This window comes from Hibiscus syriacus, unplaced genomic scaffold, assembly GCF_006381635.1.
Source record: "Hibiscus syriacus cultivar Baekdansim isolate YM2019G1 unplaced genomic scaffold, ASM638163v2 tig00111458_pilon, whole genome shotgun sequence".
Lineage (NCBI taxonomy): Eukaryota > Viridiplantae > Streptophyta > Magnoliopsida > Malvales > Malvaceae > Hibiscus > Hibiscus syriacus.
This window is the reverse complement of record NW_024063097.1, coordinates 322,214-394,302: the sequence shown is the minus strand read 5'-3', so window position 1 is coordinate 394,302 and position 72,089 is coordinate 322,214. Positions and strand designations below refer to the sequence as shown.

Genomic DNA, 72,089 nt, shown 5'->3' with positions numbered 1-72,089 from the left:
AATTGATTAAAATCATATATTATATGAGATTTTTGGTCACTAAAATTATTTTCTCTTTTAAAAATTCTCTTCCTAAACATAAATTGATGCATCCATGTCCCCTCACATCAGCTCATCACTGGACTTCAATTCTTTATTATTATTATTATTACTATATAAATCTCTATCCAACATTGCCTACCTTCAACTATTAATTCCTCTTTTTAAACTGCCCAAACCCCCAAAAGTCTTTTCGTCCCATCTCTCTTTCCATTATCTTTGTTTGCACTGCACCACAAAATCTAAAGCAACTACACAAGTTGTTTGGCTCACGAGAAAATATTAAGGACGATGGAAAAAGAAGATGTGGGTTCGAGTTTGAGCTTGAGTTTCCCTCAACCACTCCCCACACCAAGATCTTACTCCTTTACTCCTGTTGTCTGCCAATCCTTGCTCTTTTACTCTTAAAAAACCCTCAAGGAAAGATGTCGTCTCTCCTTCTTCAGGTATATTTTTGCGTGCCAGTTTTCTCAGCTTCACATGGGAATCAAAAAGCCTCTAAATCTTCTACTTCTTATCTGAATAAAAGTATGGCGTCTTTGCATGCAGATCTTAACTCGGGATCTTCTAGTCCGTTTCTTAGAGGGATCGACGTGAACCGGTTGCCTTCAACCTTCGACAGTGAAGAAGAGGCCGGCGTTTCATCTCCGAACAGCACGATATCGAGCGTGAGTGGAAAAAGGAGTGAAAGAGAAGCTCATGGAGGCATCAGCGATTAAGAAGATGGCGACAATTCGAGAAAAAAGCTTCGCCTTTCAAAAGACCAGTCAGCTATTCTCGAAGAAAGCTTTAAAGAACACAGCACTCTTAACTCAGTGAGTTATTTGAATTGAATCGTTGAGTTTGACTCGTTCGGGGGTATGTTAACTTTTTCTTGGTAACCAAACAGAATAGCAGTTACTTTTCCTTTTGCAGAAGCAAAAGCTGGCTTTGGCTAAGCAACTGGGACTGCGACCCCGACAAGTAGAAGTGTGGTTCCAAAACAGAAGGGCAAGGTTAGAGAGATTTTCCGACCAGTTTTTTTATGGCCAGTTCTGTCCTTTTAGTTTTGAAATTAGGATAAATTTACATTTAGTACATTGTTTTAGTATCTAATGATAGTTTTTCTCAAAATCATATCTAACGTTAATACCCACAATTAAAAAATAACATAACTATTAATTAAAAAAATAACATAACTATTGAGATGTCATTTTTTTCTTAATTTTTTCAAGGATAACATGACATTACCTTATTATAATATGTTAATATAACTGCTGAATTTTTAACGATAACATATCAAAATGAAACCTAAACTAAACCTTAGATATATTTAAAAAAAGGTTTAAGGGCTAATCTTGTTCCTTGTAATAGATATAATTTATCATTTTTTACCCTTATGTTTTTCCCCCATCAATTTAGTCATTGTAGTTGTTTATGAGTATTAGTTTAGCCCTCGAAATTTGTTGACTGTTTTGACTAACAGAAATGTAAGTGTTATGCGTATGTGGATTAAAAGATTATGTTAAAGTATTTATTAAACAACACAATTACGAAGAAAATTTCAAAATTCTATTATTTATTTCAATAGATTAAAGTGTTAGGTTAATATTTTGAGATTTTTTTCTAATAGTTGTATTTAATAAATATTTTAAATATTTTATTATTTATTTTTTAATAAATGTCACATCATTATAAGCTTCGTTAGTAATATTGATTGACATGAAAATTGTTGACATCGATAAACGTAGAAGACTAACAATTTTATTAGTCAAAATATAATTTAAGTGATAGGAAGATGGATCTAAACAATTTTGAAGACTAAATTGATGTGAAAAATAATAGGGGTAAAAAAATAAATTAGGTATGTTGTAAGAACAAAAATAGTTAGTATCAAAATAGAATAAAAGGTAATAGTTAGGTGTTAAACATATAATTTACCTTTGAAATATTTACTAAATGTGCGAATGGGGAATTGGTTTGGGAACAGGACTAAACTTAAGCAAACTGAGGTTGACTGTGAGTTCCTGAAGAGGTGTTTTGAGAAATTGACGGAGGAGAACAGGCGGTTGCAAAAAGAAGTGGTGGAGCTGAGAGCACAGAAACGTTCCCCACAATTGTACACGCAAATGACCCCACCAACCACACTCACCATGTGCCCGTCATGCGAGAGGGTGTCTGTCCCACCCCCATCATCGTCCGTCCATCCACGGCGATATCAAGTAGCCCACAGGCCCATCCCAATTAATCGTTTGGCCCATGTACTGTTCTAAGCTCTTCATCTTCGATTGTAATATTGCGGTACACTGAATAAAATAAGAAAATTCTGAACATATATTAATTTAGAATTACTCGAATTATAAAAAACATGTTTTAGATTCCAGTTTCAGTATATTTAAAGATATTTAATTTAAGATATGGTAGTTAGATGGGATTTTTATGGGTCATCATGTTTGTATTAATTGGTCCATTATAACCCTTAGTTTGAGTATTGGTGTTTAATTAGTAGTGCTAATCACGTTTTCTTCCTTGAGTCAGGAAATTCGGGTGTAAAGTGCAATGTGTATTAAATTTGACAAATGCTTTTAAAGACGATTTCGTGTTCCATATTCCAAGGGTTCTCCTTTAACTTAAACGATACAACGTTTTGGGGATTGTGTGGGGGACAATTGCACCTGTTTTGAGCATTGTAAGCACGGTGTCCTAATTATAGGCGTCTTTTGCCAAGCATTTGAAACATAACGTTTCTTTAATGACGTCTAAACCTACTTTTGTCTAATAAAGATGAACCCTAATGCCAAACAATAAAACTTATTTAAATACTACTTACTTTCTTTGGGCATTCAAGGTGTACTAATTATGTTTGGGTTAGTTTATTTGTTTTTTTAAAGCATTCACATTTATTTCGTGTTTGTTTAAATTTTTAATATCGTGTTTATGTTTGTTTATTTATTTTTAAAAGTATTTGTGTTCGTTCGTTTAATGTTCACGAACATATTTATTTAGCGTTCACAAACATGTTCGAGAACCAATACTTTATCCTTTTATTTGCGATCTAAAAGAAAATGGTAAAATTACATTACTAGTCCTTAAAATCCTTAGACTTCACACTTTGAACTATAAAGTTTTTCTTATATTCAATTTAGTCCATATGTTCACCAAAAATGTAAAAAAATGAAAGGAAAAAGAGAATCGAGTAAACGAACTTATAAACGAGTCGAGAAATGAGTATGTTTGTGAGCATAAACGAACCAAACACACATCTGTTTGTGTTCATTTCTTTATTAAATAAAATAAATTTTTTGTTCATACTCATTTATTTAAGTTAATAAACGAATATTATACAAACGGTCTAGGAACAATTCGTTGATGACTTCTCTCATGTACACTCCTACGACCATTTGATAAACATCTCTAATTGACGTAGGGTTTATGATTCTAATGAGAATGTATAATTTAATTCTTGCATTATATAACAAATTCAACTGGCTCTCCACCGTGGAGGAAAATAAAAGGAGAAAGAACACACCCAACATCTTTGGATGTAAGCATCTTGTCAAAAGCAGTAAGGGAATCTTGCAGATAATAAATTGAGAGACCTTTAATGATTTTATGATCAGAACAAGAGACTATTCTGGAAAGATAGACAGATCCTTTCTTGTTTTAAAATGAAGATTTCTAAAATATTTATAAATTATAAAATATTAAAATTTAAAAAAGATTAAAAGGTTAGACATAAATATCATTTTTAGTTAAACATCATAAATTTGATAATTTAAAGAAAAAATTAATTATAATTGAATTCTTGAGATAATAAGAAAATTAGAAGATTTTTTGTTAGATCTTAACATGAAAAAACATTTTTTTTTTCTAAGTTAGCATATTTTTAAAGTGTGAGTCTCCTAAATTTTGAGACATGATAATGTCACTCGCTACCAGTGGCGGATGCACTAAACCCCCATAAGAGTTAAGTGCATCCAATTATTTTGGAAAATGGGTTAAATTTAGTTTAATGTGTTAAGAAAAAATAAAAAAATTAAAATTTTTGTATACCTATTATTTTTTAATTTAAACTCCAATTTTTAATTTATAGATCCGCCACTGTTCGCCAAACTTACCGATCACAACAAAATATGTTAAAAATAACAGCAAATACGGTAAATTATCTTATAATATCTTCGGTGTTTTCACAAACGAGATAGATAGAAATCTCATTGCCGTAAATACAATTCTACTCATCTAAGCTTGCACTCTTTTCTCTTTTTGATAATTCTAATAAGCTTGTAGACACTTGAATTCAAACTTCAAATCTTCTTCATGTCAGATGACTGGATAAATCACCTACTTTTAAACCTTAGGGTTTACATAAGTTGCAAGAAATCTGTGTGCGACCTTAATTGATATTCAAGTTAAACAACTTAGTGTATGAAAACAAATAACAAGAAGGTTTTGACTAGAGACTCTCAACTGTAACATTTAATTGAGAGATGCGTACATTATTAATAGATTAAGAAAATTTTAACAGATATTACCTTGTAATTATTCTATACTTATAAAAAAAACTTTTGATTAGGAATATATCCCAACTTTGCGTTGCAAGTGAAGTTTTCATTTTGAACCCCGAATATCCCACAAGGAGTGGGCTACAGTCCAAAGCTTGAAAGAGAGATTTTAAAAGAATACGTTATCAATAAAAAACAATAAGTTATTGATTCTGGCTCACTTGTAATGCATTCGGGTCAATTGGACCACCTAGAGTTCTCATAAACCTTATCCGTCAATTAGGAACACATCACATACATCGTCAAATATAATTACTTGAATCTATTTTTCCCCATTAAACTTGAATCTAAGTTATTTATAAAGAAAGACATTTTTTTATCATTAAGACACTTAATAATCTTTATAACAGCCCAACTTGAACTCAAAGTAATTCAAATTTATAACAGCCCAACTCCACATGAAATTTAGAATAAATGTTAGAGGTATAACAATCCAAGACAAAAAAAATCAAATATTTTATAGATCCACAATTTGCTTTCATGGTGATTCATACAAGTCGCATCAAACGACATTCAATTCCTCGGCAGGATCTTGTCGTAAAATTCGTGTACATGAATCAAATAAAACAAACACAATTAATATCATGAAAATTATTCCATTAAATAATCTGAATATAAAACCATAAATATATGAATAAAAATAAGCTGAGACATGCAATTATGCAATTTCCTTAAGATATATTTTCGGCCACTCTTTGATGCTTGAGATCTTTGGTTGTTTGTCTCCTAGGATACAATAACGAGATGATCAACATACAATAGCACAACTGCCGAGATCACAAACTATTTCTTATATTCGCCTATCACCCAAAACTAGAGAAAATAATTCATTTGAATTGGTTTTTGAATTGTGGTTAACCTAGCAGGTTAACACGGTATTTATAGAGAATTCACATTGTGAACAATTAAAATATTTTGATCTAATGAAGCATTAATGAGAATCAAATAATTAATCAATTTCCAAAATTACTGTTTTGATTAAAGAAACTTTTTAATATTTATCCTTTCAATTCCAAAACAGATTTTGAAAATATATTCTTTATTTGAGGAAAATATCTCGCATTTGGGTTAAAATATCCGTAAGCCCACAAAGAGCTAGATTGATTCGGACATTCACGTTACTCACATCGTGCACATCTGTATATTTACGAACCAATAATTAATTCTACATTTTCCTCAACAACAATTGAATCAATTTCTCATTCAAAGCTCTAAAATTATCAAATTTTTTCCAACAATAGTATACTCGTATAGGGAGACGGACATGTATCGTTATATAATATTACAAACAAAGTAATACAGAATTAAACACGATTTTAGCTTTGCATTCTTTGCTTCAACTTTAAAAGAATATATGCTTTGCTTAGACTTAAAGACAAGTTGGGAATTACAAAAATGGCTAAGAAAGAACCCAAAAAAAAAGTTGGTATTTAATGCCATTTGACGTATTCTTTTGCTCTATAATGAATTCGCTGCTAGTCATCGGCATATTCCCAAAAGAATTGCTGCAAAATTTCATATGAATGGCAGCTTTGTGGTTAAATGAATTAACCTAACCTTTCTTTTCAAATTCAGCATGTCCATAATTGGATCCAATGCATTGAGAAAAAAAGACTCTTTTTCCTTTTCAATTACGACAAGTCAGAGAAAACAAGCAATTCTCCAATGCAGTCGTTGGTTTATACATAAACAGTAAATATTATCTCTGTACATAACGAGCAGAGAGTAAACATGGAATACAAACTCAAACTCTGTAAGGCTTTAATTGATGTTGTACAAATTCAAACTCTGCAAGGCTTTAACTGATGTTGTCTTCAACTTTACGTCGTAGAGTTTCTCTTGACATGGCCACTTGATCTCTTGATTGAATCAATTCTTTGAAGCCTGATTTGCTCTCTTACTTTGGCAATGAACTCATCTGCCTTCTTATCAACATCAGATCCTCCATCTGCTCCATTGTCTTCCTCGTTGTTTGAATCATCGTCTTCAGCAGTAGTTTCCACCACCATGAATCTCTGCTTTGGTTTCGGCTTAAAGCTGCCATTCAAAGGTGACGGTTTGCTAACCAACGGTGTCGGCGGCGGCGGCGGTGGTGGAGGAGGAGGAGACTTGTAAATGGTCTTTTTTCTCACTAAATCCTCACTAGTTTTTGCTTGTATTTCGGTTAAAGAAGAAGTAGAGGAAGGGGATAATTTCTTCGGTGAAAAAGATGAAGATTTTGAACGTGACAAACGAGTCGTTTGGGGCCTAAACGACTCAGTATCTTCCTTCACTTCCATTCTTCCGGACCTCGACAGCCATGGAATCGGTGAAGGAAGAACAACGTTACTGTCATTCAACTTCTCCGCCAAAGTTTTGCCATTTTCTCTTTTTGAGCTCAAACTGGAATTAGACCTACGTAAAGACCCAGACATTTGTTCACCATTATTCCCCTCCAAAACACGCGATTTCAAGCTCCTAACAGGCAAAAGCAAAGGCTTTTCTTCACCTTGTTTTTTGGCGACCAAAACAGGAGGTTCAATCCTGTAGTATTGGCTGCTCCATGTGTGGACTTTACATTCATCAGACCCAGATATGTTTTCGGCTTCATCATCGAAAACTGCTGAAACCTGGAGGAATCTGGACATCAAAGACTGTAAATTATCCAACTTGCAATTGTTGTTGTTGATGATTTCCTTGTCCGTTTCATCGTTCCGTCGGCTAAAAAGACCGTAAGAGACTGCTATGCCGACAAATAGAAGACGGAGAAGCTCCCAGCTACGGTTAAGCAGTGTTTGGTTGATGAATTCAGGTGCTTGTGAGGGGACAACTGGGATTATGACCAAGAAAACGATGATCACAACAGCTTTTTGGAAAGGAAATTCGTGTAGGACTTACTCGGGTGTGCTGGGTTTTGTTCCTTTATTAGTTGCTGCTCTTTGGTGTGGGAATCTGTATCTGCCATTGAAGAAGGTAGGGAAAACTGAAAATCAGAGGAGAGCTTTGGTTTGATTGTGATTTGTTTAGGGCAAAGGCTATGGAAATGAAAGGAGACTTGGGGGTTAAGGAAAAGTGGAGAATAAGAAGAGAGAGAGAGAGGAGTTTATGGGAGAAAGCATATTTGAAGCGGATCTATTGGGGTTACTTTCTCTTTTTCAAGTTTCTAATGGCTCTGTCTGCAAATGACATGTATAGCCTCGTCATCCCCTTTCTTTAATTTTGGGATAAAATACACAAATGATCCCAGACTAAAAGACGTTGTTTTGTTGATTTTTTATTATTAAAAATTATAAAATAATCCTCGATTATAGAGTACTTCTTCGTTGAATCTTCCGACTATTAAAAGTTATAAAATGATCTTCGACGATTTATATGTTCAAATTCATTTTTTTGTTAAAAAAATTAATAGACATTTGAGTTAGACGTTAACATGCTAATTGAGATATGATAAAATCATATTTTAATGGCGTCTACTAAAATTATCGTTGCTTTCAAGATCTAGATCGATGACATATTGTAAACGGAGAGTCGATCCACAAAATATAACTCAAATAGTTTTGGGATCATATTTTATCTTATCCCAGTCAACATGTTAATGTCCAGCTCAAACACCCATAAATTTTTTAACATAAAAGGACGAGTTTGGAATATATTAATAGTTGAGTGACTATTTTGTTACTTTTAATAATAGCAAGACTCAACAAAGCAACGTCTTATAATAAGAAGAGGATAATAGTTGAAATACAAGAAAGTAATTTCATTGAATTACAAAGAATGATATTACTGATTATATACAACATTCTGCATGCAGTTAGAATAAGCAACAACCCTAACAACCTAACAATATGTGACACGCATCGTTTTCGTGTCAAAATAATTCCTTAATCCCAAAAGAAATGTAAAGAAAATATAGCAAGTGGAAAGTAAGGGTCGATCCCACAGAGACTATGCAGTTTATGATTTAATTATCTTTTTGTTTTTGAACAGTAGAGTTTGGATATGGATGAAATTTAATATTAAAAATAAATAAATAAATAAAAATAAAGGTGAAATAAGAATAAGATAAAATAAGGGGATTTTGAAAGACTATTTGAAAATAAGATAAAGACAAATAATATAAAAAATAATAAATAGAATAAAATAGTAATTTGAGTTTGAAAAGAAGACTTGTTGTGAAAGGTAGCCTCATGCTTTTAGCTTTAACTCAGTTTCCTCGGATCATCGAAATAGATCTTTATTTCAGGATTCATGTCGGTTACTTGTCTACAAGGACAATCCTTGTGACTATGCTTTGTATACCAAATACCCAAGCGCAATCTTAATATCGGTTTGTGAATTGATCTAAGTAACAACAATGTTGTAGATCTAAAAATGTTAAGGCTCGAAAAGCTGCTGACTCGGATTATGTTGTTTTAACAATAACTGATTCCGATATCAGTTTCCCCTTAGCAAACAATTTTGCTAAGTGTGTTCCCAGGAAGTCAAATGTGCTTTAACAAGCCGACCCTTCCTCCCACGTTAACCATAACAACATCCAGACCAACATCGGCATTTGGTTTTGAAAATTGTTTTGATTTGAAAAGAAGCCCAGAAAACAGAGAGAGATATCCGAAGCGATTTAAGTTCCTTACAATTCTCACGTTTGGAATTGAGCCATCGCTTTAGCCTTCGGCTTAAATGAAAATTAGCTAAGCATGAAAAAAGTCATACTTAACATATTTGAAAATAAAACTTAAAATAAAAAAGTAAAAACTTGAAAAGAAAAGAAAAGAAAAGAGAAAACTTTGTAAAACAAGAGAGAAGAAGAAGAGTAAATTATCCGTTGTTTAGAGATATGTTTTTAGGCTTAACCTGAAAGGGTATTTATAGCCTTCAAAATCCTAAAAACAAGGTAAAGATAATTCCTAAAATAAAGAAATAAATCCTAATGAAAATACTTAAAACTATTTAAACTAAAATACCTAAAACAAAGATAAGATAAAATATAATATAATATTTAAAATAATATCCTAAAGCACGAGTTTAATTCAAATTCGAATTGTAGAAACATGCGGCTGATCCATTTGTTCTTCTAGAAGCACTGACTGGATCTTCTAGAGGTACTGACGTCATAGCCACATCAGATGCGTCATGCCCAAACTCATGCCCACTAATCCAACTTTGATTATGAAAATAAAAATTGTAGAATTCAGTCCTTTTAGTGCGATTTTCAGAATCTAGTATCATGCACAGAAAATGAATTAAAACGAACAAATAATCCATAAAAACTAACGATTAAAGAGCAATTTAAAGTCGAAATAACAACCAAATAAAGCACTTATCAAATTCCCCCTCACTTATTCAATCCTTGTCCTTAAGCATTCCATAATTAACACATCAAAATCATAAGTTGCCATCTTCAATCCCATGTTATTCCTCAAACTTCCAATCGAACTAAGTCCATGAAAATTACCGAATCCAATGTAAAATCAAGCTAAGACACAACTAAGAAAATTTAAAGCAAGCAAGATATCCCAATTAATTGCCAACTTCAATGAAACATGACCCAATACCTCACAAAGATTCACACATATCCGCTCAAAGTGTTTGGGGTAAATGAAATCATTCAAACCAAAACTAACCAAAATATTACCATACACTTGAAATCCAATCAAGTTTCCACTACTAAAAGTGAACATAATGCAATAATCAAGGGGTCTTTAATATGGGTTGTAACATGGCTAAAGTATGGGTAGGGAAAAAGGCCGAAAAGAAAGGTTTAAAATGCCAAAACAAGAGATCAAAAAGATCAGGAATAATCCATGAACTAACATGAAGCACAATGAAAAATAAAACAAGGATAATTGAAACGACCGATTTTTCCTTCTTCTTTTTCTTTTCATTCGAACAAAGTGTTTTTTTTTTCTGTTGTTCGAAACATTGAACAGTGTACTTTTTCGAAATTCTTTTTTCATTTTCTTTTTTTTTCATGGGACAAGAATGATACAAGATCTCAAGTCTCGGAAAGGGTGTGAAAAGAGAGGAAAAATAAAAAAGAAAGGGTTCGGGTTTAATTATGAGGTTTAAAACAAAGAAAAGGAAATAGACTCAAATGTGGTTCACTAGTGGATATATAAATTGGTAGGTTTTTTGGGAAAAGTGGGTTTATCCTAGGTGCCCCTATCACATTAAAACATTATGTTCAACATGTAGTCTCAATATGCATTGTGATTAAAAGTTCTAGAATATCATAATTAATCCGACACATTCAAATCAAACAATGAGTAAGAAAGAAAATGTATCCTCGTTTAGGCTCGAATCTTACAAGAAAAGTTTACATGAACTAAGTCAAGTTCATCTTCATCAACAAAATCATGAAATAACTATACTCAACAAAAAAAAAATCACCAGCTATACCAATCACCATCATGCAAATTAAATTCGATCAAAACATGGTCACAACCCAAAAGGAAACAAGAGTATAAAGTGAAGTTCAAGAATAGAAACCAACAATCCCAATACATCAATATCAGAATAACTCAATTTCAAATAATCAAACAAGTCAAGAAAAAAATTTGACATGCTTATCCTTCCCCCTCACTTAATCTATTTTTTCCCAAAATGTATATCAAATTTAAAAATAAAGAGAGAGAAAATGATTACTCCCAATCTAATGGCGATCGAGACCACGACCACGTTGAGATAAGCCTGGACAAAGGTAAGAAAGAACCTCAGCAAGGTTGGCTTCAATAGTGTCAAGGCGACCAGACACGCCTTGCATCTCGACTCACATATCCGATTGGGAGCTGGCTGTTAAAGGTGGTTCAATCTTCCTCATGTAAACGCACCCATTACAAGGTGTAATGGTGCCGGGAGGTATAATGTGAGGGGCAGCGGGAGTGCCTGCGAGAAGTCCCATCAAGTCCAAACACCTAGCATCAAGTGGATCTATAGCAAAAGTATAAGTAAAATTCACACTGTCAAAGTCAATGGAAACAAACGAGATGTTAAATGTGTAATATAAGGTCCAAGGATCAAGGGTAGATTGGTTCATACAACTCGCACGAAGGCTCGAGTGAATCAATATCCTAAATTTACCTTCGTACTGGTTTGCATACACTATAAGAAAAATAATTCAACCTTACTTAAATAAGATATAGCATCATTACGACCAGAATAATTGTGAGAAAGAAACCGCTGTATGTAACAATGAGTGGGGGTCATGAATATGCCACGCCTTTGTAATATGTGCATCAAACTGAACACATGCCAATCCTGTAAGTGCTTCATAAGCCATATCAGTATCGAAGTCCTGTAGAATCTCACATAAAGATGTCAGATAACCATGGTCTGTGACATCAGCCATGAACCCCATAAAAAAGTTAACATCATTTAATGACATCCTAAAGTATTACCATAGCAACCGAAAAGCAATAACATCAGGTGTATTAATAGAAATGACATGACGCTGCAGAAAAATGAAAGTGGTATAGAACTCAAAGACTAACTCGTAGTAAGTATCATATATAATATTTGAATAGAGAGTCCAACCAATTGCATCAAAATAGTGCATCACAACATCTCGTAAATGTAAAGTGTCAAGTGTCTGAGATGGAATATACTTACAAACTTGAAACCTATAGTGAAGAAGGCTATCGAAACTCTTTGGGTGGTACATAATAGGTTCGGCCTCTTCGATTCCTTTCATCGAAAAGATCAAATGTTTTGTCTGGAAACCCTTCAGATTCATCCGAGCATGCGTCAAAGGATGAAGGTTGGGGTTGATCGGGTGAGCGGCGAGATGAGGAAGGGAAGGCTCGTGTTCATGTGAGGATACAAGGATCAGTTGTGGTAGTACACCACCCGGGAAATTGAATCCATTCATAAAATATTTGGAATAGCCAAAAACAGGATGCCACATTAGTAATGGTTCAATATCGAAAGGTTCAAAATTTACCTCGGGTTCTATGTGTTGCAAACGACAGGTAAGAGATATCCGGCATGGAACGAGAAGTGAAACCTGATAACATAGAGTAGAACGTTGGCGGTGGTCGGTGATTATGATTTGGATGGTTGTGTATTACTCGGACCGATAGCATGATGGTGGAAAGAGATGGAACGTTCGACGAACAAAGGAGCGGTGATTGTTTCATATGTGGGCATTGGGATTCTTGGTGGAGAGCCTTGCGGTTGGCGTCCACCCCAATGAAGAGGAGTTAGAGCCGGAAGCGAGTCGGAATCACTTGGAACATCGATGATAGTTGGAGCGACGTGGAGGCGGCGCCCTCCAAGGTTGAGCGGCGGTGGAACCCCCTGTTTTTCTTGGTTGCGTGTTCGCACCATTATTGAAAAAGGAGAGGCAGTGGAGCAACGAGAACCGGTGCTAGGGAGGCAGCGTCTGATGGTGTAGTCGACGACGTGGGCACTTGAGAATAAATCGGTAAACCGATTTTTTTACAAAGTAGAGGGAGATGGAGAATGTGTTGTACGGGTAGGAAAAGAAAGAATGAAGAAGGCAAAAGTTTTGTTTAATAAGGGCTAGGTCACGTGTAAAAATGAAAAGGGAGAGTTTGACATTGAGTTAAACTAAAAAGGTAGAATGGAAACAGATGGATGTGTTAGGATTGATTTAAAATTGTAGAAAAATGTAGATAGCAATAGATAAGGTAGGTCCCACCGAAAATTGAAAAAAATTTAACCCCCCTAAATTGGAAATTTTGGCAGAAGAGGGAATTTTTTTTTGACTAGGGCTATGCTAATATGTGCAATATGGGGTTGGGCTATGCTAACGTGCGTCTATTTTTTTATCTCTAGATGTGAGACACTACTTCTTCATTATATATTCAATCGAAATTCGAATATGTTCAGAGAAAAATAAAATAAAATTAAGCATATGATACAATAAAATAAAATGTAATGAAATAAATTAAAACGAACTGAAGTTTGCTAAAAAAATAAAACGAAATTAAAATGAAAATAATATGAAAAATGAAATGGGTTGCCTCCCATCAAGCACCATTGTTTAATGTCGTTAGCTCGATGACCTTATTTTTTTTTCTTTTCAGACTGCGGGTTCCTCTAAATTGACTTATTTGATCAGATCAACCGGAGCATTTTCATAATACACCTTCAATCTTTGACCATTAACTTTAATCGAACTCCTGAGTTATTTCAACTTCAACAGCACCGTGAGGAAATACTTGAGTCACTGTAAATGGTCCGAGCCATTTTGGTTTGAGTTTTTCTGTAAAAATTTTAAATTTAGAGTTAAATAACATAACCTTTTGACCGACATAAAATGTTTTAAAAGAAATTCAATTATCATGAAATGCTTTTATTTTTCTTTAAATATCCGAACACATTCATAGACATTTTTTTCGGATTTTCTCAAGTTCTTGAATATGTAATTTCCGAGCTTCACCAACCGCATCCATTTCCATGTTACACTATTTAATGACCCAATAAGCATGATGTTCTAACTCAACCGGTAAATGACATGGTTTACCGAAAACAAGCCGGTACAGTGACATCCCAATGGGACCTTTATAAGTGGTTTGATATGCCCAAAGTGCATCAATTAATTTTAAACTCCAATCCTTTCGGTCTGGTATAACAATTTTTTCAAGAATTATTTTAATTTCTCGATTTGATACTTCTGCCTGTCCATTTGTTTGTGTATGGTAGGCTTTGGTAATTCTTTGAGTCAGTCCAAATTTCTTCATCAGTAATTTGATCACTCGGTTTATGAAATGTGTTCCTTTGTCGCTTATTATAGCCAGTGGCATGCCAAACCTGGAAAAATAGATTTTTTCAATAAAATAACTGTAGTTTTAGCATCATTATTTCGAGTGGCCTTAGCTTCCAACCATTTAGAAACATAATCTACAACTAAAATAATATAAGTATTTCCAAATGAAAAAAATAAAAGAACCCATATAATTGATTCCCCAAACATAAAAAATTTCACAAACTTGTACCGGATTTAGTGGCATCTCGTTTCTACGACTTAAATTACCTGTACGTTGACATCTCTCACAAGTTTTACAGAATAAATAAGAATCTCGAAAGATGTGAGGCCAAAAGAAACCACATTCAAGAATTTTATGAGCTGTACGTTTTGGCCCAAAATGACCGCCACAAGAGTAAGAGTGACAAAATTGTAAAATTGAATTTACCTCATTTTCGGTAATACATCACCGAATTACCTGATCCGAGCAGTGCTTCCATAAATAAGGATCGTACCAAATATAATATTGGGATTCTCGTTTAATTCTATTGATTTCAGCCATCGGCATATCTAATGGTAACTTACCTGTAGCCAAATAATTACCATATCCACAAACTATGGAGTTATGCTTTGCACCACCATTAGATTTTCTTTAGGAAATTCTTCTCGAAATGGTGAATCAGTTATGGAAAGGGGAATTCGACTCAAGTGATCCGCTATCAGATTTTTGCATCCCTTTTTTGTCTTTAATTTCCAAGTTAAACTCTTGTAAAAGTAGGATCCATCGGATAAGCCTCGATTTTGCTTTCTTTTTGTTCATCAAATACCTTAAAACTTCATGATAAAAAAACCAGTAATTTTAGTTCCAAGCAAATAAGATCTAAATTTTTCCAAAGAAAAAATTATAGCAAAAGTTCTTTTTCCATAGTTGAATAATTTTTCTGAGCCGAGTCCAAAGTTCAGGATGCATAGGCTATGACATGTGGTTCTTTCCCTATTTTTTGACTGAAAATGACTCCAACGCTAGTATCCGATGCTTCACACATAAGTTCAAAGGGATAATTCCAATCTAGTGGTTGAACAATTGGGGCTGAAATAAGCTTTTCCTTTAATGAATCAAAAGACGACTTGCATTTTGATTCAAAATCAAAGTCTTGATCCTTTTGGAAAAGATTGCATAAAGGTTGTACTATCTTCGAAAAGTCTTTAATAAAGATGCGGTAAAATTCTGCATGACCAAGAAAATAACGAATTTCCCTCACATTTGTGGTGTAAAGAAGTGAGCGTATAATATCTGTTTTAGCTTTATCAACCTCAATCCCTTTTGAGGAAACAATATGACCTAAAATTAACCCTTTATCAACCATAAAATGTCATTTTTCATAGTTTAAAACAAGGTCATATTCTAAGCATCTTTTAAGCACATTAGTTAAATTATCAAGACATTCACTAAAGGAATTACCATAAATCGTGAAATCATCCATAAAGACTTCGATGTCTTTCTCCACATAGTCAAAAAATATACTCAACATGCATCTTTAGAAGGTGGCAGGTGCGTTACAAAGGCCAAAAGGCATTCGTCTATATGTAAAATATTATTTTCTTGATCTTCTGGCGCTACTGAGATTTGGAAAAAACCTGAAAAACCATCAAGGCAACAATAATGAGTTTTCCCAGCTAATCTTTCAATCATTTGGACTATAAAGGGAAGAGAAAAAATGATATTTTCGAGTAAGAGAGTTTAACTTCCTGTAATCAATACAAACTCGCTAGCAATTTTGAACTCTTGTTGGCACTAACTCCCCTTCTTGATTTTCGACCATCGTGACTCCTGTTTTCTTGGAAACCACATGAATCAGACTTACCCAATTACTATATGATAGCGAATATATTACGTTAACATCAAGGAGTTTCTGAATTTTATTCTTTACTACTTCCATCATTGGTGGATTTAATCGGCGTTGTCCTTCTCGTAATGGCTTTGCTCCTGCTTCGATTTTGATCTTGTGCATGAAAGTCGAGGGACTTAATCATTTAATATCGATAATGGTCCAATCCTATGGCTTTTTTGTATGAACGCAACACCGTTACCAAAGCTTCCTTTACTTTTTCGGATAATTTATTTAAGATGATCACTGATAAGGTTTTATTTTCTCCTAAAAATGCATACTTCAAGTGTTCCGAAAACTGCTTTAATTCTACCCCAGGTTCCTGCAAAACAGAAGGTAAAATTTTAGTTTTAGAGGAAGTTAAAAATAAATCAGAATTGATTGAATAAATATTTTCAAACTCCTTTTTTTCCTCTTTTTGGAAAAGTTCAAGATCCTTGGAAAGATTATAAGAAAAATTAGATTCAATATATTCATCAATTAAAGGATTTAAAATATCAACAGAATTAATTCTTTCAATTAGATCCCAGTATTTCATTGCTTTGTAAACATCAAATTCAATGATCTCACAATCGAATTCCATTGTTAGTATACCACTTCTAACATCGATATTTATATGTGCGGTGCTTAGGAAGGGTCCGCCTAAGAGTACTTCGGAATAAGTATCTGACCTATCATGTTCCATGTCAATGACATAGAAATATGCAGGAAAAAATAATACATCGACTTTTACTAAGACATTTTTCATCATTCCCATTGGATAGATCACAGACCGATAACCAACTGTATGGTTACTCCCGTTTCCTTCAAAAGATCATTTGTAATCATTTTATAAATAAAAAATGGCATAACGTTAATTGAATCTCCTAAATCACACATTTCACGTTTAATTTTAAAATTACCTATTTTACAAGGTATGGAGAACATACCTTGATCCTTCATCTTTGGTGGGAGCTTTTGTTGAAAAATTGCAGAAACATGTTCTCCCAAATTTACCTTTTCATGCCCCATTAATTTCCTCTTTGTAGTGCAAAACTCCTTTGAAAATCGAGCATACCTAGGTACTTGTCGAATTACTTCAAGAAAAGGTATGTTAACTTGAACTTTTTGGAACACCTCTAAGATCTCTCTTTCTTCAGCTGCTTTATCACGCTTTAATAATCTTGATGGGAAGGGTGGTGCAATTTCATGAGAAGTAGAAGGAGGATGTGCATCAGATGTACCTTGTATTTCTGGAGGCGTCATTTCTTCTTGTTCTTCTTGATGTGCAACTTTTTCTTATGGAACTTCGGGTGAGATGGCTGTTCCACTTCGGAGTGTGATGATACTAACATTCTCTCTCGAATTAACTCCGTTTGAGAAAAGTATTATTCCTTGTGATTCCAATTTCCCCACAATTTGAGCTAGTCAGCTCACTTGTTTATCCAACTTTTGAAAATGTGTTTCAGTTCGGTTTTGGAATTTTTCCTGGGATGCAACCCAACTTTTCTTGTAAAATTGCTAACTTTTCTATGATTTCCTCCAATGATGGATTTTGTGTTTGTTGTTGAAGAGGAGGTCTTGGTTGATAAGTTGGCCTTTGATTCAGTGCATAGCTGAAATTTGGGTGGTCTCACAATCCCGGATTATAAGTATTACTATATGGGTTGTATGGTCTCTGTGGAGGACCTGGAAAGTTTTCTACAACATTGATTTCTGCATTGCCTCCTTCTTGTATCATCGGGCAGTAGTCCATCGGATGTTCCAGCTTCGTGCATACCCCACATACTCTTGTTACTTCAGATTTTCCCGCAACAAGTGAATTAACTACTTCAATTAATTTATCTAATTTATTTTCAATGGAAAAAGTACTTATCTCGTAAACCCGTTGGCTAGGTTCACTTGAAAACTGTTGAGAGTTGGTGACCATGGTTGGAATCAACTCTCTCGCTGTTGTTGGGGTCATGTTGACTAATTATCCTCCTCTAGCGGCATCTACCACTTTCATCTCCATATGTAAAATACCTTCATAAAAGTATTGAAGTAATGTTTGCTCACTTAATCCGTGTTGCGGACAACTTGTGCAAAGAATTTTAAATCATTCCCAATAGTCATAAAGTCTTTCTTTGGTCTTTTTCTTAATGAAGAGAATGCTCATTCGTAACTCGCTTGCTTTAGCCGCTGGGAATAACTTGTCAAGAAAAGTTCGACTCATGTCAGCCCATGAATTAACTGAATTTGGAGGTAAATAAAATAACCAATCTTTATCCAAGCTGGCTAAAGAGAAAGGGAAAGCTCTCGATTTAATTTGATCTTCGGTAACTCCTTGTGGTTTCATGCTAGTGCAAACCATGTGGAATTCCAATAAGTGTTTATGCGGATTTTCATTAGGAAGGCCGTGAAAAGTGGGAAGAAGATTAATAAGTCCCGTCTTTAATTGAAATGGCCTATGAGAGATAGGAGCCGCGATTAGCTCTCAGATCGTTTGTTCTTCTTTTGCCATCGAGATTTGATCTTCGTTATATGCATTTGCTTCAGAGATTGTCTCCAGATTTGATTCCGTTTCTGAACTATGATCTTCTTGTCTTTTCCTTTTTTTCTCGAAGCATTTGTGCGTGGATTCTTTATGCTAGTTCTTCGATCTCCGGGTCAAGATTTACTAATTCGCCTGGGTTTCTTCTGGTTATAAATAAAAAACAAAGAAAAATAAATCATTATTTTCCATTAGTCCCCTACAACAATGCCAATTTGACATACGTCATTTTCGTGTCAAAATAATTCCTTAATCCCAAAATATAGTAAGTGGAAAGTAAGGGTTAATCCCACAGAGACTATGCAGTTTCTGATTTAATTATCTTTTTTTTGAACAATACAATTTGGATATGGATGAAATTCAAGATTAAAAATAAATAAAAGTATAAAAATAAAGGTGAAATAAGAATAAGATAAAATAGAGGGATTTTGAAAGACTGTTTGAAATAATATAAAGATAAATAGCCTTGACTCAATTTCCTCGGATCATCGAAATAGATCTTTACTTCAGGATTTACGCCGATTACTTGCCTACAAGGACAAATCCTTGTAACTATGCTTAATATATTGAATACCCAAGTTCAATCTTTAATATCAATTTGTGAATTGATCTAAGCATGTTGTAGATCTAAAAATGTTGAGGCTCGAAAAGCTGCCGACTTGGATTATATTGTTTCAACAATAACTGATTCTGATCTCAGTTTCCTCTTAGCAAACAGTTTTGCTAAGTGTTCCAAGGAAGTCGAATGTGCCACAATAAGCCGATCCTTCCTCCCACGTTAACCATAACAACATCCAGACCAATATCGACTTTTGGTTTTGAAAATTGTTTTAATTTAAAAATAAGCCCAGAAAACAGTTACAATTCTCACGTTTGGAATTGAGCCATCGCTTTAGCCTTTGTCTTAAAACAAAATTAGCCAAGCATGAATAAAGTCATACTTAGCATAGTTGAAAATAAAATTTAAAATAAAAAAGTAAAAACTTGAAAAGAAAAGAGAACTTTATAAAACTATAGAGAAGAACAAGAGTAAATTCTCTGTTGTTCAGAGATATGTTTTTAGGCTTACCCTGAGCGGGTATTTATAACCTTCAAAATCCTAAAAACAAGGTAAAGATAATTCCTAAAATAAAGAAATAAATCCTAATGAAAATACTTAAAACTATTTAAACTAAAATACCTAAAACAAAGATAAGATAAAATATAATATTTAAAAAATATCCTAAAACACGAGTTTAATTCAAATCCGAATTGCAGAAACATGTGAATGATCCATTCGTTCTTCTAGAAGCGCTGACTGGACCTTCTAGAAGGTGCTGATGTCATCGCTAAGTCAGATGCGTCATGCCCACTAATCCAACTTTGATTCCGAAAATAAAAAACTGTAGAATTCCATCCTTTTAGTGTAATTTCCAGAATCTAGTGTCCTGTACAGAAAATGAATCAAAACGAACAAATAAGCCACAAAAACGAACGATTAAGGAGCAATTTAAAGTTGAAATAACAACCAAATAAAACACTTATCAATATGCTAACTGAATAACAACTATTTAATTCCACGAGGCATCTAACTCAGCTTACTCTAATATTCCTCTTACTTTCTCCCTTCTTTAAGTCTTCAACACTACTTCACACAGACTTTCTTGAAACACCTCAAATGCCCCCTTTGCCAAAGGTTTAGTGAACCCATCTGCAACTTGTTGAGCTGCAGGAATGTAATTGACATGTAATTGCTTTACTGTCACCTTTCCACGCACAAAATGGACATCAAGCTCGAAGTGCTTGGTGTGTGCATGATACATAGGATTTTCACTTAAAGCCACGAAACTTGTGTTGTCACACCAAATGATCGGTTCTTCACGTTGGGACACCCATAACTCATCAAGCAATGCCCTTATCCAGGTAACATCTGCTGCAGTGTCTGCGACACTCTTATACTCAGTTTCCATTGTAGAACGAGATACAAACTTCTGCTTCTTTGAGCCCCAAGCAACAAAATTATTCCCAATAAACACACTATGCCCAGAGATAGACCTTCGATCCTCAAGACTTCCTCCCCAGTCAGCATCATCAAAGGCGCTAAGCTTCACATCAGTTCTAGCAGCTGAAAACACCAAGTCGTAATCTAGAGTACAAGCCATGTATCTCAAAATGCTCTTGATAGAAACCAAATATGATTGACAAGGAGCATGCTTGTACTATGCTAAACTATTGACACTGAAGGCAATGTCTGGTAGTGTATGACAAGCGTACATGAGCCCGATAACAATGCTGCGATATTCACTCGTATATGCAAAAAGTTCACCTCATTTAGTCTAAGTTTAATGGTTGCAACCATGGATGTAGGAGTTGGTGTAGCTTTTAACATATTGAAGCATTCAAGCAATTCGACAATAAACCTCTTTTGACCTAAAGCAAGCCTATCACGATTCTGCTTGACTTTAATATCGAGAAAGAGTGCGAGCTCGCCCAAATCCTTCAGAGAGAGCTTTGCACCTAACATTTGTATCACTTCATCCATCTTTAAGCGTGAATGGCTAGTGACAGTTATATCATCGACATAAATTAATAAGTATTTATAACAATCACCAGTCTTTCTTATAAACAAGGAGACATCAACCCTTGACTCCTTGAATCTGAACAGTGCCAAGCAATCTTGAAGCTTCATGTTCCAACTTCTAGGGGCTTGAAGAAGACCATAAAGTGCCTTCCTTAACTTGCACACAAGTTTGGATACATCAGGGGTAAACTGTTCAAAACCCGGGGATGCTATATGAAGATAATCTCGCGAAGATCACCATTTAAAAATGCGTTATTTATGTTCACCTGCCGTAGAACCTAGTTGTTTGTAACAGCCAACGAGAGAATGATGTTCAATGTAGTAAATTTGACTACAGGACTAAATGTGTCCTTGAAGTTGTACCCAAGAATCTAAGAATATCCTTTCACAACCAATTCGAGACTTGTGCTGATGTATCGTTCCATCAAGATTATTTTTGATTTTGAACAACCACTTGCGACCGACACTCTCATTTCCTTCAGGTAAACGAGTGAGTTCCCATGTACCATTCTTTTTGAGAGCATTAAATTCCTCATGAACTGCTGCTCTCCACTGCGGGACTCCAAGGATACAAAAACACTACTGGGAACCCCTTCCTCAAGACTACTCGTGTAAGCTTTTGGCTTAAACACTCCACATTTGCTGCGTGTCTTTATGGGATGCACATTAGCACCAACTATTTCATTTCTACTAGGGTTATTAGTAGCCTCAGAAGTAGGTACATGATTTTCACATTGAATAGACTCACTTGCATGCTCATGCAGACTTCTATCACCAACAACATTAGGGGACTCAGATGACAAGCCATGATTAGACGAGTCACTATTGCTCATTCGACAAGGACTACGACCACAGCTTGGCGAGGAAACATAATCCACTGGATTCTGAATCCGAAACCTGTTAACATTAGTAACAAGCTCAAGTTATGTTTGATTGATAATTTTATTATTAATGCAGCCAGTTAAGTTATATGCCTCATTAAAAACTTTCCTAATCCTAAGTGGGGGAAAAGAATACATATAACCAACAAAGAAAAGATTATAAGGACACCTAACAAACCTCAAACATCCAACAACATCAATGGACAAAACCAAAGCAGCCACAAAACGACAACTTAACACATACAACAATTAAACGAACAACACACTACACTACAGACCTCTTACCAGAAAAACAATTCAAACCCCCAATTAAACACATAACCGAATTAATAAAGTGTAGAAAAAGGAGGGGACACTTGAAGCAGAGCACTCCTCAGTAGGACACTTAATTCCCAAGACCAGATCGAACAACATGATGAAGTAACAGTAAAGAAGGAATCACTCTACCGAAGACGGATAGGGCGACTTATACTGCTTAAATGAAATTGCTGCAAACCACTTCACATTCTCGTCAATTTCAATCAAAAGGGGACAAAAACGTTTTTCCTGGATAAAAGGATTTTCCAACCATAACAAAGCAACTCGGGAGTTGGATTCCATAGCCAACGATACCAAATCCTGAAAATTAGCTTACAAAAGAACATCCAAAGCCAATTTAAAAGCAAATAAACCAGTACATGTAGAGCAAAAAAATTCCAATGGGCCATAAAATGTCACCCTTAAAGTTCCACAAGGAGCCTGGAGCACACCTCCACAACCACCCCATCCTACCTTAGCAATACCTGCAACTGTAAAAGACCAACTAGACGAGGCATCCTCGAGAGAAACCTGGATTGCACTGTTATGACTCAACAAATTGACTTTCGGATCAGCCCACCAAGAAGACTCATCAATTACTAGATTCTCTTTAATAGCTCTTAACCGAACCAACACTCAAAGCTTTGACAGGAAGATTAAGTCCCATATAGAACAATGTTTACTATTGAAAACCATATAATTACGACTCAACCAAATACCCCAAAAAGTTGCTGACACCGAGACCATCCATACACTTTTCACCATTGGATGAAGATGCACATTAAAACACCAACCAAAGACTCAACCTTGGATCTTCCCACCGGCTATTCTCAATAGAAAAATCTAAACTTCATCGCCTTAATCCAATTCAACGCCCTTAAATTAGAACAAAGACAAGGTTTATTAAAATAAACTTCTTACCCCTAAAACCCAATTCATTTGATTCAGCCAAAACTCCAAAAGCAACAACTACAGACACCAAACCCAACATTTCAACAATATCTGAGACTGATAGAAAAACAAAACAAAAGCAACTCTATCACAATATTGAGGTTCAGCTAATTCACCTTCCATCAAGCAGCAAAATTATCCAAAATATTCACCATAATAGGACAACTCACAAATAGATGATCTATACCAACATCATATTCGATTAAACCCTTCGAAATGTATACCCGAGAAGATCATCAGCTATAAACCAATTATGAGAGTTCCCAATATAAGTTCCAATGAATCAATTCATAGATCCATCTAATCTGACAATAAACATAGTGTAAAAACACAAATCAACGTAATCTTCCTACCTAATCGGGCCAAAACCCTTTCAAACTAATAAAGTGAGAAACGATAATAGAGCTTACCACTTCAAGGTGAGCTTTATCCCAAAGAACTGCACTACCCCATATCTTCCAACTGCCGAAGACTTTGAGTTCAAACTCGTCACCTTTCAAAGTGTTTTAATGTCATTTCACTTTGAGCCTCTTTCTTTATCTACTACAGGGCCTCTTAAGTTCCACGAAAGGATCCTCATTGTCCAATTGAAATACCTACGTAACCCCTAACACCAACTCACCAACCTCAACACAGTTCTAACGACACTCACTTCTTGAGAACATCACTTTCAGGACCAATAATCTTAATACCGAGTTTCTTACCTAATGACAATGTCTTCTCCACTTTAACTGTTGCAGCAACCCACCTCTTCTTTAAATTATAATCCGAAAGAGTTCTACTTGATATTTCAGAGGAAATTAGATCGTACTTCTTCAAATTGATTTTTTTCAACACCCGATCTCTTCTTCCTCTCTCAGCTTTCGATAGGACTATGTCCTGAATATCCATTAGTGAACCGTATTTCATCATATTCTTATTTTTTAAAGGATAGTTATGGAAAGAATGAATCCACTTCAAAATCACCCCAAAATGCTCATTTTTTGTTTTATTATTTTATCTGAATTACCTTTCTCGCTTGGATTAAAAGGCCCCAAATTGATTCCATCACGCTTCCCCTTGATGCCACCAGCTTTCACTATTTAAATCCATTAAAGTTTCAACTGATAAGCCCATCCCTGATAAATCATCAATAATCTTTTTACAATATTGTGGAAGCTCAATTTATGGGATACCTTCAACAACCCCTACATCCATTACTCTATCCTCCATCATTGTTATCCTATCATTAATAGAATTGACCACATTTGAGCCTAAAGCCTTAATCTCTACCCCAACAACACCACTACCTGAACTCCCTCGTGATTAATGTGATCTAGAGTTTGAAAAATGACTCTCTCTTCCTTATTCAAAACAACAACCAACCTCGACCGGCTTCCCAACATTATCATTACTGTAATCTCCTAGTCTTTCTCCAGTTCATGATACATTAAATGCATCGCCTCTAGATGTTAGAGTCCCTTTTTTTCTGTTTGAACTTCCTGATGAAGACACCTTCGATGAATCTATGGAAAGATTTTTCGATGAAACTCCATCTTTTTCAGCCCAAACTCTACTCTATCCTTCTTATCCCCAATCTTTTTCTTCTTAAAATTTTCAAATTTAATCAATTTAACTAACTAATGGTCCACCATCCCTACTTCGAGTACTCAGACACCAAACTTTATATTCTCCACCACTACATCTACAACTTCTTAAATCCGAGCTTCCATCAAAGTGGATATCAACATAATTACTTTTTCACTATCTATATGATGGTTTGTATTTTCTCCATAAGCTTCAAACCTATCCCACAAGTCGGCTAACCTTTTCAAAGTGATTTTATTCCCGCAATGCAGTGGTAATCCAGCTACCTTTATCCATACAACTATTTTCTTTTGACATAGAGACTCTGTCCAAAGGTTAATATCCACGAAAATCTCCTTCAAGTAAGACCACTCGAAATCTTCAAACATGATAAACAAGTCTTCATCCTTAATGGTAAGCAGAAAGGAATTCCTACATAATCTTTGAACTCTAATTTTCCCTAAGCCCCAGTTTTGTAATCTATCAACGATACTCCCAACACTACATACACCATCCATTACGCCCACCAAGCATCTCCTCAACTTTCTTAATTCATCCTCATCAACATGACCCAATACTTTCTTTCTAGATGCTTCTACTTGGCCAGCCATCATACTTTGTTTTTTCATTCAAGTTTGAGCTCACAATTTTTGAATTTCATGCCAACTTACTTTGCACACTTTTTTCCTTTGGATCCTTCAAATTATACTTGGCAAACTTCACTGAGATGCAGCTGCCATATACCATAAGACCATTCAACATTTCCCTAACTCTCTCAGCTTCTACCATATTACCAACTTTTGTGAATAAAAACCTAGTACTTGCTCGACTCCTCTTCCTTGGAATATGCACACTTAGAACTTCACCATATCGACCCACAACTTTCCATAAACCTTTCCATTGAATAGTATTTGTTAGATTATCCACAAACAAAGCATAGTTTCCGTCGGATAACCTGAGACACTCTCCCTCATTGTGTCATTCTTTATATTTTTTTATTTACTAAAGCTAGGGTATTTTGATTCCAAGGCGACAAGTAGACTTGATTGTTGTCTACTCACATATGCAGGAGATATTGTGTTACTTTTATCTGTAAAAGGAAAACAATCTTCATTAAATACAACATGTCTTGAGATATAGACACGCCCATCACTCGACAAACATTGAAACCCCTTATGTTGCACACTGTACCCCATAAAGGTATACAACTGAGACCTGAATTCCAACTTGTGATTTTGAAATAGCCTCAGGTGCAAAAAAACATGCATCCAAACACCCTTAACATATTGTAGTCAGGAACTCGACCAGAGACGTTTAAACAGAGAAGAATCTTGTAATACTTTTGTTGGCAACCTATTAATAAGGTGCACAATAGTCTAAACAACATAGGACCAAAACCTGATCGGTAGTAATGCTTGGGCAAGAAAAACAATAGCTAATTCAACCACATAATGATGTTTTCACTCAACTATCCCAAATTTCTCAGAGGTATAGGGACATGTAATACGATGCATAACTCCAGCTTTGCTTAACTCAACAAACAAGGAACGAAAATCTCATCCCCAGTCAGTTTGAATTGTTTTAATAACAACTCTAAACTGAGTAGCAACAATCTTTTGGAACAAATGAAAGGTTGTAATTGCTTCAGCTCTAGTTCTCAAGAGGTATAACCACGTGAAACAAGTAACAATATCAACAAATGAAACATAAAAACAAAAACCCATTTGATTTACTATACATAATATTTGATTTACTAAAAGGTAGCTTGTGGCTCTTACCCATAAGACAAGCAACAATATTTTGATTCACATTATCAAGGGGTTTTACATCAATTGTTTTACAAATTTTTGAAAAAGTTTCATAGGTAGGGTGGCCTAATCATCTATGCCAAACTTCATAGGTTTCATAATTGGTCTTAATAGCATGAGCTTGGGCCGACTGATACTCTTCCTGCAACCTATTGGATTTGAAAACATACAAAACACTATTTTCTTCGCCCTTAAGAAAAACTGCCTCGGTGACTTCATCCTTAACACAACAACTTTTTGCATGGAACTCAAGGAAAACATGGTTATCCCTAGAAAGCTTTGATACAGAAAGCAATTTTTTTTTGTTATTGAAGGAACATGAAGAAGATCATTCAACAACAATGTACGAGACGAGGACAACAAAAAAGTTTTTCCAACCATATTAATTGGCAAGGGAAACCCATTACCTAAGAGTAACTTACCGGGATTTCCATAATATGTGCGATGAGAAACCGTAGAATAGTCTAGTGTAACGTGATGGGTTGCACAGGAGTCAACCACCCATTACTCTTGCCCAACAGTGGCAATATGAGCCTGAGACTGACCACCATCCCGAGGCTTAACACTAAAGCAGTGACACCCCACTTCTTCACCTCTATAAGCACAATAGTAAATAGTTGTAGAGCCATTATTTAAACCATTATTGGTTGAAGCATGTTTATCAGAGCATACCGGAAAAATCCTTATCAAATTGATGCCATCACTGACTAACGAGGTCTCCATTCTTGCCACAAAGCTGACACTGAACACATGCCGACCTCTTTCTCTGCCGTAAGATCTTCCAGCAGTCGAATAATTTAAATGCGATCAAAAGTGCAATCTCTTATTGTTTTTGCTGAAACCATGCGAACCCTTTCATTGTGCAAGATTTGCACTCATGGGAAGAGACTCTGATTGACATTCAAACCTAGTAATCTGAGTCTCGGTGTCAATTAGCAAAGTGCAGATATTATCAACAAAAAGGCTATCGCACATGGCAGATATAACTGCAATAAAAGGCTGATATTCCCTTGAGAGGCCCTTAAGAATGCTTGCAACGTGCTCGGTAGATGGAACATGACTTCTACAAGAAGCTAGGGCATCACAAACTTCTTTCACCCTTGCGAGATACACTCTCATACTCTCATCTCATTTCTTAAGCGACTGGAGTTTATAGTGTAAACTCATAACAGATTGATTAGCAAAGAACTAAAGCACCGTATTCCACACATTTGCGGCCGTTTCAGCCCCAATGAACTGAGGAAGCAAGTGGGTATTGACCATCGGTAGTAACCAAAAAGCTAAAGCACTATATCGTGCCAAGAATTCCTTATATTCTTAATTCGGAATCACAACACCACCATCTCCAACAATCGTTTTCGGTGGCGACAGTATCGTCCCAATTAATATTTGCTCAAGACGGTGGCTCCAAACGTAAGCAACACTTGTTTCTTCTATAATAGGAAGTTTGTTTCATCAAGAACGACGTTCACCTCTTATTGGTGAAGACTTTGGTATTTCTTGAAGAGAATTCCAATGAACCAGCAGTTGATCCCGAGCTGTGATCCATCGTGTATCAAAGTAACAGACAATGGAAGCTATTCACAAAGGAAACCTAGAAGCCCACTGAATGATACCATATTAAGAAGAGGATAACAGTTGAAATACAAGAAAGCAACTTTATTTAATTACAAAGAATGATACTGCTGGTTATATACAACATTCTATATGCAGTTAGAATAAGCAACAACCCTAACAACCTAACAATATGCTAACTGAATAACAACTCTTTAACTCCACGAGACATCCAACTCAGCTTACTCTAATATCTTGTAGTCAGGGGTCATTTTGCAACCTTTAATAGTCAAAGGACTAAAAAAGTAGTACCTTATAGTCAGATATCATTTGTGTACTTTATCATAATTTTTGTTATTCAAATCATTTTATATTTATATTAATGTTATTTTTCTGAATCAAATAAACTTAAGTAATTATAATCAGATTGAATTGAGCTATGTGAGAATGGTGTATAAAGAGTTGGTGCATTGTATATTAAATCCAACACTTGAAGTTTCTTCAAGTTGTTATTCTTGTGTGAGGACATATTCTAAATGACCACCTCATCAACATGCTTTGTTAATGTGAAAGACGTCAGCCATGAAGGGGCATAATTTGCGAAAAGTAACTAACAATTTAAAAAACAAGGGAAAAAGAATCTGAGTGAGAATTAAAGAAAGCATAAGGACAATGGGTTGCTTCTACGTTGTTTTTTTAGGTTTAATTAGAAATTAAGAACCCAAACTATTATTTTTCTCAGATGCTAATTTTTTTGATTCATCCATATGTCCAACGTTAAAAATAATATTTTAGGTGTTCGAGCCGTAATAGTTGTTAAAAAACTACGTTAAGTGAAATATGTCATAGTTTAATAATATTGAAAGTTTTACTTTAAAAAAATTAAAAATATTTTTATATTAAAAAACCCTAACTTCTTTTAATTTTTTTTTAAAAAAATTAAATCTCTAAAAATCCTAAATTCCTAGTTCTAACCCGCCAACGTCATCCTTTCTAGTCACGACCACCACCGCCGACATTTTATTTGCCAGTTCCCTAATCACACGTCATCATACTTGTTGTCGATTAGCCATCGGGATCGTGATTTGCAATGTCAGGATCCATCAGGGGTTGCATCGGTTGGCTCATGTCCCGGTGGCTTTTATGGAGTTACTGGTCATTGGGTGGAGGTGAAGTCGGATAGAGGTTTAAGGATGATTGATGTGGGTTTAGGGTTTGAAATTAGAGTTTTAAAAATTTTGGATTTTTTAAAGCTTTTTGAAATTTTTAGGTTTTTTAAATAATTTTAATTTTTTAAATATTTTTTTAAAATTATCAAAATATGACATATGTTACTTAACAACATATTTTATTGGCCGTTACAGTCGAGACATCACAAGTGATAATGTTTGTAACGTTAGACACTTGGATGAATCGAAAAAAAGTTTGGACACCTATTTAAGAAGAGTGGTATAATTTGAGCACTTATTTTCTAATTAAGCCTTTTTTATATCACACACTAAGGCTTAATTATTGGAATATAAATTATTTTTTATAATTATATTATCATCCAAAGATTATTTATAAAAATTATATTATTTTATGTTATGTAAAATACAAATATATATTATTAAAAATGTATTTCATATAGTACATCCAATTCTTACATGATATAATCTGTCACAAAGGAATATATATTTTATAAATATGGGTTTTTGGATTTTATCATTTTTCAATTTTCAATTTTATAAATATCTTGTAGTGGCCATAAAGTCATGCATAGCAGCTTCCAATGAACTTGTGTTCGAAGAGGATGCTGAACCCTTGTTGGCATTTTGCCAAGGTAATTTTTTCTAGAAACCTAGGGGTTCAGTCATAGTCTCTTGACGATTTGAAGTACTTGCATTATTAGTCCCTTGATTTCCCCATGAGAAGTTAGGGTGCTGGCACCATTCTGTATTGTAAGTGTTTGAATATGGATTGTTGTTGCCTCGATTGAAGTTTCCCACAAAGTTAGTAGACTCGTGGTTTTTGGGGCACTCACTTACATGATGGTTACCACGACATAGAACACAGAAAAACTTGCGACCTTGGCTTCCTTTACTTCATTCGTACGTTGCAAAATTTTTAACATATTAGTTATGGTGGATAATTGAGTTGAAACAGAATCCTTGGCATCTAATTCAAAAGTTCATAGAGGTCTTTTTTTTTTCTGTTCCAAGTCTCACAGAAGGGAATAGATAATCATTGTTTGCAATTTTGTCCAAGATGTCGAAGGCCTCTTTCGGTGACTCATCCAGCAAAGTACTTGTCGTAACCTTCCGTCAGGTGAGCCAGGAATTGGGCTTCGACTTAAATAAAACATGCTAGAGCCGCCAACGATCATTTTTTTTAAATTAGGTTGATCGAACACCTCACTTTATCATCTTACCAGATCTACGATTTATCAGAAATATGTCAGGTTCGGGATTCGGTTACAGTCAAGGAAGGATTAACACCTGTACACTGCCCTTTCGGTACCAATTTAATTTTTCGATTATCTTAATTGCGAAAATTAAAAGTTAAATTGAAATTTTAAGGTTTGATCTGAATTGCTTACCTTTGACCAATTGAAATTGTCCCTAAAAAGCTAAATTAATATTAAATAATAAAATAAAACAAATAAAAAGGATGTTAAAATTAAATAAAAAGAAAAATTTCATTTTTTTATAAGAGATAATAAAATAAAATAAAATTGAAAAGAATTAATACTAGCATTAAAATAAGATAAAATTGAGAAGATAAATCGAATTAGTGTGAAATAATAATGTAAAATGAAATAAAAAAAGTGAATGAAAAAAATTATAAGAAAATTCGAATTAAAGGATTACATTGAAAGGAACTAAACATCAAAGGCTAAATTGACATTAATTACGGGCTGCAAGAAAAAATAAGAAGTTAGAGGACTTAATTGCATAAATATAAAAATATGAACATGGATTAAATTGAAACAATTCAAAATTCAAGGGTAAATTCACAATAGATGACCAAAATGAATTACACTTCAAACTTCCAGGGATTGTGGAAATAATTTAAAATTTTGATATTTGCACCTTATTCTCCATATATAATCCCTAAAACCCAAAATTATCTCATATTTCACCCATTCCTTAAAAACACTCTCACCCTTTACAAAACTCTCTCTCAACTCTCCCCTAGACGGCTACCCGCAGGCCTAGAGCGCCACCGCCCAACCGCCGCTCCGACCATTGTCCCTGTGGCCGAAAAAAAATCAAACTTCACCAAAATGCTCCCCTCAACACCCTAAACCCAAATCTGAAACCCGAATCCTCTAAAAAAATCCCAAACGACGTAGATCTAGGGTGAAAGTTGTGAGTTTTACCTTTTTTGATGAATCCTTTCAACTTCCGCCGACCGAGGCCTTCCCGATTCCAAAGTGACTACTAACCTTAGTTGCTCTTTGATTTTTTGATGAGTGTTCGGACGTTGTTTTTGTATTTTGTTCGGCTATTTTGGTTTTTTTTGCTTAATATTGATATATGTTGTTTCGTTTCTCTTGGTATTTTGATAGTTATGGTGGTCTTGCTACTCGTATTTCTCCTATGTTTTTACTCTCCTGGACGAGGATTTTATAGCCTTCGATTGGCCGTTTGGGTCCCGATGAAAGGGTTATTTCAGGTCGTCAATGGGCCGGCAATCTCGATGGTTCGTTGGGGTCTCGGCCAACTTGTTTGGTCTCGCGCTGCTTACTTCCTCTCGTACTTCATATTAAGGTTTTACAACCCTATTTTGTTTCAATCTCATCCGTTGATTTATGTTTTGATCTGATGCCTCTGGTAGATGCGGTGCTGAGCTTGATTTGTGAAACCTTATTTTGCATATGGGCTAGGTTAGGCCCTCATAACCTGGTTGGTTTACTGGGTCAGGCCTGCTGGCTCGGTTGGGCTGCATTTTGGACTGGATTGGACCTATTAAAATTTAATAAATCAATAAATAATAATAATAATATAACCTAAAATAATAATAAATAATATAAATAATAAAAAACTATATAACATATATTATATTTCCAAAAACTATATAATATTTTAATATATTTTCAAAAATCGTTTTAAAAAACCATTTTTAAAAACAATATTATATATAGGTTTTATAAACTATATATTATATATTTTCAAAACTATTTTAAAAACTATATACGTTTTCAAAATTATTTTAAAAACCTATATACCATATGTTTTCAAAACCATTTTAAAAAACATATATTATACATTTTCAAAACTATTTTTTAAAAAAACTATATATTATATATACTATGCTATATAAAAATCCCGGACGAAAATATGTGTCTACAGCTACCCCTATTTGTCCATTTATCGTGTAACGAAAATAGGGCAAAGATACAAGGACGCACATTTTCGTTCGGTAACAAGAGGGTCCAAAAGTGAATTTGCTCCTGTGAGTCTGATATCTTTTTTGTGATTGAAATCCAACTTATCGAATATCTTTTGTCGCGGATTTGAAAATTCTAATAAATCATGTCTCCCTATTGTTGAGCTAAATTATGGGTGACTCATTTGTTATTAAGTTGAGTCGATCTTGGATGGTTCGAGCATGATATCCTTCACTGTGAAGTTGAAATCTTGTTCGAAATCTGAAATGGAAAATGGCTTCTTGTTGCCAAATTGTAGTCAACCTTGGTCTTTTTCTTGGCTTAAAGGCCTCAGTTTGAAATTCGACCGGAAAGTAATTCCTCGCTGCTACCATGGGGTTGATATGCCCTTAAGCTAAATGAAATTGAACTCAAAAGTTTTTGTTGACAGATAACCCTTCTCACCTTGAGCTATGTTGTAAATTAGGTTGGGATGTAGCTCCTTATCATTGCAAATGACTCATTTGTTGTGAAATTAAGTCAATCTATTGGACACAATATCCTTCTTCTTGAAGTTCAAATTGTGGTGACTCATTCATCATGAAGTTGAGTCTAGATTGAATAAACTTTCCTTGGGCTAGATGTCCTTTATTGTGAAGTTGAAATCTAACTTGGATAGTCTGCATTGTTTTTAATTTTGAGCTTCATTTGAATTCAATATTCTTGAAATTGGCTCTGACAAAAAATTTGTAAAATCATGCATATATGCGATGCTATGGATGCAATGTTCTTATGTATGCCTAAAATGCATATGAAATATATTATTTTAGGCTTTAGAGAGAAGTCTCAATCTCTTGCGGTCATTTTAGGTGATTCTTGATTTTGGAATCTTGAATTTCTATTTCTTGATCTTGGATTCTTCAGCAGGCTTTGATCCGATATACATTATATGAACTTAAAAAAAAATGTTTACTTCTAGTCTTGATTTAAACAATGCCTTTCAATGAACTAGAACCCATTAGCTCGAGTATGGTGTAAAAACCTTTATCGGCTTCCGAACACCTGTACTTTTCAAAAATGGATAAATCATTCTTATTTAATTCAACCTAAGATTCTTAAAAGGAATTTATTTTTTAGAGAAATGACCATATTTATTTATGAGGAAAAAGAACAAAGAATATATGGAAAACATTCTGAAAAGTTAATACATAAAAGAAATACAATTAGATGCCCTAGATCTCGATAATGCAGACGCCTTTGAACTGACACACCGTTAGATGACTTTTGAGTACAGTTTTTGTCAAGGGGACTTCGAAGATGTGAGAATGTTTGGGAGAGTGAAAAGTTCCTTCGAATTGTTAGGTTTATAGAAGACTTGGATGCTGTGATGCTTTATTGCCTTGATCGGGACCCTTCCCATGTACGAATCCTGGATCATTATCCAAGCTGCCCTTTCGGGTTTTCAACTTGGATCCATCATTGGTTTCAAGACGCCCTTTATGGGTTTTTATCTTGGACCCACCTTATTTTTGTTCTTGTTTTTCCTTTTTTTTCTTTTTCAATTTAGAGCGCCCTTTCGGGTTTTCACCCTAAACGTTTTTTTGCTTGAACTTAGGGTGCCCTTTCAGGTTTTTATCCTAAGCGAAATATTTCTTGAATGCGTCTGAATTAACGGGATTAGGTAATTCTGACCCTTCCATTTCAATCATGATCAGTGCTCCTCTAGAGAAGGCCTTTTTCACGACATAAGACCCTTCCCAATTTGGCATCCATTTTCCTCTGAAGCCTTTTTGAATTGGCCAAATCCTCTTTAGCACAAGATCTCCTTCGCAAAATACTCTAGGGAGCACTTTCTTATTATGTGCTCGAATCATTCGTTTTTGGTAGAGCTGACCATGATGAATGGCTTTTAACATCTTTTCTTCTATTAGGTTTAACTGATCATATCGAGTTTGCATCCATTATGCATTGTCCAGTTTAACTTCTAAAAAATCGGGAGTGACGATATCTCTACCTCAATGGGCAATACTGCCTCTATCCCATAAGCTAATGAAAATGAGGTTGCCCCAGTCGAAGTTCGTACTGAAATTCGGTAAGAAAACAAAGCAAAAGGTAATTTCTCGTACCAATCCTTGTTGTCTCAGTCGTTTTCTCCACTATTTTCTTGATTTTTGTTTGCTACTTCTACCTCTCCATTCATCTTAGTCTATAAGCAGTAGAGTTGTGTTGCTTTATGTTAAATTGTTCACAAGCAGTATCCATCATCTTGTTGTTCATGTTTGTTGCATTATCAGTAATGATTCTTTCAAGTAAACCATACCGACATATGATCTCCTTTTTTAAGAACTTGTAAATAGTGGACTGAGTGACACTGGAATATGATGCAACTTCCACCCATTTGGTAAAATAGTCAATTACTGCAAGAATGAACCGATGGTCGTTTAAATCTTTTGGATGGATTTGTCCAATGACATCCATGCCCCACATAGAAAAGGGCCATGATGTCGTCATCACGTTAAGAGGGTAAGGCGGAACATTTATTTTATCCCCATAGATTTGGCATTTATGACATCTTATAGCATAATTGATGCAGTCGCCCTCCAAGGTGGACCAGAAATATTCACATCTCATAATTTGTCTTGACATAATATGTCAATTTGTATGAGTTTCACAAACTCCGTCGTATACCTCTTCCAAGATCATCTTTGCCTCTTTAGTATCTACACATCTTAACAAGACTTGATCATGACTTTTCTTGTATAAGACTTCCCCATCAAGAACATATCCGGCTGCTATCCTTCTGATTGTTCTTTTATCAGTTTCAGTGGCTTCTTCTGGATAGCTTTGGTTTTTAATGTACTGCAGAATGTCGTGGTACCAAGGCTTAGTGTCTTTTATCTCTTCGATTTGGTAACAATGAGCTGACTACTCATACGACTGCATGTTAATTGACATCATGTCAGACTCCCCGCTAGCCTTGAATGTTGTTGCCAAGGTGGCTAAGGCATCAGCCATTTGGTTTTCTTCTCTGGGCACATAGTGGAAAGTGACTTCGTCGAACTCTTCAAACAGATCCAATATGAGCTTTCTGTATTCCACCAACTTGACATCTTTCATATCCCACTCCCCTCGGAGTTGATAGATCACTAAGGCATAATCCCCATATGCCCATAAGGTCTTTATATTCTATCCAATAGCAACTCGAATCCCTAAAACACAAGCTTCATACTCCGCCATGTTGTTAGTGCAATCAAAGTTCAATCTGTTAGTGAACGGATAATGATTTCCTGTAGGTGAGACCAAGATAGTACCGATACTTTTAGGCATCAATGAAAAGTTAGGGTTTCCTTTATCATAAGTTATTCTAATTGTATATAAGCGATTCGAAGAACGATATTGATTCTCAATTGTTTTGTGTAGTAATTGAACGTAATCAACTTTCGGTCAGCTCGACATATTAGGTATCGATTCGAAAGGGTTAAGAATTTTGATTAGAACTTTAGTGAGGCAAAGGTAAGTGCAACTTCTTAGTTTTGTAACAGAATTGATGAAGGCTTGCGATATGCCAACCTCAGTGCTTTTGATCGAAAACTTTATAATTCCTTTTATGTTATATTACAATGTTTTATTCAATTTATATTATATAAGCTATGTTTTATGATTATATGATTATGGAAATGTGAACTTTGAACAAGGGTACGTAAAAAGACTCTATGTGAATAAGAGACACTTCGAATAATGATTGAACATAATTATGTGATTAATAGCCCAAAGTATATGTATGAAGATTAGAGGTATAGTTGGCATGCCAAGAGTCGAGGGTTTTCTGTGGTCCTTCGGAATAATTATGTGGTCTTTCGGGACAATTAGGTGGCACTTTGGTGCAAACTTATGTGGCACTTCGGTGCAAACCTATGTGGTCCTTTGGGACAATTATGTGGCACTTTGGTGCAAATTACGAGCTGTGGTGACAACATTAGAGTACAATCTTAATGTACTCAAATACCTAGAGTTCTCAGTAGTATACATTGGGCATTTGAAACATAGCTAAACAAAGTGAATAATATACATCAGTATACCTTTTTTGATATGGAAAATAAGTGGAAATGCTTTATAAAATGCTTTGATAAAAACTCATAAAGATTTTGTTTAATAAGTTAGCGCTATTAGTATTTGCCTCACTAAGTCATCGACTTAGTGTGTGATTTCCTCACGCGTAGGTTTGAAGAAAGCGAAAGACTGATTGGTTGAGGATAGGATACCACTTGAAGATCAGATCAAGACAAATTAAATGTAGGATTTTTTGTTAATTTTGTAAACTGTTAGCATGCATTATACGTTTAATTTGAAATGCTCTGACCGATTTTGTAAACTCAGATATTTTGTATTTATTAAAACTATCAAGATTTTGTGTAAATATGAATGTGAAATGATTATATTATTTAAGTTAAGGTTTTACCTTTTTATTTTGATCAAAAATTTTAAATTGTTCTTATTTGTTAATTACATATGTTTTGAAAAGTCAATGTGACACCTCGGATTCGTATCTGGGTCGGGTACGGATTAGGGGTGTTACATTATCAGTCACCCCTTTAGCCTACTTAGGATACCTCTGGGTATCTAGGGTGAGATCCAAAACTGCATCAAAAATGTACATCACTCCAACTTACTCCGTCGAATCTTAGGGAATCTACGCCTAGCTGGTAACTGAAATGCATTGGCACTGACTAAGATATATCCAACGAGACGATCTTATTCTGCTAAATAAACTCGGATGTCCTGGTTGTTTTCTCGAGCATCAAACAAGGCAAGTTTTATGTAATCCTAGTTGTTATGGTTTCTAGTTGTTCTGCAATTATTATTGTTCTGTTATAATTTATTTCATGACATTCTGGTGTTATTAGGCCCCTCAAGTCTAACCCGTTAACCATTTGAATTATTTATCCAAAAATGTATACTAGTACCAATAATGAACCTTTCATTATCAGTACTGACCCCTAAGTATCAATACCCACATTCTGGTATTGATACTGAATGGATATTATAAACCGATAATGAAGGATAGTATCGATACTTCTGGATCGAGAATCAAGACTTTTTTACTTAGGTATCGATATTGTCCTAAGTATTGATATCAAATTAGGTTTCAATGTTTTAAAAATTACCTCAGTATCAATACCCCTACTAGGAGTAACCAGTATCGAGTATCGAAACCAAAATTGGCTACTGAGATTTTCTAAGTGACCCAGGTATCAATACTCCTACGAAGAGTATTGATACCCAATGAAGGAGTATCAATATTTCTAGACCAAAACTCTCTTATTTTGATTCATTTGACAACCATTATCGATATTGTTCTTTCAATACCAATACCCAAACCCAGAAATGGCCTGTTTAGAAATAAAAAAACTCCCCAATATACCTAAAAGCCCTACTGAGGTTCTCAAACATTATTAAAGTGTTATGTATGAAAAGAGGGGTCATAATAGGTCCATAAACCTGCTTAAAAACATCAATTGATGCAATCTACATGGACATGCTTCATAACTTATGCATCCTACCAAAACACATCTAATGATCTACATGTTGTAGAATTGAGTTAGAAGTGTGTTACTTTGATCCCTAAGCTACTGGAAGTGTCCAAACTCAACCAAGAGTTAACTTCTCCTTTCCCTTGGCCTTGGAGCTTTCCCCACTTCTCTCACTAAAAAAGATCAAAGAACATATTACGAACTTGCTTGGAAGGTTGGGAAGAAATTAAGAATGATTTTTAAGGCTTGAACTCTCTCAAAACATATTGAAATACTTGAGCTCCTTAACCCTCCCCCCCCACAAAACCCATTTTTGGCTACCATAACCAAACCTTGCAAGAGAGGGCTTGAAATGAAGCTTGGAAAGAGGAGATTAAAGTTCTTACCTTAAGGTTGTTGTGGTAAGGTTTAAATCCTATAAAGTTTACACATTTTTCCATGAATGTTAGAGAAACAAGTGAATTTGAAATGAGGAGGAAGAAGAAGACAAACTTGTGAAGAAAATTGGTATAATTATTGGTATAATTATTCCCTTGGTCCTCATAATTTTGGGTATTCATCCTTTGAAACTAAAATTGGTATAATTATTCCCTTGGTCCTCATAATTTTGGTCACAGCTAGAAAACACCCTTTTTCTCATATATTGGGCCCAAAACAAGCCCAACCCAACACCTATTTGGACCAAGCTTTTCTACAATGCTAGAGAGCTTATCCAAAGCACCCTTGGTTTAACTCGCAATGTCTAACTCAGGATTTAGGGCATTACAGGTTCTCTTCGATGAACAGAGGCTAGATGAAAGGAGAAAATTCATGTGGAAAAATGAAGTTTAAAATCTCCGTTGCAAATAGGGGAAGGAGACTTTTTAATCCACGTGGAAAATAGGGGAATAGGTTTTATTTTTAAAAAATATTTTTAATGTGTCACGTGTCATTTTATTAGTGGTCACATGATTTGACGTCATCTTCCGTGAATGAAATGGGTGAACCTGTTGATTGCAGAAAACACCATGTATGCAATCGAGAATTTTTAAATATTATGTATGAAACTGAGAATTTGGTATACTTCATGTATGAATGTGATAGTTAACCCTAAAAAATATCATTATCCTTTTAACATCTCACTACCCGAACTATAATCATCAATTTTTATCCTTTGTAATATTTTTCTCTAATACTATTTTACCATTTCAAATCTTTTTTTTTTATTTTTTCGTATCTTTATATACAAAGATTCCATTATATTTAAACAACATAAATTTATCTTTAAAACTAAACTCGAACCCTAGATCAACTCTCTAACACAACGAAACAGTTAGAATACATCTACTTTGTAAACTCTAAAACGGAATTGTAAAAATAAAAATTCTAACAACCAAAACTTTTAATCTAAAATCACTCGACCCTTAAATTATAAGTCAGTAACCTAAATAGAAAATCAGAAATAGTAAAATCTAAGAAAGGTGTATTTTGTAAAAATTCGTCCCCCCCCCTTTTTGTTATCAATTATGTAATGTGCCACGTACAACTTGTCTTATAAAAGGTTCACCTTCGCCTTACGTGACACAAAATGGTACTTTGACGGTATTATAATCATAAATAAATAGAGGTATATTCGAATAGTAAAACTTCACAGTGAAGAATAAAATAAATTAGATTCGAGGTTAACCCATACTTAAACAATACCAAATCCATTTAAATTAACACTTCAATTCAAATTTAAAAATTCATTCCAGTTCTATATCTGGAACCTAATATTTGGATGCTCTTAAGGTTCACGCATTGGCTTTGGATGTTCTTTATTTAATAATCAGACACGACGTCCATTAAATTATATGAAAAGTGAACAAAAGATGGCAAACGAAAATGGTGCTTTCTTAACCAGCATATTTTAAGGGGAATTTAGAAAACCCTTTACAATTCACTAGCAAAGCTTTATGTTTCATATTATTTTTAATTAAATAATTTGTATGGATAGTCAAATAAGATTCTTGAAGAGACTAGGATTATAAATTTAATAAAATATTAATAATTATGTCAATAATTTATGTGATGCCTTATATCTTTAATTTAACACGTCGAAGACGAATTAGTACTTAAAAATGGAGAACTTTATCGAAACATAAAAAGCAAGTGGTTGAAGTTTTTTTTTTTGATTCTTTGCTTCATTGAGTATATTATTCTGTCAACATTTATGGCTGAAAATGTAACTTAAATGAAAAAGGGGAATTTGTTATTGTTATGATGTAGATGTTAATGGTGGCAATGTGTGCTCTGGCTGTTGGAATATTCTATTTCTTTTTTTTATATAAACAAAAGAGAATTTTCTAAAAAATATTTAAAAATACGATAAAAATTTATAACTAAATATAAATTAAAATATAGTTAATATATTTTCTATAATTATTAATATAAAAAACTAGTCACTTGTGATCATATACATGGACCCATACAAGGAAAATATTAAAAAAACTTATCTAAATAACTCACAAGCAAACCACAACAGAATATTAAACTACTGAAAGACCACTGATAATCGTAAATCATAATGAACGTCGTGAGAAAACTATCTACAAATGCAAACTGCACATCCAATCCAATATGAAGATCTAAAACAAAGAATATCAAAATGATAACAAATAAGCGTCGTTTTAATTAGTCGATGCGATAACAAATTCAACCATAACAAAAACTAAATAAATACAACGTTAAAAACGAATAATAAAAAAGATTGAAACCATACCAAAAGACGGAATAAAACACTTCATAAAAGTAGTGTAAAGTGTGTCATAAAAACAAAGTTACTAAAAAGTTAAAAACAAACATAAGATATAAGATATAAGAAAAAAAAAAAAAAATAATGCCAAAAGTCTATAACTTACATCAAAATTAATATCACCTTCAATAAATAAAATAAAGAAAAAGTTAACTACGAAATAAGGGAAAGAGAAAAACATGGTTAATTTTTTTTAAAAATATTCTATTTCTTTTAAACCCATAATATTGTTTGTTTTTCAATATTTGAAAACATTTTCACTTCAACTCCATATAATTATCATTAGGTTTATCTTAATTTTGGTTAAAAGATTAAAGATTAATATCTTGACTTTTATATTACAGTCTAATTTCCACTTTATTTTTATATATATTTTTAAATTTTTATATGTTATATCTTTGGAGATGATAGTTTGTGACTTTTAGAAACTATCGATTCTTCATCAATCAAATATTTTCGGATCTTAATTTATTAGAGCTTTATAGAAGCCCATATTTTTTAGTCAATTACAATGTATGGACAATATCTCTGACATCTCACGTAATTTATCAGTGAAATCTAAAAATTTATGTAACTCTCTCAGACTGATGCAGGTGACCTGATCCGATTCGATGTGTCACATTAGGGTCACCGGAGCGACCCGTCATAAAAATCGGGAAAAACTAAAATTTCTTAAATAATTTGAAAGCGTAAATAATTTATAAGCAAAATAAAAAGTTCAATAATCATTCTGATGATAAAACATAATTCAATAATATAGAATATCAAAACATATTTCATACTATGACATGCCCCCTAATTATACAAGTATCGTACTATGCAAGCAACTTCGATGGAACTGATGTCGATAGATGTACTACATAGATTCTTTTAACATGAAATTGTGAGTAAAAGAGTGAGATTTGGAAGCTCAGTAATACATAACTGCCAGATGATGATGAAGGACATGCAAATAAATGGCAAGCATAAAAATTTCTTATTGAATCAGGCATATACAGGTTTTCATGATGAATTAAGGTTCCACTGATATTTCTTCACGTAACAGACATGAAGCTTATAGTTCAGAGGAAACATCTAGAGTGTAACATCCCAACAACCGGGTTAGTGACCAATTTGTAAAATTTTTAACTTTCGTGATCAAATTAGAATAGTTAAAAAGTTCAGGGATTTAGCTGGAAAATTGTTTGTGTAGGATTGAATAGCAAAGAATAGAAGTTGGAAGGGCATATTGGTCATTAGATAAAAAAATAATTAAAAAATTCATTATGGTGTGTTATATATCCACGTGGAATTGGGGAGATTGAAAAATCAGAGAACTTTAGAATTTCTTCATCCTTTTTTTCTTCTTCCCCGTGAGCTCCATAGCTAAGATATTGAGCGAAAGCAAAGTTTGGACAAATCGACGAAGTAGAATTTACCAAGAGAAAGATAAGAGATTGCTTTGATTAGTGAGGCCAAGGTGAGTGCATACTATTAAGTATATGGTGTTTATGGAAATAAGACTTGCAATGAGTCTATTTCCTATATTAGAATGAATGAATCCATGAATATAAGTATGTGATTGATATGATTCTTATATGTGTATGAGTACATGAATATGGGTATATGTGTCATAGGTTATTGTATGTGCTACATGATCTATATGAATACATGTATGTATGGTAACTATGTGAAATAATATAAATTACATATGAGATTAATTGGAAAAGTGGAATAAGTTCAATGACAGTGATCTATGTGACTACGTGAGGAATGATACAAGTTATGTGATTGTGAGCTATGTGAGTACATGTCTATGTAATGATTTGTGTGAATATGTGAACATGTGAAATATATAAATGGTAAAGCCCATAGTATATGATATGAGATATGAGGGTATAATTGGCATGCCAAGAGTCAAGGGTTCTACGCGCCTTCGGGATAATTCTACGTGGTCCTTCAAGATAATTTCTACGCGGTCCTTCGGGACATCTATATGGTCCTTCAGACATTCTATATGGCACTTCGGTGCAATTTATACGAGCTGTGGTGACAAAATTTGTACAAAACATCATTCACTCACATATCTTTAGTTCACAGGAATGTACCATGGGCTAATAAAATATATAAAACGAATTAAAATTTCATGATGTGCTATGTTATTATCGGTTATATGCATGATCACATATGTCCTTGTTATGTGAAATAGGAAGATTCATGTAAGCGATGAAAGTATGTAATTTGCATGTTTCATTCTGTCATTCATACATATATGCCTCACTAAGTCAATGACTTAGCGTGTGAGTGTTTCACACGTAGGATCAAAGAAGCAAGAAGAGTAAGGATAAGTAGCTGGATCAGTGTAACTTCATCAGAGATCATATTAGAAGCAATTTAACAGTAGGTTCTTTTGTTATAGTAAATAGAGTTTGTATGTAACTAAAGGTTTAAATTGTATATGCTCTGATTTGTTTTGTAAACCTTTTTGATTGAATTTATGTAATTATTCAGTTTATCTAATATAAGTTTGAATTTATCCATTATTTTGTACAAGTGAATGATTTGAAATGTCAATGTGACACCTCAAATTCGTATCTGGGTCAGATACGGGTTAGGGGTGTTATATTTAATGGTATCAGAGTCATGGTTTACCTTGTTCTAGGTATAAATCGAAGTCAAAAGTGTTTTAAAATGATATATGCCAACAAAATAGTGAAAACTTCTAATATGATAGAGTAATGAGTATGTTGTCTTGCTAATAGAGTTAAATGTTACTGTTTTATTAGATGTATGATCACGAGAACTCCCAAAGTGAAGCGGGAGATGATAGACATGAGGGAAGTAGCAATTCACCTGCCTGTTAGGCAAGGTGAAGATAAGGCATTTCCGGGAGTCCTTTACAAGACCAAGATGTGTTCTTCAGGACGTTGGAAGCTATCCTGATGCGTTTCCAGCCTCCTGTTCCCTCAACTCATAGAATGAATGTGGCGAAAGAGTTGAAAGGATTAGGAGCTCCTGAATTTAAGGGTGAAGCCGATGAAGGTCCTGTTGCTACACACCTTTGGCTTAATGATGTGAAGATCATGTTAGACGGTCTTCATTGCTCTGAAGTGGAGAAGTTAGATGGAGTGGTTTCTTTGCTGAGATGGCAAGCTAGAATATGGTGGACGAATGTCATCATGAGAATGACAAGTGACATGGTCCTTGTTCTTAGAAGAGTTTAAGCATAAGTTTATTGCAGATCAGTTCATAAGGCAAATTAAGCAAGAGTTTATAGTCTGAAGCATTGGAATCGATCTGTGTATGAATACGAGTGTGAGTTCAATAAGTTAAGTCGATTTGCTACTGAGTTAATTCCAACCGAAAAAGATGCTTGTGAATGGTTTATTGAGGGTTAGTGTCCCCGATTGAAAGAGTTATTAATAGTTTTAAATTTGTCTTCATTCCAAGAGGTTGTTAACCGTGCTAAAGCTCTTGAAAGAGCTCTTAATGAGATGTTTGGGGAACATAAAGCTCGGACATCCAAAAAAACTGGTACTTCATCAAGTTCATCACCATCTAATAGAGCCAGAGATTTTGGTTTTCAATCTCAGGCAAGGTTTGAGTCAGTTGCATCCTCTTCTAGAAGATCAAATCAGATGAGAACCAGACAAACACAATCGGTAGGATATGGTATAGGGAAATTTAATCAAAGTCAATCGAGACATTGTCAGCACTGTGGAAAGAATCATACTAGAGTATGTAGAGTGGTCTCCGGAGCCTGTTTCTTATGTGGGACACCAAATGTTTTATCTTGGATTATCTAATGATGGTTGGAGAACTTGCACAGTCTGAACGTCTGCTTCGACATCCCAAAGAGGAAGAGGAAGGGGAAGAAAAAGAAATTAGTTTGAGTCTTCCACTCAACAGGAAGTATGTTTAACTGCTCGAGTCTACCTCATAAAGACTAAAGAACGTGATGATCTAGAGATTATTGTAGGTACTTTCCAGTTGTATGATAAATTGTTTTGGTATTGATTGATCCGGGGTTCTACCTATTCATATATTAGTAGCAAGTTAGTGAAAAGTTGATAATCCAACTAGAAGCAACAAGTAACGATATGATAGTGACTAACCCTTTAGGACTTAGTGCTCGGGTAAATTGAGTGTGTTGAGGGTGTCCCATAAGGATTCAGGGAATTGAATTCCCTGCTACTCTGATGGAATTATCATGCAAATGTTGATTGCAGATTGAAAAGAGTAACTCTGACTAGTTCTGATGGAGTAGAAGTGATTGTGATCAGTGAAAGATTGAATCCGTTAGCAAATGTAATATCAGTGATATCGGTAAAGAAGTTATTGTTACAATGATGTCAGGGTTTGATTACTAATGTGATAGATACTAGAGCTAAGGAGAAAGGGTTAGAAAATATTCCAATAGTCAGAGAGTTCCCCGATGTTTTTCCTGCAGAGTTGTCAAGATTACCTCCAGATAGAGAGGTTGAATTTCAAATTCATCAATATATGATGAATTTCGTACTTTGAACACTTAGTGCCTATTTGGTAATCACCACACACATATTAAGAAATCATACATATATGACTAGTATAACATATAGTTACATAATTAAATGCACTGACCTAGTTTTCCTCGCTATGTATCCAAAACGTAAAGCTGATATTCTGGTACTTTTCATTTTCCCTTAGTTTTTCTTGTCTCGGGAGCTTGATTTCAATCTACTTAAGCATCCATTAAAGACACGTACAATGTCAATTGTTAGTATATTTCCTAACAATTATACTTAAATAATATTCAAAAGTACATATTATTAAATTGGCATAATGCAAACAAATACCCCTAACGTTTGACACGATATGCATTTGTGCCCAAATCGTTTTTTTGGAGCAGTTGTACCCATAACGTTTGATTATGAGGCATAAGTCCCCCTCTTTGGATGGAAACTGTCAGTCAACTGACGGTCAACGGCTCCAGCTGACTAAGCAAGCACAGGTGGACAACGATGATGACATGGCGTGCCCACATCATTAATGTATGATGATATGGAATTGCCATGTCAGCTTTTTTAATTAAATTTTAATAAATATTTTATACCAATAAGAGAGTGACACGTGTCACTCTCTTACTGGTGCGTATTGGCATAAATGGATAAAATACTAAGGAGTGCTGGGGATGGGAATCGTACCCGGGGCAAGGGCCTGAATTAGGATGGCCCTTGCCACCAGACCAGGCATGTTACTTGGTTATTATGTGGAATCGATCGTGCTTGATGTGTGAAAAGTCCCCACAAAACAGTTCTCCTAGGATAAGCCAGTATCTCCTTCATTCACGTTGACTACTAACGCCTCCTCCTCTTCATCCTTAATGCGAAGTTCCTTCAGATTCTGCACAACATCCCCCATCCGACAAAATAAATCAATCTCAGATTCCCACACTCTAAACAAGAGACCAATAAACTAACCAACGATACCAACAAAGGATGAGAGCACCCTCAAATCACAACAAACCAAACAAACCAGCAGTCGAATAGGGCAAAACCCTCTAGTCATCTTTTCTCTAAGCTTCACCTCACCGCCATTGAACAAACTAATCAAAGCTTTGTTTCTCGAATCTCTTAAATCTCTGAATTGGGTTAAACTTACCAAGGGTGTACATTTTATTTTCCAGAAAATTGATTCTTTCAAAATTTCGACTTTGGGTGCTTCTTATTTTATCTTTCAACCATAGAGCCAAACGCAAGGACGGCGGAGACCAGATATAATTTAATGGCGTCAGACAGGGATGAAGTTACGGCATTCGAATCGCTCCAATTTACCGACAAAATCCAACGTTTGATTTCGGCTCCGCCAAATGATAATGACAGTTCCTTCACGACTTGCTTGAACTACCGTCTCCACAAGCAATTGAGCTTCTTTACTCTCCTGAATTATTGAAGCTTATCCCTGCTTTGCCTCCGAACGTTGAATATTTCAAAGACAACTTCCATTTTTCTTTGAATACTTGTTTGATTGAACGTGATGCGAGGTTTTCTGCAGAAGTTAATAACAACAATGAGAGTGAGAAGAGTAAGTCGCCTGAGTCGAAAAAATTAAGCACGAATCTTGAGAAGACGTTAAAGAGTGAGTCGGCAGAGACCGAGTCATCCCAGCCGTTGGTTTCCGATCCAACGTTAGACAAGCAGAATATCAAGAGAAATAATGGAGAAAATAAGGTAGAAAACCCAAACCAAAAGGAAAATTTGATCAAGGGTTTGTGGGTTTTCTTTTTTGGTAATTTTTTTAATTAATTTGTTTTCTGAACTTGCATAGGTTAAAGGGTCAACAAAGAAAAGCAAAACTGCGGTGAATGAGAGCTCAGAGAACACCCAGAAGCTGTCTTACGTTCACGTGAGAGTACGTCGGGGACAAGCAACAGATAGCCATAACCATAATTTTTTTTTATATTAATCTGAACATTTATTATGGGTTTATTAATATTTTGTTACACATAATAACCAAGTAACATGTCTGGTCTAGTGGCAAGGGCCATCCCATTTTAGGCCCTTGCCCCAGGTTCGATTCCCATCCCTAACACTCCTTAGCATTTTATCCATTCATGCCAATATGCACCAGTAGGAGAGTGACACATGTCACTCTCTTATTGGTATAAAATATTTATTAAAATTTAATTAAAAAAAATGACATGTCAATTCCACATCATCATATATTAATGACGTGGACACGCCACATCATCATCGCTGTCCACCTATGCTTGCTTAGTCAGTTGGAGCCGTTGACTGTCAGATGACTAACAGTTTTCATCCAAATAGGGGGACTTATGTCTCATAATCAAACGTTGTGAGTATAACTGCTCTAAAAAAAATGATTTGGGCACAAATGCATATAGTGTCAAACGTTAGGGGTATTTGTTTGCATTATGCCTATTAAATTTCTATAACAATCTCAGCCTATCTTAACATTTCTGGCTCAATTATATCGATACTTCTACCATGGTATCGATACTTCTACATGGTATCGATACTCTATTACGGTATCGATACCATTTTTGCATTATGTTATCAATGGTATCGATACCTTCCTCATAGTATCGATACCCCTTTTGGTATCGATACTTCTTGCATGAGTATCGATACTACCCATCTGTTCTTCCCATTTTAAGCCTATAGTATCGATATTGTTCTATTAGTACCATACTCGTGCCCAGATTTTCCAGTTTTCAACCCGATTATTACCCAAATGGAGTTAAATTTTTATATTACACCCAACAATACTATTAAACTCTTATTTACCTATCCATACTAACTTTCCTTCATTTAGCTTTTTAAAACATCTAAAATCTTCCAAGAACATTCAAATCTAAGAATCACACCACTTTTTCTAACATTTTCTTAATCCTATCCAATGCTTCTAATATATCAATTACCTCTTTGACAAGTTAAATCTACCAGTAGACATCAATAAACACTCATATATTAACATATCATTTCAAAACCCATTTTCAAAAATCTCATTATTTCCTCTATCTCATAATTTTAATCCCATCTAATCTTTCCTTAAGCTTCTATCATACTCAAAGCTTCAAAAAACCAAAAATGAAAGGATAAACTAGCAATTTGAAAACTCGCCTTTGAGCTATGGAGGAAAGATATCCACGGGGAAAGAATAAGAAAAGAGATCATTTTTAGCTAACTTACCTTTTTCCCCTTTTCTCTTATTTAAATACCTTGAAAACAATGGATTTTAAATTCATTTTCCCCTTAAAGGACCAAAATGCTCTCTTAATCATCCATTACTACAATTTAGTCTAAACCACTATTTCAAATCATTTTAATCTTTTATCAATTAATCAAATAAATCCTCAAATTTTAAATCCTTTCAATAAAGTCCCTAATTCGATATTTTGGGCATTACACAAAGAACACACTAGATGGTCATATTTTTTCAGAGGCACTTGGTAGTTATCAGGGAGGGAAAAACGTGCGACTTCTTTATATTGGTCAGATTTCATAATCGAGGTACCTATTAAGGGGTTCATTCGTTAACAGGTCTAATCAACATTCAAAAATTGATGTTTCGTATTTATTTACTATTCGAGTATATCAAGGAAGTATTCAAAAACCTTTATATGAGAGTTATTTATAATCCAGATATAATAGGAGTGATCTCATTATTCATGTCACTAGGGTCATTTCAGACTTTTGTTTTATAGAAAATTCTTAACAATTTAACCCAAGAAAAGTCAAGAGATAGTTTACAATATTCAGAATTTATATTGAATTATCAACTTTGAAACATTATGATACTTACCTATCATTTGGGCCAAAACTCTTCATAGATATTCACTTATTATTACTGACTGCACCAGTTGAACAAATCTCCCTTATAATCAACATTGAACAAATCTTCAGAAGATGACCAGGTATTTCAGTGGAGTTTAATTTATTTATGAACTATAATTATATCTAAAATAACTGGCCTGCAAGAGTTGAACTCCAAACTTTAAGGAGTGGTACAACACTTAGGGTTATTTTTGTAATTTCTAAGCACAAGGGTATTCCAATCATTTTCTTTGATTCAGTCATATGTATCAATTCCAATAATTTAATTATCAAGTGTTTATTACAGAATCATAATTTCTAAGTCCTTTACCATCTCGGAGTAAAAATCGGTTATCCGAATTTTCTGAGCAAATTGAGTATTTAACTGGTGAATTAGTATTCCTGTCGAACCAAGCATTAATTCTTAGGTTAATTCCTTTATTAGAAGCGATCCATGACTTTTTAAACCTTAAGGGTATTTTTAATCTTTTTCAGTTGATCTAATCATGCATTATTTCCAAAAATCTCAACTTCGGTGTTTAATCATGAAAATCGAGAATCTTGAGTCTTTTACCCTTTCAGAGTTTATAAATTGATTACTAAAAACTTTTATAAGCATATTAGGGGTAAATCAAATGAAACAGTAAATTTAATGGATCGAATATAGTTTCTCAAGTCAATTCCACAAGGTTAACTCGGTCATTTTTACCTCCTAAGGGTAATTTCATAATTTCTTGTCAGTCTTCTAGTCCCTTATACGAATTATCCGAGTCTCTTCAGTTTACTCACTTTTACAGCTTGCAGTTCGAGTTTAGCATAATTAACTATACTCATGTTACCAATAATATTTATCTATGCGTTTACCAGTACTAATATGTTCCATAAAGCATGCAAAAGGTAGAAATGTATTACCTAAAATTTTGAGCCACTTCATTCGATCAATTAAACTAAATTCGATCACTCTCACACTTGAATTCCAACGTCCCATAATATCTCAGATACATAGAAAAAAGGAATTACGTTAGAAACGGAACTTAAACATGAAAATTCGTACTGAATCAAGAGATAAAACATCTAAAAATAACTTATCGGGTTTGAATTTAGAGAAACAAACTTCTGATTTAGACTCAAGACGTTGAAAAACATAAAATATGACTTTTCAAAAAAAATTACTTTTTGGTCAAAGTCAATTATAAAAGGTTAATAGTCAACGGCTCGGTCAACACGGCTCGACTTGGTCAACGGTTGGGTCAACACGGCTTGGATCTGGCTCACTCGACTTGGCAGTTGGATTGACTTGGTTAGATTGGACCGGTCTAGACCGGTTTCTAGAACCTCCTATGCATAAAACAAGCCCCACGTGCAGTGAGCGATGCGTGCGGCGACAATGAAGGCAGTTTCAGGTGGTCAATTTCTCCTTGTTCAAACACTCGCTGAAATCATCCCAATACATTTAAAAAATCCAGCCAACAAAATGTAAAATGATCAGAAAACGAGCTTGAAAAGCTTACCCACGAAGGACAACGGAGGGGACAGCGCTGAGGGGCAAACTAGACTGGGTTTTGATCGAAGTTGACCTAAGATCTTCATGTCGGAGGTGGTGTGGTGAACCGGTATCGGGATCGGCAGGAATCGCGTAAAATAGTGTCAGGGTTTTAAAATTTCCGATGAAGCTTTCACGGAGCTCTCCACGACAAATGACGATAGATATTGGCAAGAGGAGGGTCGGGTTTTTGTCGGAATTACCCGGGGAGTCCAACTGTAGTGGCGATGAGGCCTGAGGTCATCAAGTTCGACAGAAAAATGAAGAAAATAGAAACAACGCTTAGATTCTCCAAAAGGGCTACGAAGGGCTCTCCACGACTGCCGATTGCGATTCACGACAAATGACCAAAGGGGTTTTGGTCGCGAGATACCGACAAGCACGCTGGTTGTGCTGGTGCGTGACATCGCCGGCTGGAGGGGATCATCGGAGCTTCAACAGTGATGGGGATTTGGAGGGATGAACTTGTGAAGCTTGCAAACATTGGGTGTGATTTCAGCTAAAAAATGAATGGGGTTTTTTTTTTCGGTTTTAGGGAAAATTTTAAGAGTATAAATTTGAAATAGAATATTGAATAGTTCCCTAGCTTAAATGCTATGCATGGCACACCATTGTGCACAGTTCACGGGTTCAAACCACTACACTCTCCTGTATATTTTTTTTATACCAACAATTGTCAAATTTGGAAAAAAGTCACTGAACTTTTAGAAAATTCAAAAATTGTCCTTAAATTTTCCAATCCTCTCAAAACAGTCCCCAGAATTTAGGTAATTAAATTTAAATTAAAACAATTGCATATTGGGATGTTACAATTTAACTTCCAAATCTATTCATCCTGTAAATTTATGAGTAGTTATAATCACTGTATACTTGACACCATACCATAATATGGTGATGACTTTATAGAGAAATGATAACCCACTAATTCCCTCTTCAATTTCTATCAGTTTTACATTTGGTCCGATTGTTGTTCGTTTCAAGTTCTTAAGGTTCTATTTCAAAAAAGAATGTAAACATTTCAATTTTTATTTGTCTTTGTTGTAAATGGGGTATTTTTTTCTCTATATTTTTGTATATAATTGTTTTATTTAGTTTAGCTGTGGGAGACCGTGAATATTGATTATTGAGGAATTGTAGGTAGGGGAAAGGCTGGAGAGAGAGCTGGAGAAGAAGAAAATAAAACCTATGTGAGTAATGAGGTTTTTTTTATATAGAAAGAAACCGTGTGGATTTTTTTAAAAAAAATTAAGGCGGACATATATATTAATAATATAAAATTTTTATATAAGATGAATACAATAAAATTTTAAGGTGGGAATTTTAGGATATAGGTGCTCAGGTTAGACTAAGAGTGGACCCGCAATTGAAAAGAAGCATTGTCGAATGTGATGCGAAAAGGTTATTGATCGGCGTCCGAGCTCAGGCACTGTCTTTACCCGATCTTGATTTACAATGTCATTAGGAACAAGATCCAATCCAAGTGCACTTTGCAAATATTTGCTCATTTAAAATGATTGTTGTTGTTGGCAGGGATGGACAAATTACCGGTGAAGTCGGCTGAAATTTTTAAATATATTTTTTATTGATAATATGAAATGACAATCCAGCTCAGTTGGTAGAGCACAAGGTTTTTAACTTTGAGGTTGTAGGACCGAGTCCTACGGAGGGCATTTCATAATTTGGAGGTCTTCCACGGAAGCTACTCTCAACCTGGCGTTGGGGGCAGCCTACTATCTTACCTTCCCTTTACCCTATTACATATGGGAATAAGGGTCATCTAATTTTTTAATTTATTTTTATTGATAATATATTTTTGCTTTCTAAAATTTTATATATTCATTTCTTCTAAAATTTTATAAGTTAGTTCAATATAAAATCTTATGTCTGTCTTCAGTGATAATATTATAAACAAAGATATTTGACCGATTGACCAAATTGTTCATCTTTGTTTCCTCATATTTTCTTAGATCATGGTTCTAGACTCACTAAGAATACTCATCTTTCTTCCTCTAGAATCTGCTTCTCCTCCTCCTAAACATGATTAGAATTAATTTAAAAGAGTAAAACGATATGTAGTCTTTAGTTGATCCGGCTAACATTGACATTTTTTGCTAAAATTTTCTATCAACTTTAAGTAAAATGCATTGTGGATGGATATTGGATACATCATTTTAAAGTGGATGAATCCACATTCACTCTCCTGATACTCCTTTTCATTATGTTAGCATCATATGGCATTATCCCTTTCGCGATCTCTACAATATGGGAGTCTTAGTGTGGTATATCGGGCTACACTTAACGGTTTTTTAGGCGTTCTACTTTATCTAATTCAAAAATTTGACGACTACAAAAAATATTTTTTTCATAAATTCAAGATTCAATTCGAACTTAAGAAACGTTCCGATAAATCTTGTATATAATTTTATTGTCAAAGTCATACAATTGAGGCTGTGAAGTGACTAATGTTTGTGAGTTGTGACATACCAAACACCCTTTTTCGCATGCATTTGTCATTATATACTCTCCTCTTTTAACCGTTATTTTAAAAATGAGTGCAAAAGATTTTATCAAATGATTTCAGTAGTTAAGGAGATCGAGTGTTATTTTTCTTTAAAATTATGAATTCAAGCAACTATATCTGTAGAATGTGTGTGCACCATCAATGATTATGAAAGGTTATGAATATATACTACATTATAATCATCTTATACTAAATAAATTAGGTACATAAATAGCATTCACCATGAAAATTGTCAAAACATTTCAACTTGTATTTTAAGTTGATAAGCAAAGGAAACATCATAAACAAAACTAAAAAAATAGGAAAAAGAAACATTAGTAGGAGTTGGTGTAATCCCCACATACCGATAAGGGTAACCAGATCCGATCCGGGGTTTCACATTTGGGCCACCCGAGCGACCCACTGTAAAAATAGCGGAAAATTTAAAACTTTTATTAAAACGTGTAACTTATAAAATCAGTTGTCACTATTTAAAAATAAAACAGATTTCCAGACTCGTATATAAATCAAAATACAATTACATGCCCCCTAATCACATGTACCATACTCTGCAACAACGCCGGAAGAACTCCCTTACTGAAGTCGATAGATGCACTGGTACAATTCTTTTAACCTGAAAAGGTGAATAATAGAGTGAGCTTTGGAATGCTCAATAATATAGAACTACCAGATGATGCTAATGAACGTTCAGATACATAAATATATATTTCCTTATTGTTTCTGAACATTTACAAATTTTTATGCTGAGCAGAGATCCTACTGATATTTCAGGTGGTAACGGACAATGAGCTTTCAGTTCAGAGAAATATTTCGGATGACTGAGTTCAGGAGATCAGAATAGGTTTTCTAGCGTGTTCCCAAAAATCATGTAACTTTTCAGATCTTTTTAAAACATATATATATATACCCCCATCCGTCAAGTCCAAAATGTGTAGGTTCCCCAGAACCATACACCACCGTCAAGTCCAGTAAGCCCTGAGCACACAGCCGAGGAGCCGGTAAGTAAGGCCCTGAGCACACAGCCGAGGAGCCTCCAGGTATTCTTCCTCCAACATTAACCCCCCAAATAAAACATGTTCCGTCCGTAAACGGATATATCAAAAATCAAATCATAATTCACGTCAAGTATCATATCAAAATCCAGGTCAAGTATCAGATCAGAATCCAAGTCAAGTATCAGATCAGAATCCATGTAAGATATCAAATCAGAATCCATGTCAAGTATCAGATCAGAAATCAAATCGAAAAATCAGGTAAAATATTCATGTGAGTAGGGAACACACCAGAATTTACAGATAGTATTCAAAGATATTGGATAATCCTAACAAGTAGAGGAACACGGATCTTCAGTATATCGATAGATATCGGAATTCAGAATCACTATTAGAAAGTTCAATAACTGACGAAATCATCAGTTATCCAGAATATGACTTGGCTGATAAGGAATAAATGAAGATTCATGACATTTACAGTCTATATCGATTGATTTCATTATCAAACAACTTCAGATGAATATCTCCCAGAATTAATGCTTATCGACTGGTCAATTCATTGTTATTATAGGGTATTTACATTTTAATACCACAAATTCTAGTCCATATATAATCTTCGGAATCATCGCTGAATAAATCTTCCAATGTCTTTATTTCATGTTCACGCTTCCAATATATCATGAAATGCTGGCGTACTTGATTTGTAGTTCAAGATCCATAAGAACATTACATCATGTATGTTCATTAACGTTTCAGACTCATCCAAATCACTACTTAATCCTTAGTCCTTGAGGTTACTTAGTTCATTTAGCATTCAAGTCCATTTTAGATACTTCGGGGTTTTCCAAGGCAATCCAGACGTTTTTGAATTTCGGATAAATATTGTACTTCCATTCAATTCAATTTGGTCTTCGTGGTTGATTTGTCTAACAAATATCAAATTCTTACTGTTGAATGCGATCTAGAGTTGAGCTGAGCTGAATACTTCCAAAATTATCATCGAGCCAAACTTGAGAATACAAACACGCATTCAAGTGAAATCTATGTCGTTCAGGTACTGATATAACACTAGCATTGGTTGCTCGGCTTAATATGTGATCTGTAAATTTTAAGAGCAGTACCACATCTATGTTTATTTGGGTTCCTTAATTAATCCAAGACATTTCCTTAGCATAAGCCATAAGGGTATTTTGGTCATTTTGGTGTTCAATTTATTCTAATCATTACAGAGCTCAAGGATATCCAATCATTCCTGAGCTTGGTGATATTCTTGGGTCATTTCCATTACAGGGGTATTTTTGGTCATTTTACAGATTCAGTGCACTTTAATCCTTTCCTTCCGTCTGATCTTACTATTAAATTCAATCTTATCATTTATTTTAGTCATTTCGAACAATTTTGACAAAAACACCCCCGACAAATTATTCTTAGGTATTTACTCATAACTCGGATATTTCCGGGTCAAGTGCCTTCTCAGATTTTACAAACGGAATATAGGAAATTTTCCTGCACTAAATCAGGATCTTAATAATCAATACGTACTTAATCGAGTTAAGTACGAATCCTCAAAGTACTTTCTCATTCAGGGTCAACTCGGACTATTTTACCTCTCAGGGGCATTTTTGTAATTTCCTAACTAGATAGTTTCGATATTACCTCTTAACAAAAATAATTATAATTTAAAGATCCTATGGTCAATTGCTTTCTTGAACACTCTCTGATCTTGAAACAATTCTCTTAACAGACTTCTACTATCCTTCACAAACCCTCATAGGATTTAAAAACCGGGTATCCATAATTTCCAAGTAAAACTAACATTTCTTATGCACATCAATATTTTTTTATCAGATCAATATATCTGTAAAAACCTCTTATCCAACTTCCATATTCCAATCTTGTCTTTTTATAACACAAGGGTATTTTCGTAATTTTACCATACCGGAGTATTCTCATAATTTCTCATCCAAATACCTTTAACATTTAACCTTTGATGAAATAAATTATAAGTTACTTATAGATCCATATTGATTTCTTTATCACTAAGCACATAACTTGTAATTTAATTTAACAATCCCTTAATTTCTTATAAAAGTCATCTGAACCATAATCAATTACTGAACCTTTTTACCGTATTCAGATCGAGTGTAGAACTTCATTAATTACACATATGAGACCAAACATTTTCATTCATGCATTTATCAATACCAACATGTTCTATAAAGCATAAAGATGTAGTAAAGTATTACCTCGATTTCTGAGCCATACTGGTCGACCATAAAAATTCCATTCGAACGCCCTCGATCTTGAAATTATCTTCCAATATATCCTAGGATCCATATCAACAAAAATTATATCAGAAACGAAGCTTAATTCTGAAAAACGGATCGAATCGGATGATAAGTAAGTGAAAAACAACTTACCAGGTTCGAATTTGGCGAAACAGACTTCGGATTCGGATTCAGGACGTCGAAAGCATAAAATATGACTTTTCCAAAATTCAAAATTTTCGGTCAAAATCAAAGTCAACAGGTTTGACTGCAATTTCGAGGCATTCGGGTCTGAATTTTGAGAAATGGACTGTTGAATCGGATTTGGAACGTCGAAAAATGTCAGGATAAGTATACTCGGTCAAAGTCAAAGGTCGTTTAATGCCCGGTCCAAGCCAATCAAAGTTTTGGTCAACAGTGGTCAACGTCGGTCAACGGTCAACGGATCGGGTCGGGTCGGGTTGTGACCGGTCAAAACAGTTCCAAAACCGGTCAAACCGGTCACTTTTTCCTTCCCCACGCGCAGTGGCGGTGCGTGAACAGTGCTAAATTCCCGAAAAAGAATTCCTAAAAATTATTTTGAGCGATTTCGAGATACTTACAAAGCTCGGTTCAAAATTTTGAACGACGGAGAGCTCGATTTCAACAAATCAGAAACTTTGACCGCTTCACCTCCTCATGCGCAACCGTCGACGGAGACCAAGGATGACACCGGTAGACTCGGAACAGAACAAGGAACACGATGTTGCGGGAGGTGTCGTAAACGGATCATCGGATCGTCGTGAATCGACGAAAAACCAATTGAAATCGATTTACTACCGACAATACTTTTGACTGAAATTAACGACGAATGACGACGATTCACGATGAAAGGTTTGAGGGGTTTCGTTCCTCGCTCGACAACGAACACGATGGTGGTTTCGGCTCGTCGATCGGAGGTCGGACGGCGAGTAGATCGGAGTTGAAAGAGGAGTTGACTGGAGAGGAAAAACTGGAAAAATTTTCAGAAACATACAAGAAATTGGGGGTTTATAACATCTCATAATTAAAAATGGTTAAACCAAGAGTTTAGCCACTGAACTTCCTGCACTTCATAAAATGGTCTGCCAACTTTAAAATTTTACAATTTAACCCACTATTTCTTTCAAAATACCAAATTAAATCCACCACTTTATAATTTCTTAATTTTAGCCCATAAATTGGGGTGTTACAATTCTCCCCTCCTTAAAAAGAATTTCGTCCTCGAAATCCATTCATGTCACATAATTACAGAAATTAAACTTCCATCAGTTTTTTCATATCTTTCATGTAGCTCTTATAGAAATACGGATCCTCCACTAATCCTTAATCAGTTGAGTATACTTTCTTATCAGAACTCTCTCTCATTTCAATAAAAGAATCCGAACGAAAATTTCATTGAGTAATCAATTCAGTCTTGGTCACGAGAATAGGCTCATAAAGTAGTAATATATCCGAATTTCATTTTCAGAGTCGAGTCAGAATTTCTCAGATGAATAACTCTCACATGGCTCATGAGATACTTTACAGCGTTTAGACAGATGTTACTGGTATTTCTTTTTATACAAGTATAGCCTTAACGGATAGAAACTTCGGTTTATTCGTTACAGATAGGGACTCAGCCCTATAGTTTCGGCTCAGAGAGGTACGATTGTAGTCTAGGGGCATGTACTGATCAGACATATTTTGACATTTGACCGACCGATCTATCTTGAAAAATTTTGACTCAAACCATAGCTCTGATACCACTAAATGTAATCCCCACAGACCGATAAAGGTAACCATATTCGATTCGGGGTGTCACATTTGGGCCACCGGAGCGACCCACTGTAAAAATAGCGAAAAATTTAAAACTTTTATTAAAACGGGTAACTTATAAAATCAGTTGTCACTATTTAAAAATAAAACTGATTTCCAGACTCGTATATAAATAAAAATACAATTACATGCCCCCTAATCACATGTACCATACTCTGCAACAACGCCGGAAGAACTCCCTTACTGAAGTCGATAGGTGCACTGATACAATTCTTTTAACCTGAAAAGGTGAATAATAGAGTGAGCTTTGGAAAGCTCAGTAATATAGAACTACCAGATGATGCTGATGAACGTGCAGATACAGATAAATATATATATTTCCTTATTGTTTCCGAACATTTACAGATTTTTATGCTGAGCAGAGATCCTACTGATATTTCAGATGGTAACGGACAATGAGCTTTCAGTTCAGAGAAATATTTCGGATGACTGAATTCAGGAGATTATAATAGGTTTTCTAATGTGTTCCCAAAAATCATGTAACTTTTTAGATCTTTTTAAAACACATATATATATATACCCCCATCCGTCAAGTCCAAAATGTGTAGGTTCCCCATAACCATACACCCACCGTCAAGTCTAGTAGGCCCTGAGCACACAGCCGAGGAGCCGGTAAGTAAGGCCCTGAGCACACAACCGAGGAGCCTCCAGGTATTCTTCCTCCAACATTAACCCCACCCAAATAAAACATGTTCTGTCCGTAAACGGATATATCAAAAATCACATCATAATTCACGTCAAGTATCATATCAAAATCCAAGTCAAGTATCATATCAAAATCCAAGTCAAGTATCAGATCAGAATCCATGTCAGATATCAAATCAGAATCCATGTCAAGTATCAGATCATAAATCAAATCGAAAATCAGGTAAAATATTCATGTGAGTAGTGAACACACCAGAATTTACAGATAGTATTCAAAGTTATTGGATAATCCTAACAAGTAGAGGAACACGGATCTTCAGTATACCAATAGAATATCGGAATTCAGAATCACTATTGGAAGAGTTCAATAACTGACGAAATCATCAATTATCCAAAATATGACTTGGCTGATAAGGAATAAATGAAGATTCAAGACATTTACAGTCTATCGATTGATTTCATTATCAAACAACTTCAGATGAATATCTCCCAGAATTAATGCTTATCGACTGGTCAATTCATTGTTATTACAGGGTATTTACATTTTAATACCACAAATTCTAGTCCATCTATAATCTTCGGAATCATCGTTGAATAAATCTTCCAATGTCTTTATTTCATGTTCACGCTTCCACTATATCATGAAATGCTGGCGTACTTGATTTGTAGTTCAAGATCCATAAGAACATTACATCATGTATGTTCATTAACGTTTCTAGACTCATCCAAATCACTACTTAATCCTTAGTCCTTGAGGTTACTTAGTTCATTTAGCATTCAAGTCTATTTTAGATACTTCGGGATTTTCCAAGGTAATCCAGACGTTTCTGAATTTCGGATACATATTGTACTTCCGTTCAATTCAATTTGGTCTTCGTGGTGATTTGTCTAACAAATATCAAATTCTTACTGTTGAATGCGATCTAGAGTTGAGCTGAGCTGAAAACTTCCAAAATTATCATCGAGCCAAACTTGAGAATACAAAAACGCATTTAAGTGACATCTATGTCGTTCAGGTACTGATATAACACTAGCATTGGTTGCTCGACTTATATGTGATCTAACTTTTAAGAGCAGTACCACATCTATGTTTATTTGGGTTCCTTAATTAATCCAAGACATTTCCTTAGTATAGGCCATAAGGGTATTTTGGTCATTTTGGTGTTCAATTTATTCTAATCATTATAGAGCTCAAGGATATCCAATCATTCCTGAGCTTGGTGATATTCTTGGGTCATTTCTATTACAGGGGTATTTTTGGTCATTTTACAGATTCAGTGAACTTTAATCCTTTCCTTCCGTCTGATCTTACTATTAAATTCAATCTTATAATTTATTTCAGTCATTTCAAACAATTCTGACAACAAAACACCCCCGACAAATTATTCTTCAGGTATTTACTAATAACTCGAATATTTCCGGGTCAAGTGTCTTCTCAGATTTTACAAACGGAATATCAGGAAATTTTCCTGCACTAAATCAGGATCTTAATAATCAAATCCGTACTTAATCGAGTTAAGTACGAATCCTCAAAGTACTTTCTTATTCAGGGTCAACTCGGACTATTTTACCTCTCATGGGCATTTTCGTAATTTCCTAACTAGATAGTTTCGATATTACCTCTTAACGAAAAATAATTATAATTTAAAGATCCTATAGTCAATTGCTTTCTTGAACACTCTCTGATCTTGAAACAATTCTCTTACAGACTTCTACTATCTTCACAAACCCTCATGGATTTAAAACCGGTATCCATTTCCAATTAACATTTCTTATGCACATCAATATTTTTTATCAGATCAATATGTTTGTAAAAACCTCTTATCCAACTTTCATATTCCAATCTTGTCTTTTTATAACACAAGGGTATTTTCGTAATTTTACCCTACCGGCGTATTCTCATAATTTCTCATCCAAATACCTTTAACATTTAACCTTTGATGAAATAAATTATAAGTTTCTTACAGATCCATGTTGATTTCTTTATCACTAAGCACATAACTTGTAATTTAATTCTAGCAATCCCTTAATTTCTTATAAAAGTCATCTGAACCATAATCAATTACTGAACCTTTTTACCGTATTCAGATCGAGCGTAGAACTTCATTAATTACACATATGAGACCAAACATTTCCATTCAAGCATTTACCAATACCAACATGTTCTATAAAGCATAAAGAGGTAGTAAAGTATTACCTCGATTTCCGAGCCATTCTGATCGACCATAAAAATTCCATTCGAACGCCCTCGATCTTGAAATTATCTTCCAATATATCCTAGGATCCATATCAATAAAAATTATATCAGAAACGGAGCTTAATTCTGAAAAACGGATCGAATCGGATGATAAGTCAGTGAAAACAGCTTACCAGGTTCGAATTTGGCGAAACAGACTTCGGATTCGGATTCAGGACGTCGAAAACATAAAATATAACTTTTCGAAATTCAAAATTTTCGGTCAAAATCAAAGTCAACGGGTGTGAATAGCAATTTCGAGGCCTTTGGGTCCGAATTTTGAGAAACGGACTGCGGAATCATATTTGGAATGTCGAAAAATGTCAGGATATGTATACTCGGTCAAAGTCAAAGGTCGTTTAATGCCCGGTCAAAGCCGGTCAAAGTTTTGGTCAACAATGGTCAACTCCGGTCAACGGTCAACAGGTCGGGTCAACGGATCGGGTCATGTCGGGTCAACGGGTCGAGTCGGGTTGTGACCGGTCACTTTTTCCTTCTCCACTCGCAATTGCGGCGCATGAACAGTGCTAAATTCCCAGAAAAATTTCTAAAAATTATTTTGAGCGATTTCGAGATACTTACAAAGCTCGGTTCACAATTTTGAACGACGGAGAGCTCGATTTCAATAAATCAGAAACTTTGACCGCTTCATCTCCTCACGCGCCGCCAAGGACGGAGACCAAGGATGACATCGACAGACTCGGAACGGAACAAAGAACACGATGGTGCGGGAGGTGTCGTAAACGGATCATCGGATCGTCGTGAATCGACGAAAAACCAATTGAAATCGTGTTATTACCGACGATACTTCTGACTGAAATTAACGACGAACAACGACGATTCACGACGAAAGGTTTGAGGGGTTTCGTTCCTCGCTCGACAACAACGAACACAATGGTGGTTTTAGCTCGTCGATCGGAGGTCGGACGGTGAGTAGATTGGAGTTGAAAGAGAGGTTGACGGGAGAGGGAAAACTGAAAAAATTTCCAGAAACATACGGGAAATTAGGAGTTTATAATATCTCATAATTAAAAATAATTAAACCAAGAGTTTAGCTACTGAACTTCCTGCACTTCATAAAACAGTCTGTCAACTTTAAAATTTTGCAATTTAACCCACTATTTCTTTCAAAATACCAAATTAAATCCACCACTTTATAATTTCTTAATTTTAGCCCATAAATTGGGGTGTTACAGTTGGGACGGACATAAGATTTTACTTTATGGAGCAATCTTAAACTTATAAAATTTTAGAGATAAACCTGAACTTATAAAATTTTAAGAGGATGAAAATATATATTTTCAATAAAAAAGTACTTAAAAAATCTAAAATATATAATAATTTTAAATTTTTAAGGAGTGATCATCCCTACCCGCCGGCGCCTTGGTCCATCCTGGTCAGCAGTAATCATTAGTGTCATGGTTGGAGAATACCGTGTGGTGGTAGTAATTTCTCTGTAAATTGATTTTCCTTGTCTTTACTTGAAAGGATCTTCATTTTCTTCAACATTGTAGCAGCAGCAGCTAAAAGAATCAACCCCGCTATCAGTGGGACTGCAACCAATGAACCGTAGTTAGAATTTCCCTAACTTGTTACCATATTGAGAAAAAAATGTTCAAATTATGAGATTGGTACTTGCTACTTTCTTAAATTTGGAATTTAATCACTGTATTTGTTTTTATCAGGGTAAGGAGAAGGGGCTGTCAAAGGTTTTCAACCAATACCTAATATCAATCAAAATTTAAGTGATGCAAATCATTTTCCACTTCACCAATGTCTTAGTAGTCGACTGATATATGTACTTCAATCCGTCATAATTTCGTATTTTTAATTTTATAACATCATTAGTTAGTTTAAACAGTTAATACCTTTAATCATTTCAATTAAAATACCAACATTGATTATCCTAAAAGAAAGTCTTTTTCTATAGGAAAAACTATTTCAACATAATGACTTGGTTTTAAATTTCGGTAGAAATAAATCAAAATGTTTATTATTTCAATTAAGAAATAACATTATGAAAATAGAATATTAAATTATGTTCAATTAAGATAAATCGATAGTGGAGGGAGCAAAACTAAAATTTGAGCGAAAAAGGAATGGTGACAAAAAGGTTACCTGAATTTAGTGCCAAGTGGAACCGGGTTCTTTTAAATTGGAATCCAAAGTCGTGAGGTCCAGGCAACCCCCAAGTGAGCCCCAGACCAAAGCTACTATCGGAAAGATAAGAAGAGTAAGCAAATGGAATGGCAACAGTTTTGATGGTCCTGCAGGAATCTGGAACCTCAACATATGATGATTTCACAGTATAAACATGATGCTCAGAGCCACTCAAGCAAGGGATTTCTGGGATTGAACTCCCAATGGGAGCTGAACAGTTCAAGTAGGTATACTTCTTAACAACATAAAAGTAATGGAATGGAGTGAGGGAAAGATCGAGGTTCAAGAAAACCTCATGCACACAGTTTCTGGGGTCGAGAAGATCGAGTTTCCTCGCATCGTAAGAAATGGATTTGACGACCAAATCGCCATAAAAAGGGAAGTGAATGATGGTGGACTTGTTTCTGCAAAAAAGCTCAAAACTTGAGTCACCATAGTGTTGGGGGTGCTGGTTTTTTAGGCTGAAAGGAGGCATGATATTGAAACCCTTTGGACCACATTTTGCAGGTGGGGAAATGGAATCTAATGCTTCTGCATCATATGGAAGGAGTAGTAATAGTATAGATAGAGAGAGGGTGAAGAAGAAAGAAGAATTCATTGTTTGCAATGGAAAATACAAAGGAAGGGATAGAGAGTGTAGCAACAATGGGTCCTATAAAGGATGATGAGGCGTATAATAAATGGGTTTCATCATGTGTAAAGTGAAAGAAGAGTCTAGCACACACGCAACGACTTTTGATATATACAAGTGCTTGAATGCATGGAAGAACCCTGGTCAATGAAGGTAGCTTCCGCCACTAAGATACTAAGGTTTCTTTCAAGTTTTAAAACTTGAATTAACTTGATCCAAAATAATAAATAAACCAAAACAATCCTACCAATCGAGACCAAGCGATGAACAATCAAGTGGGTAAACTCAAAGTTGTGGAAATTGCCTCTCTTACTTTTCAAAATTATTATGGACCAGGACCACTAGAGTGTTCAAAGGACTTTTTACCATCACAAAGACCCCAACTAAGTAACCTGGCTTGATTCAAAGGGTCATTTTCCCCCTTACTAAAAGTTGATTGCTTTGCTTTCGTGTTTGCTGTGCCATTGAATGACTTCTATAACACTTGAGGAATCATCCTTTTACACTTTATATAGTTTACAGCATTAAGCAATCTCATGAAGAGGAATTACTTGAAAGAATATTATCAGCTTCCATGGAACCAGTTTTCTTATTAAATTTGATGATACTCATTAAAGCAAATTTTATCATCCCATATGTCACAAAGTAAAGTTTTGGTGCATAATTACTCTTATTTTCATCTTTTCCAACTTGAAAACCCAGAACAGTGGAATAAGAATATGGGATTTTAAGATTAATTGCACTAGATGTCCTCATCAACCATGACCCACACTACAAGTGTAAATACAAAGAGTATTTGATAAATTGTTCATATAATGTTCGTTTATTAAACTAAAGAAACGAGTATGAAAAAAACATTTATATTCATTTAATGAAAAATGAACATGAACATAAGTGTATTCAATTCGTTTATATTCACAAACAAGCTCGTTTGAAAAATACATTTATGTTCATTTAATGAAAAAATGAACATGAACATAAGTGTATTCAATTCGTTTATATTCACAAACAAGCTCGTTTATCAACTTGTTTACTCGGTTCTCCTATTCCTTTTATTTTTTTATATTTTAAATATTGGTGAAGATAAGGACTATGTTGACCACAAAGTGAACTTTGAAGTTTAAACCGTGAAACCTAAAATCTTAAGGACTAGTTGTGTAATTTCACCCTTTTATTTGACTTGCAAATGAAAAGAGAAAAAGAGTGCTGACTGTCGAACATTAAACAAACATTAAATGAATATATTTGTTAACGTTAAACCAACATATTTACAAACACTAAACAAATGAACACGAACATCTTCCAAAAGCAAATAAACGGAAAAAAAAACACGATACTAAAAATTTAAACGAACACAAACCGAACATGAACACCTTCAAATAAACAAACAAACATGAACGCAGCTTTGCTCGTTCAAGCTCGGTTTATTTACACCCCTAACCCAGCCCAGATTTAAAATTGGTCCTCAAACTTCAGTGGGGAATTTTAAAATCTAAAAGCATTTAGTTAAAAACTTTTTAACAGTAGTAAAGGAATAGTAAGCTTGGGAAATGATCAATTGATCTTGAACTTTCAGAATAAAAATGAAGTCAATAGCATCATAAATGCACCTTGAGGAGGTCTGATATTCTCTGATGACTTTGGGACACATACCTTTGAAGAACTAATAATAGCAAGGCCCACAATAGAAACTATTAGCAAGCCTCATTGGCTTTTCTTTGAGAACAGCGACATCGATGTTTGGTGCAGTCAGCAGATGATGATCTTCCTCTTCCTCGCTCTCTTCCATTAACGATGATCCAGCCGAACCTGATATATCATCATCTGCATTCAAGGATATCTTAAAAATATGAGAAGGCAGTCTGGTTCAGAATTTGACAAAAGTTCAATGAAAGAAACTGTAGCCCTGGAGAATAATTTCTTTTGGATCCATGGCTGTTGGTTTATCCTATCCCGAATACAGAACTTAGCACATTTTTTATTATAGCCTAAGTTAGAAAAACAGCTCCAGTGTTCTAAGGATCAAGAAAACTATGTGCATTTGAACCAATCGCAGGCCGATTAAAGACTCATCTGATTCAGCAGTGCATATTACTAAGAATAAACTTGGTGAAACTTACGAAAAAACCATAATAAAGCTTACCAGAAAATGCAGGCCGATTGGGAAGATGTCGAACTGCTGTCACTTGAATGCTTTCAGGAAGTAGACAGTTACAAAACGAACCTGAAAGTCAAATACCTCGTTGATCAGATAAAATAATTGCATGGACTACAGAATCCACAGTAAAATATCCTAGAAGTGTACAGAATCCACTGTTAAATATCCTAGAAGTGTTGGGAGCTATTCCATCCAATCTTTCAAAAATAAATTATAGACATGATATCCCCTACACAAGACAATCTAACAATGAGAAATATTTTAAAACATGCAATATGAATATGAAATCAACTGCCATTAGAAGCTATCTCGTAAGGTACTCAAATACAACACCGATTCTTTGATCAAATGCACATAAAAGTGAAAGCAGTTTTCCCACCTAGTCGAGCCAGCCTATTTACCCATCCAGGAATACATTTTCCAGTTAGCTGCATACACACGTCATCGGTGAAATGGTTGCAATTCTTAGCAATCAAATGATATGTGTCCCCATGGTATTTATCCGAAAGTTGTTCCATAAATAACCGAAATTCTGAACGAGACATGTCGGTGCTGCCCAACAATACCGAACGTCTGAAGATGAAACCAGGACAACTTCTTGGTTCAACTTCAAACACCCCACTTGTAGGGTACTCATGTGCTCCAAAGCCATATTCCATCCCATGCACTGATTAGCAGAAAGCAGGGCAAACTAAATCAATCCAACAGATTTTGAAAACAAAAAACGGGAGAATGTCAAAAGTAAACATTTTCTTTTAATACATAACAAATCATTATGTGATGGGGACTATGGACAAACTTTGCAAAACAGAGATGATAGCAAAACTAGATTAGTTAATGCCATCAAGGTAAAGATTTAAGCTACTCCAAATGGAAATCAAATGGCATAACAAATCTGTGGCCGAATCAGTCTTAAAATGAAAACCCACATTATATCCTACCATACCTGCATGTCCAAAGCTATTTATCAAATAACTTAAGTGTCAGAAACTAGAAATAGCAATCAACTTAATGCTCAAGATATCCACATCTGCAAAATAAAGTTCATAAAAGGCGAGCATAAACCCCTATTAACATAAAGGGAAAGGATGATACCTTCAATCCCAGAGTGGAATATACCAAGGCCGAACCAATAAAGGAAGTTATTTATAGCTGTGAGATCATATACATTGAGATACAACAAAGCGCGATTGTTTCCTCCATTGCTTTGCTCCTTTGTCACACTTGAATCCGATGGAAACAACCGCATTTTCCCCTTCAAAAAATAACCTAATATTCTTCAAACTTATATCACAAGCTCCTCATCCTCTGCACAATTTTTTCAAAAAAAACATATATGGTTTTTTATACCAACATGATATCAAAATTCAGGCATTATTATACTACTTAGCATAATGTCGTAAAAGTAGAAACTGAAGCAGAAAACCCCCAAAGTGTAGGAACCTCTAATGTCTTAAAAAGAACGGAAAATTAACAGATTTTGAGTCTAAAATTTTCTGGGTTTTTCTTGGAAACCCGAAGAGAAAAATGGGTAACTAAAAAATTCAAATTAAAATAGTTAAAAACAGCTACATATCACATGAAGATACAATAACTGAAAGCATAAGAAACCGAAATACGGGGGAATTGAAGCTTCGTAACATACCTGAGATGATTAAAGCGAAAGAGAGCGCTTAAACGGAACAACTTTAAGGAAGAAATCGAAGAAAGGAAGAGAGATGTTCAAGTGATTCAGTTCAGGCAACTCTCTTGATCTCTGGAGAAAGAGATAAAGAGAAGATGCTGAATCAAATGAGGTTCTTTGTGAGTGAAACTAATCCTGATGGTGGTGGGGATACAGTCTATAACTTATCTAATTCCATTTCTCACAAATATTTTGATCCACTTTTCATTCACTGTTTTAAATACTTGAGATTTAAAATCATTGTTTTGCTTGTTCTTATTTAATTGTTCTTTTCCTTGTTGATCTCCGTTTCGTCATTTTTTTCCAGATTTTAACCTTTTACTTAAAAATTTAAAAGGTAATTATCAAAGTGATCACTTTTGTTTTATATTTATTTAATTTGGTCATTAATGTTTTAAAAAATAATATTTTAATCACTTATATTATCATTTTATGATTTTTTATCACTGTAAACATTAAATGTCGTTAATCTATTGATAAATTACTAACTTGACACAATAAATAAATAAAATAAAATATCATTTTAATGTAGATTACATATAGATTGAATTAAAAAGAAATAAATATATTACTTTATTATAAAGGTGATTCTTTTTGTTTAAAACTCTATAACACTTGAAGTTTAAAAACAAAACTTTACCTGCTTTTTTTTTCTTCTTCTTTTTTCCCTTTTCCCTTCTTTATAACTGTGTCAATTTTATTGATTAATCCAGCTTTTTCCTTCTTTAATTTTGTTTAACTGACGGCGGCAACCAGTTTTGACGGCGGCACCAGTTTTGATGTTGGTTGCCGCCAGCCGGTTTTCTTTTTTCTTTTTTTCTTTTTTTAAAGTTTTTAATAAGAATAATTATGTCTTTGTGACATGTTCTCTGTCTTTATAACACGTTTATTTATGTCTTTATGTCACGTTTTTCTTTGCCTTTTAGTAGCTTACGATTTTTTGTTGTTGTTTTCATTTATCTTTTATCTCAAGGTTAGATTTGGCATCGCCACGACTGATCAAAATGGTGTTTATTTGTTATCATGATGATCTTCCCTACTTTGGACCCTTGGATTGATTTGGACACACGTTCTGTGTTCATGGATAATTTTCTCACTTCGCTTGACTTTGTTTTGCGATTTGTCAGTTGTATCGTTATTTTGTTCAAAACATTGGTTAGATTTTTTAATCTTTTCTCTTTTTTATCCTTTTGTGATCTAGGTGGCTAGTTTTTTGTAAATGGTTATAGGAAAATGTCATAATTATAATTTTTATCCTTTAGGGGGAATGGATTTAAAATTCATATTTATTAGGGTATTTAAGAAAGGAAGAAAAGGGAAAGTTGAAAAATAACTAATTCATCTTCTCTTCTTCTCTCATTCTTCCCCGTTGCTCATGCTCTCCTCCATGGCCAAATATAAGACTTCATCCAGCTAGTTTTTCCTTTAGTTTCGGTTTGGTCTTGAAACCTTAAGTAATGTGGAAGCTTAAGGAAGGGTTAAAGAGGATTTAAACTAAGATATGAATAATTTTTTGATATTGAAGAAAACGAGTTTTTGAATGTTATGTTGAAATAGTTTTTATTGAGGTTTACAAACATATTTGACTTGTCAATTAAGTAGATAAGAGATTAAAGCATTAGATGTGATTAAAAACATATATGAAAAGTGGTATGATTCTTGGTTTGGGATGTTCTTAGGAGAATTTAGATGTTATAAGAAGCCAAATAGAGGAAAGTTAGTTGGGTTAAGTGATGTTAAGTTTAAGGGTATTGTTTGAGGTAAAAGTAAGAGATTTAAACAAAATTGGGGCAAAACTCGAACTGAAAAATGGAAAATCTAGGTAAGAGTATCGGTACTGTAAGAACAATACCGATACTATAGGTTTAAAATTGGGGAAATATGATGAACAATATTGATACTAATGCAATTAGTATCGATACTGATGTGGGTATCGATACTAATGTGGGTATCGATACTAAGAGGAAGGTATCGATACCGTGGATTCCAAAATGCATAAATGGTATCGATACTGAAAGGGAGTATCGGTACCATAGTATAGAAGTATCGATACCATGGTAATGGTACCAATACTATTAAGCCTAGAATTTTAAGATAGGATGAATTTTAATAGAAATTGAAAATAATAGTTCTTTTAAGTATTATTAAAAGAATAAATGTTAGAAAAATAACTAAATTGTATGGTATGTGTAATAATGGATGATTGTGTAGATCATAACCAAGCTCCAGAGTCAAGCAAGAAAAAGGGCAAAGATAAAGTTGCCGAATAGTTGGGCATATCAGGTGAGTGCATTTAATGTATGTTTTACAATATTTGAGATATTCGTATAATGTGTATGGAAATGATACTATGAATAAGTTTTAGAGTATTAATTGCTCTAAAATGAACTAATGAAAGTTAAATGCATAACGGTGCATTTCAGCATAAAAGGTACCACTAATGAAAGTTAAATGCATAACGGTGCATTTCAGCATAAAAGGTGACACTAATGAAAGTTAAATGCATAACGGTGCATTTCGACATAAAAGGTGCCACTAATGAAAGTTAAATGCATAACGGTACATTTCGGCATAAAAGGTGCCACTAATGAAAGTTAAATGCATAACGGTGCATTTCGACATAAAAGGTGCCACTAATGAAAGTTAAATGCATAACGGTACATTTCGACATAAAAGGTAATGGTAATTCTTGAAAGTCTTCACTACTCGGATTCAGAAAAGTTGGGTGGAGATATATCTTTACTTCGGGGATCAACTAGAGTATAGTGGTCAAATACTACGATGTATGCACCACCGGAGCAAGTGACCTGGCAGTTTTTCTAGGAGGAATTCAAGAAAAAGTATGTGGGTGAGTAGTTTAGACGTGCGATGTTGCTAAAGTTCCTTAATTTGAAATAATGTGAACGAGCAGTACATGAGTACGAGGATGGGTACAATAAGCTGAGCCGATTTTCTATTGAGGTAGTTCCCAATGACAAGGCTCGATGTGATTGTTTTATTGAAGGTTTGAGGCCAAAGTTGAAAGAGATGATGTTGGCTTTTAACTTGCCTAGTTTGCAAGAAGTCATAAATCAAGCCAAGGCTATTTAAAGAGCTCAAGAAGAGACCCTAGAAGCATAGTAGAGTATGCAGACGGTGAAAAAAGTTTGGAACGCCTTCAACTCCACATCATTCTAAGAGAGGCAAGGGATCAAGCTCCAGATATACTGATAGAGATGGTTCTACTACAACTTTATAGAAAACTAAACAATCCCAATCTTTTGCTGCTAGCTCGGGTAAAGCATTTAGAGAGAGAACTCCATGTCAGACATGTGGTATATTGCTCCATAGAATATGCAGATTTCTCAGTAGAGCTTGTTTCTAGTGTGGTGAGACTGGTCACTTTGTTCAAAACTGTCCTTAGAAATTCAGGGATAATTCAGTGCAATCTGAGAGATCTGTGATAACTTCTAATAGAATCAGAGAAAGAGGTAGATCCAAAGGATAATCTGAATCAATGTCGTGATAAGAGACTCGGGGAGTCGCTAGAATTTACAATATTAAGACCAATGAGGATCGGGATAACCTAGAGATCATCACAGGTACATTCAATCTTTTTGATGAACATGTGTTTATTTTAGTTGACCCCGATTCTACACACTCATACATTAGTACAAAGTTGGTTAGAGCTAGAGGAATTCCTTTAGAACCAATTGTTAGTGAGATGATAGCGGTAAATCCTATGGGTCACAGTGCGAGAGTAACTCGGGTATGTAGAAAATGGCCGAAAAAGATTCAAGGGATGATGTTCCTGACAAACTTAATGGAGTTGTCTTTCAATGAGTTTGAAATTATTTTGGGCATTGATTGGTTGTCTCCACATCAGGGATAGGTTGATTGTCGCAAGAAGTGATTATTTTTTAAGGATGCGGAAGGCTTCGAATTAGTAGTAATCGGCGAAAAAGCGAAATCACCATCCAATGTGATATCATCCATGACTACAAAGAAAATGATGGTAAAAAGGTGTATAGCTTTCCTAGCTAACGTGATAGACACTCGAGTAGCGGAAGTGAGAGTAGATGATATTCCCACGGTTAGGGAGTTTTCTGATGTTTTTCCTGAGGAGTTACCGTGATTACCTCCAGACTGTGAGGTGGAATTTTAGATTGAGGTTTACCCGGGTATCGAACATGTTTTTATGGCTC

The 72,089-nt window shown here is 34.7% G+C and overlaps 3 protein-coding genes and 2 pseudogenes across 3 annotated transcripts; 2 read left to right on the top strand and 3 right to left on the bottom strand.

Annotated features, from left to right (window-relative positions):
- Nucleotides 1–464: 464 nt before the first annotated feature.
- LOC120163514 lies at nt 465–2,291 on the top strand (annotated as a pseudogene).
- A 4,109-nt stretch (nt 2,292–6,400) lies between these two features.
- On the bottom strand, nt 6,401–7,524 carry LOC120163513 (hepatoma-derived growth factor-related protein 2-like). Its single transcript, XM_039173435.1, has 2 exons — nt 7,458–7,524; nt 6,401–7,389 (listed from the first exon to the last, which is right to left on the bottom strand). Exons 1-2 carry the CDS (start codon nt 7,522–7,524, stop codon nt 6,401–6,403), a joined length of 1,056 nt encoding a protein of 351 aa, XP_039029366.1.
- A 36,216-nt stretch (nt 7,525–43,740) lies between these two features.
- Nucleotides 43,741–47,361, top strand: LOC120163512 (annotated as a pseudogene).
- A 15,064-nt stretch (nt 47,362–62,425) lies between these two features.
- On the bottom strand, nt 62,426–64,127 carry LOC120163502. The gene is made up of 2 exons (XM_039173427.1): nt 63,391–64,127; nt 62,426–62,825 (listed from the first exon to the last, which is right to left on the bottom strand). Exons 1-2 carry the CDS (start codon nt 64,028–64,030, stop codon nt 62,689–62,691), a joined length of 777 nt encoding a protein of 258 aa, XP_039029358.1. The 5' UTR covers nt 64,031–64,127; the 3' UTR covers nt 62,426–62,688.
- A 1,350-nt stretch (nt 64,128–65,477) lies between these two features.
- LOC120163493 (deSI-like protein At4g17486) lies at nt 65,478–68,023 on the bottom strand. Its single transcript, XM_039173421.1, has 5 exons — nt 67,867–68,023; nt 67,317–67,529; nt 66,601–66,888; nt 66,207–66,287; nt 65,478–65,887 (listed from the first exon to the last, which is right to left on the bottom strand). The coding sequence occupies exons 2-5, from the start codon at nt 67,468–67,470 to the stop codon at nt 65,727–65,729; spliced, it is 684 nt and encodes a 227-aa protein (XP_039029352.1). The 5' UTR covers nt 67,471–67,529; nt 67,867–68,023; the 3' UTR covers nt 65,478–65,726.
- Between the last annotated feature and the right edge of the window lie 4,066 nt (nt 68,024–72,089).

Bases quoted from the DNA above. Each gene is read 5' to 3' on its own strand.
- LOC120163513 (XM_039173435.1), bottom strand. From the start codon at position 7,524: ATGGCAGATACAGATTCCCACACCAAAGAGCAGCAACTAATAAAGGAA. The intron at 7,390-7,457 runs GTAAGTCCTACA...TCATAATCCCAG, and splicing joins ACAAAACCCAGCACACCCGA to TTGTCCCCTCACAAGCACCT.
- LOC120163502 (XM_039173427.1), bottom strand. From the start codon at position 64,030: ATGAATTCTTCTTTCTTCTTCACCCTCTCTCTATCTATACTATTACTA. The intron at 62,826-63,390 runs GTAACCTTTTTG...CATTGGTTGCAG, and splicing joins CCACTTGGCACTAAATTCAG to TCCCACTGATAGCGGGGTTG.
- LOC120163493 (XM_039173421.1), bottom strand. From the start codon at position 67,470: ATGCGGTTGTTTCCATCGGATTCAAGTGTGACAAAGGAGCAAAGCAAT. The intron at 66,889-67,316 runs GTATCATCCTTT...TCTGCTAATCAG, and splicing joins ATTCCACTCTGGGATTGAAG to TGCATGGGATGGAATATGGC. The intron at 66,288-66,600 runs GTGGGAAAACTG...TTTGACTTTCAG, and splicing joins AAATAGGCTGGCTCGACTAG to GTTCGTTTTGTAACTGTCTA.